Source organism: Miscanthus floridulus, chromosome 18 (genome assembly GCF_019320115.1).
Source record: "Miscanthus floridulus cultivar M001 chromosome 18, ASM1932011v1, whole genome shotgun sequence".
Classification (NCBI taxonomy): Eukaryota; Viridiplantae; Streptophyta; class Magnoliopsida; order Poales; family Poaceae; genus Miscanthus; species Miscanthus floridulus.
This window is the reverse complement of record NC_089597.1, coordinates 111,811,673-111,883,761: the sequence shown is the minus strand read 5'-3', so window position 1 is coordinate 111,883,761 and position 72,089 is coordinate 111,811,673. Positions and strand designations below refer to the sequence as shown.

The following is a 72,089-nucleotide window of genomic DNA, read 5'->3' as shown; positions in this document are numbered from 1 at the left end:
GGCCATTGATCACGCAATGGGCGGCTCAGATTAGAGCTGGGGGAGAGAGAGAGAAGGAGGCCGACGACCGAAACAGTGGAGGCCACGGCAGGGCGCCATGGCCGGCGACGAGGAACTCGCCGGTGCATTTGGCTCAAGGGCTACGGGCCACGGTTCGACGAACCGAGGGCACGGGGAAGAGAGGGGATGCAGGCGAACTCGCCTAGGCCGAGAAAACAACCGGAGGTCACGATCGAGGCGGCGGTCGCCATGGCCAACGGCGCGGAGGTTCACACCATAGGGAAAACGAAGACGGAGGAAGCTCGGGGACGGCGGCCACGCTGAGGAGCGTACGGCGAACCTCGACACTCTTCGGCGCGGTAGTTGCGGCTTCTGTGGTGCTCGGCGAGTGCAAAAACAGAGCGGGGAGCAACAAAGGGAGCACGGCGAAGGGTTTAGCACCCTTTTGTAGAGGCTAGGGCGGGGGGGGGGGGGCTCCCACGACGACGTGAAGTGGAGCAGCGGTGGTTTCGCCTTGACCGGGAGCGGATGCGGGACGTGCGGGGGTTAGGGATAGCGCTGACGCATGGGCCCAAGTGGGCAGCGATTGAGGCGCGGCGGTAGTTGCTATGCGGTGCTGGGCCAAGGGAGCGGCGGTGGTTGTGGTTGCCGCCCGAGTGGTGCTGGGCCGGCCTAGGATGAAAGCAGGAGGAAGAGGGGTGAAGGTGAGCGGGCCGGCTCGGCCAGAGTGAGAAGGCCAGCGGGGAAAGAAAAAGGCCAAACAGGCCGAAAGTGAGGAAAGGAGAGAGAAAGGAAAGAAATTCCTTTTCTTTTTCCAGATAAATTTTCCAAACTCATTTTCAAGTTGAATTTGAATTCAATTCAAATTCTAGTCAAAGCTAATCATTACAAAAACAAATGTGCAGCAGCATGAATGCATCAACATGTTTCTATCCTTATATTTACTTTTAATTTCATAAAAATATTATTTCCTAAATTTGAAATGCACACATAATTGCATAAATAATTCAAATTTACTATTTTAAAAGATTGCAAATTTTAGGATGTTACAATTCTACCCCCTTAATGTGAATCTCATCCTCGATATTCAGATGATTGCTTACTCAAACAGTTGGAGATAAGACTTTCGCAAATCCTCTTCTCTTTTCCAAGTAGCCTCATCCTCTGTATATCGATTTCACTGAACCTTGCATATTTTTATAACTTGGCTCCTTGTAACTCTTTCTACCATTTGTAAGATCTTTATCAGATACTCTTCATACGTGAGATCTTCCTTAACAGCAAGTTCTTCTAAAGGAATCTGCTCTTCTGGTACTCGCAAACACTTCTTTAATTGAGAAACATGAAACGCATCGTGCACACCTGACAAACTCTCAGGCAGTTCCAACTGATAGGCTACTTCTCCACGTCTCTCTAGGATCCTAAAAGGTCCAATATACCTTGGTGTCAACTTTCCCTTCATATTAAATCTTTTCACACTTCTCATTGGTGACACCTTCAAGCACATATAATCTCCAACTTCGAAAATCAGCTCTCTTCTACGAGTATCAGCGTAACTCTTCTGTCGAGACTGAGCCATTCTCAAGTTGTCTCTAATTATTCTCACTTGTTCTTCTGCGTCTCTAAGGACATCGGGTCCAAACACTTGAGTTTCACCAGTCTGATTCCAGAACAAAGACGTTCTACATTTATGCCCATATAGTGCCTTAAAAGGTGACATCTTGAGACTCTTTTGGTAACTGTTGTTATATGAGAACTCAGCATATGGCAGACTCTTATCCTAGCTTGTACCATATTGTAGTGCATAAGCTCTCAACATATCTTTCAAAATCTGGTTGATCCTTTCAGTCTGTCCATCAGTTTGTGGGTGGTAAGCAGAACTAAAATTCAACTTTGTCCCCAAGGATCTATGTACTTTCTGCTAGAATTGTGATGTAAACTGAGTGCCTCTATCAGACACAATTTTCTTGGGAACACCATGTAAGCACACTATCCTTTCCATGTACAACTTTGCTAGCCTTGCACCCGTATAGGTAGTCTTGACTGGTAAAAAGTGAGCAACCTTGGTGAGTCAATCCACTATTACCCATATTGAATCATAACCTCTTTGAGTGTGGGGCAAACCTATGATAAAATCCATACCAACTTCTTCCCATTTCCATTCAGGAATCTTCATTGGTTGTAGCAACCCTGCAGGTCTTTGATGCTCAGCTTTCACTCTTTGACCAGTGTCACACAAAGCCATATACTCTATCACATCTCTCTTCAAACCATAGCACCAATACTTCTCTTTGAGATCCATATACATCTTGGTACTTCCGGGATGTATAGAATAAGCAGACTCATGTGCCTCTTGCAGAATTGCATCATGGATAGCCTTCACTTTAGGTACATATATCCTTTTCCCAAACCAAAGAGTACCATTCTCATCCATCCTGAATCCTAGTGCCTTTCCAAGCACTATATTCTCCGCTATCTCCTTAAGTTTTTCATCCTCTAATTGACCTTTGCGTATCTCTTGCTCCAAGGTAGGCTCTATCACCAATTCCATTGCATTAATGACAAAGCTTAAGTTGAGATACTCCATTTTAGCACACAACTCTGCTGGCATAAATGTCATCCGAAGTTCATTGGCATAACTCTTTTTGCTAAGTGCATCAGCTACGACATTTGCTTTTCCTAGATGATAATGCACTTCCAAATCATAGTCCTTGATCAATTCTAACCAATGATGTTGTCTCAGATTTAGATCTGATTAGGTAAAGATATACTTCAAACTCTTGTGATCTGTATAGATATCACTCTTATATCTAATTAGATAATGTCTCCAGATTTTCAAAACATGAACCACAGCTGCCAATTCCAAGTTATGAGTAGGGTAGTTCAACTCATGCTTCCTCAATTGTCTAGATGCATATGCCACCACTCTTTCTTCTTGCATAAGAACACATCCAAGGCCCAAACGAGATGCATCACAATATATAGAGAAGTTCTTGCTTAAGTCGGGCAAAATCAATACTAGAGCTGTAGTCAATCTCTTCTTTAGCTCATCAAAGTTTGCCTGACATTTATCAGACCATACAAATTTAGCATTCTTTTCCAATAGAGCTGTCATAGGCTTAGTAAGCTTAGAAAAACCTTCAATGAACCTCCTATAGTATCCAGCCAATCCCAAAAAGCTACGAATCTCACTTACATTGGTCGGTGGTTTCTAATTCAATACATCTTACACTTTGCCTAGATCCACTGCTATTCCACCATTGGAGACAACATGACTCAGAAAAGAGACCTCCTTCAACCAAAACTCACACTTTCTCCGCTTAGCGTACAACTTATGTTCTCTAAGCTTTTGCAAGATCAATCTTATATGTTCATCATGTTCTTCTTCAGTTTTAGAGAATATTAGTATGTCATCAATGAATACCACCACAAATTTATCAAGAAACTCCATGAACACCTTATTCATCAGATACATAAAGTATGCAGGTGCATTGGTCAATCCAAAAGACATAACGGTATACTCATACAATCCATACCGTGTAGTGAATGCTGTCTTGGGTATGTTCGAGTTTTGAATCTTTAGCTGATGATAACCTGAGCGGAGATCAATCTTGGAGAACACATAGGCTTCTCTCAGCTGATCAAACAAATCATCAATCCTTGGCAAAGGGTATTTATTCTTGATAGTAACCTCATTAAGTGAACGGTAATCCACACATATCCGTTGGGTACCATCCTTCTTATCCACAAAGATCACAGGTGCCCCCCATGGGGAAGAACTGGGGCGTATGAAACCTTTTTCTTGCAACTCTTTTAGTTGTTTCTTAAGCTCTTCTAATTCATTAACCCCATTCTATATGGACGTTTAGCTATTGATGTAGTTCTAGGTAATAATTCAATAATGAATTTAATGTCATGGTCAGGTGGCATACCTGGCAAGTCATCGGGGAAGACATCCGGGAACTCCACAACATGATCTTGTTTATTGGCATCACCATCTAGCTAATTCACAGTGGCCGTTGGCTGAGCTTGCACTACCACTTCTGCATAGATTCTATCTCCATTGGGTGATGTCACAACCACAGATCTCTCCTGACACTGAATCACTGCCCGGTGTTGTTTCATCCAATCTATTCCTAGAATAAGATCAATTCCCGCTGTTCTCAACACAATAGGTTTCACTTTGAAGTCTACCCCCTTAAGGAAATGCTAGTTGAGAGACTCCAATAAGAAGCTGGCATACTACCTCCCGATGAATTTACTAGTATGGGGTTTTTCATGGCATATAAAGGTATGCTATGCATTCTAACAAAAGCTTGGGAAATAAATGAATGCGAAGCACCAGAATCAAAAAGTACTATAGCAGAGATAGAGTTGACACTGAATGTACCCAACATGACCTCAGGCGTCTCCTGAGCTGCATTAGATGACACATAGTTCACCTTCATAGTGTGAGGTGGTCGGGCGTTGAACTTCTTATTGCCATTCTGATTCTGAGGAGCTTGCTGCTTCTGCTTCTTTGGATACTAATGAGCATAGTGACCTACTTCTCCACAGCGGTAGCATGTATTGGGGTTATTGGGTGCACCACTCTTCACAGGAGCATTGTTGGGCATTCTCTAGCGTGTTGCTAGATTGCCGGTCTATTGCAAGGGACGCTGATTACCATACTGTTGTTGGTACTAAGGGCGTTGCTGGAACTAGTTATGCTGAGGATACTGACCATGGTTTCCCTGGTTAGATGGTCCTTGATTCCTCTGCTGAAAACCCTACTAGGGATAAGCACGCGGGCAGGTGTTTCTTCCAGAAGCTTGCCCTTGAAGTCTCCTCTTCTTGGCTTCCATCTCTTTGTGCTTATCGTCAATCACAATAGCACGGTTCACCAAGGACTAAAAGTTATGGTAGGTGTTGGACATCAGCTGGAGCTATAGTCCATCATAAAGTCCCTTGAGGAAACGGCGTTGCTTCTCCTTGTCCTCAGCTACATCATTTGGAGCATAGCGTGATAATTGAGCAAACTTGTCACGATACTCCGCCACAGTCATAGATCCTTGCTTGAGGGACCTAAATTCCTCCTGCTTTAATTCCATGAGTCCATCATGGATATGATAAGACCGGAAATTATCCTTGAATTCCTACCAGGTGATAGCAGGAGCATCATTGGGGCGTCCATACTGGAAAGAATCCCACCAATCCTGAGCTGCTCCCTAGAGTTGTACAGAAGCATACAACACCTTCTCAAGATCATTGCATTGTGCTATGTTAAGTTGCTTTTCCACAACACGCAACCAATCATCTGCCTCCAAAGGGTCTGAGGCATGGGTGAACACTGGAGGGCGACCCTTCATGAATTCTCCACGCTTGTCTCTGACCTGAACAGGCGGTGATCCTCTTGCAGGTTCATTATCCAATCGTTGCTCATGGCTTGCATCAACTGCGCTTGCATTCCCATCAATTGTTCCATAGTCACTGGTGGCGGTGGTGGTGCATGCATGGGAGCATCACGTCCACGACCACGACCTCTGCCTCTTGCTCCTCTTGCGGCCATCTGTTTTCCAATAAATGCGCAAAATTTTAGAGATTTCTAATTTATAGAAAGCTTATGAAAGATAATGAACAATGCTGAAAACTTTCTGGACAAGATTCAATTATAGCAGTTCGGTAAATCTGTCATAACTTGAGTTTTAGAGATCCAACAGAGGTGTATCAAGAACGGTTGGAAAGCTTAGGAGATCAGCTATAACTTTTATTTAGAATACTTTTATAGATTCTGACATACACATGGTCAGAAACAGCGCTAAACTGAATCTGTTCTGGGTTCCAGTCTGCGCAGAAACCTCAACTTATGACAGCTAGATCTCACAAACTTGAATAGCTATTGATGTGATTCTAGAAACATTTGAAAGATACAGAAGTCTAGATATCTCCACAAAATTTTCAGAATTTTTGGCAGCCCAGATTTCGAGATACAAAATAAAGAACACATGCTACTCTAGAAATCAACATAGCAGAGATAAGATAAAACGACCCACTGCATTAAGACTTCATCTAAACTTAAGGTTTAAATCTATGGAATTTGTGGACATGCCCACAACTTCCAGCAATCAAACAAACTCCAAATCATCCAAGTTCACAATTAAAAACATCTAATCACAAAAGTTCACAAGACAAGACAAGACTAGACATGATACACGAACTAACAACGTTGTAACTTTAAGCAAGGCACCTAACACCTATGGGGCGGTGTCAATCATGGTGAACGACCGACGCTTCTTCTTGTAGATCGGTGGCAGCCCAAGTTAAGCGCATAGTTCATCAACTTGCTTCTGGAGATGCCTTTCGGCCCTCTATGATGCACGCAGCTCTCCCTTGACCTCTTCATCTACCCCCTGCATGGCATGGACATGTTGCACTGTTGCTTCCAAGGTTGGATCACTTTCTGGTGGTGCTAGGACCTACCAATTACCCTCATGGTCATTGCGAGGAAGGAACCTAAAATGATCCTCCTTCATGGCCTTAAAACGACGACCATGGTAGTAGATGTAGGCGTCCTACGCTGCATCTTCCATGCCATCCAATGCATATGCCCATCTGACAGTGACACTGTGGACAGTCTCCACCTCATGCGCATTCTTTATGTTGTTCTAGGCGGTGACAACTAGCTTTATCTTCTAAAAAGTTGCCTCCAAAGGGTGCTGGTACTCTGCACAGTGATAGTTGATGGAGGCGTGCAGGTCAGTGTAGTAGTCATCCAGCACCTGAGTAAGGAGGGTGTGGTAGTAGGCCATCTCTAGGGCTTGCTTAAAGTAATACTTGCATGCCTAGTCCATCTCCTCATCCACCACAGGGACAGCTGGGGTGGCACAGGCGTAGGTGAAGTAGCTGATGACTCCGTCAGGGTAGCTACAACAGCATAGACTAGTGCAACAGCTGGAGTAGGAGTAGGTGCTGGTGCAGGAGTCAGGGTAGCCATCCACTCCTCATCATCGGAGATGACCACAATCTCCTTCTCCACCTGTGAAGCACGGGGGGTGAACATGGCATGGTAGCCTGTAGTGCTGAGGCGGGCGGTCTTCAGGTTATGAGACATCTATAGATTTAGTGTAAGATAGAATTAGAATCGACAATTTTTATATAATAGAATAAGGTATGAAAAGCATAAATATTTTAATAAAATAACAAGAATGAGACTGTAAGCATGAAACCAAAGGAGCAAATATGCTAAAACGACCATCTCTAACTAGGCTTGCGTCCTACAGTCAATACGGCTCTGATATCAATTTGTCACACCCAATTTTAAAGATAAAATTGAATGCACTAAACCCATGTATGTCCAGAGATCAGTCACACACATAAGTTGACAAATTACAAAAGTATCATCATGGTGTATCTTACATCATGATTAATACCATAACATAGTCTTATACAACACAACGGAAGATAAAAAGATAGCTCTCTCGTGGAAGCTCCAACACAAAGACGGTCAACTGGTTGACCACAAGCCTAAAAGTCCTCTGGAAACTCCTCATACTCATTAACATCTATTACCTATCCAGGATTTTTATCCAAATATTGAAAATAAACAAGCGTAAGTACCTCCCGTACTTAACAAGATAACATGGGGTTATGAAAGCTCAAAAAGGATGACTCTGGTTTACTGCAGTTAGCACTTTTAGTAAGTCAAGATTTTATCATCAGCTATTATCAAGTTATGCTTAAGCTCCCATTTAAACCCACATAATCGGATATCAGAATCATTTGGATCATATTACCATCATATACACTCATAAACGAACAACAATAAGTAACCAATTATTCTGTGAGTTTTCTGCGCCGCTCGTGACCGTGAGCACGGCTGTTATAACAGTTTGTAACCCTCTGTAGAGGTTGTGCACATTCACCGTGAGTCATGATTCCCATATGCCCGAGTTAATTACTCCCATATCACTGCCAAGGTGAGCGGGCAGGGTACACTATAAAGCCATTTCATAGGTTTGTCTAAAAAGTTAGGGCCGCCAGGTTTCCTCGGTAGGCAGATGTAGGAACCCTCCCTTTTCTATGGCACAAATCCATCATGGCTATACACATAGGAACAAAGGCAGTCCTATACCCAATGTGGCAAGCCCCTTTTGTGCCATAAAGGTAACCTCTAACAAGCTAGAAAAGGTCCTATTACTGAGCTAAAGTTAGAGCCATATGACTCTCACGGTTGCACTGTCAGTCCTAGCTTTTACCGATAGATAAGTCCTTATGGAGGGTCGAGAGCATCATGAACAAAAGTCATTTGCTCCTTCACCCTATAATTCAGTTGTTTAAAAAGCAACTTTTACCTTTTCTTTCCATAGAATCATTGTTCATTATGTAACTCATGTATAGTTGTATTGAGCGCTAGCAAACTACCCATATGCATATAACCCATAGGTGAACAAGGAACAGGGTAATCAAACACTAGGATGTCCTTACGGGTATCAAAATTAGACACATGCAAATGAGTAATTAATAAAGGTGAATAGGACATCAAGGTAGGTCCCATGCTATACTTGCCTTGGTTAACAAACTCCTACTGGTACTGCTGGTCGTTAAAGAACTCTTGGTCTCCAATGTTCTCCTCACCGTCTGAACACGACCAACACGGCAACACACAACATTTCAGGAACATTGATGCAAAGCAAACAATCCTATAATTAGATCAGTACACCAGAAGTATAGAAAATAGGATAAAATGTTTATGAAAAGAATCTATGTCTCGCACGTCAACGCGAAGTTCACGAAAATTGGAGCTAAAACGCAAAAGTTATGATTTAAACAAGATTTCCTATAGCAATTTAATTAAGTAAACCTAACTATGAAATTTAGAAGTTGCAAACATGGTTAACAGTGGTATTAATACGTAGATTATGCGATTACAAAACTAACGCAAGTGGAATGGGTCAAATCAGAGTTAAAACGATGTTTTTATGTGCAAAACAAATCCAATAGCATTTCTGTAATTAGAATGAACTATTTTCGGATTTTAAATAAAATCAAATTCAGAATTAGTTATACCGGCCGAGGACTGCGGGTTCAAAATGGCAAGACTTGGGGGTCTCTTTAGCAAAAGGGACCCATGAAGGGGTATCAGCCACCCTAGGCCATTGATCACGCAATGGGCGGCTCAGATTAGAGCTGGGGGAGAGAGAGAAGGAGGCCGACGATCGGAACAGTGGCGGTCGCGGCGGGGCGCCATGGCCAGCGATGAGGAACTCGCCGGTGCATTCGGCTCAAGGGCTACGGGCCACGGTTCGACGAACCGAGGGCACCAAGAAAGAGAGGGGATGCAGGCAAACTCGCTTAGGCCAAGAAAACAACCGGAGGTCATGGCCGAGGCGGTGGTCGCCATGGCTTGTGGCGTGGAGGTTCACGGCGCATGCGGCTAGGGCCCTAGAGGCCATGAAACATGAAATTAAAGGCATAGGGAGAAAGGGGGAGCAAGGGGGTTCTCACCACGTGGAAAACAAAGACGGAGGAGGCTCGGGGACGGTGGCCACGTGGAGGGGCGGACGGTGAACCTTGGCACTCTTCGGCGAGGCAGTTGCGGCTTCTATGTTGCTCGGCGAGTGCGAAAATAGAGCGGGGTGCAACAGAGGGAGCGTGGCGAAGGGTTCGGCACACTTTTGTAGAGGCCAGGGCGGGGAGGGGGGGGGGCTCCCACAATGACACGAAGTGGAGCGACGGTGGTTTCGCCTTGACCGGGGGCGGACGCGGGACGTGCGGGGGTTGGGGACAGCGCTAACACGTGGGCCCGAGCAGGCAGCGGCTGAGGCACGGGAAGGGCGCAGCGGTAGTTGCCGTGCGGTGCTAGGCCTAGGGAGTGATGGCGGTTGCGGTTGCAGCCTGAGTGGTGCTGTGCCGGCCCAGGATGAAAGCAGGAGGAAGGGGGGCGAAGGTGAGCGGGTCGGCTCGACCAGAGCGAGAAGGCCAGTGGGGAAAGAAAAAGGCCAAACGAGCCGAAAGTGAGGAAAGGAGAAAGAAAAGAAAGACATCCCTTTTCTTTTTCTAGATAAATTTTCCAAACTCTTTTTCAAGTTGAATTTGAATTCAATTCAAATTCTAGCCAAAGCTAATCATTACAAAAACAAATGTGCAGCAGCATGAATGCATCAACATGTTTCTATCCTTATATTTACTTTTAATTTCATAAAAATATTATTTCCTAAATTTGAAATACACACATAATTGCATAAATAATTCAAATTTACTATTTTAAAATATTGCAAATTTTAGGGTGTTACACTTACTAATTCAGCACTGCCACCAGTGCATCCAGATGATGAAATGGTTTTTTCTTCAAGTCCCACACCTCGATCAGATTTTTAGCAAGATTGACACAAATGAAGATGAAATGGTTGCTGCAGTCACAGAATCCTAATTATTGAATAATCTTAACGAAAAAAGAAGCATAAAATTAAAAGCCAAGAACACATACTAGCAGTTATAGGCTAGAAGTATGTGGGTTTTGTTCTTTATCTTGAATTCATCGAAAACAGCAATCAATCTATCTTTCAAGTCTTCCACGTCACATCTATGGAGGCCTAAACATGTCTTCTCATTGGCTCGCAAGGGGTCCAAGAAGCCTATGTTATCCCATTTGCTTTTTAGTATGCAAAATTTTGCTATACACCTACATAAAATCATAGTAATTAGTCAAAAGTTAACAATTTGTGTCTCGAGAGAGTAGTTAATTATAATATCGTGCGCGTAGGGTACTTACATAGTCCACAGCATCAACATTTATGAATCGAGAGAGCATTTCTGGTATAGCTGGAACAAGCACTCCCACTCGACATCGAACTTCTCTTCTTCAGGATAATGAAAAACATGTGGTGAACGGATAATAACCTAAAAACCAAAGTCCTCTGTCTCTGTTGCTTGAGCCATATAATATTCATGCAACTGGTGCATATATGTTGTCAAATTTTTATACTCATCATTGGAAACCAAAAGATTGCCCCTTTCATACTTCATTGCCGGTATTCCCGTCCCTTGTACATCATAATAGATGTACGTGGCCTCTTCCATGATTAATTCAGGGTTATCTTCGACGTACTTTTGTATCTCCCTTAAATCTTCATTGTGTATTCCATCGGCTCTTATTGTAGCGTACTAATTCTGTGTTTGCCTTTCGAATTCGGACTTCAACAAACACGGAGGCAGTGAGGCATAAAGATTGAAGAAACTAATATAATCTTCCTTCAAGATATGTGCTGTAAATTTTCCTTCCATCAAGTTTGTAACGCTGCCACTGAACGACCTTTTTCTTTTTTGTTGGTCCACTTTGGAAGCATTAGCGACCAAATCCAAGGACCTTTTCTGTGACTACGAGGATGTCTTTGATCTTGTTTTGGGCTGAGGTGGTGGTGGAGGAGGTGGAGGAGGATGATGATGAGAATTCTATTTTCCCGGGGCTGATGAAGATGGAGGAGGAGGAGGAGTCTTCTCTTTTCTCGTGGCTGATAAAGATGGAGTCAGACGAGGAGGAATAGAAGGAGACCTCTGTCTTCTCAAGGGTGATGGCAAGGGATGAGGAGGGGAGTGATCTCTGTTGGGAAATGGTGAGTGATCATCGCGGGTGGGCGAAGACTCGTAGTCGTCCTCATCATTAGAGGACAATTGGTGGTCAAGCTTAATGAAGCGCTTTGCCAGGCCACTTGAGAGCCCTTGTTATGACCAAGTTTTGGCCTGTATTTCGCTGCGGGGTACTCAATGTGTATCTTGTAATATGCCTTATCAAGTATTCTATCAATGGTGACGCGAGCGTACCCCTATGGAATTGGGTGGCCATTAATGGTCCCGTCTCCCACGGGCCAGACCTAGCCAAGCGCCACCTTATTCTTTGTCCATTTCTGACAGATATACAACTTGACATTGATGGGTTCAGTGATGTCATCGACCGAATGAGGCACATTCACATCTTCTTCATCGAGCGGGGTCGATCTGTAGCTGCTGCGACCCCTAAACTATGGGCTAAAGGCAGTAGGTGTAGGGCCAAAGGAAAAACTAAAACGACACTTAGAACCCATCCATACCCCCCTTAATAGTATGGCCAAAGAAAAAACAAAGTCCTAAACTACTCTAAGTGTCTCTTCAACACCAAATGACACTTAGAACTAGTCCATCCTTAACCTTGTCATCCATCCTTTGAAAACTGAAACGATTTCCATCATAGGGGCATGACCACCATGATAGCCCAATCGATCTTCATTACCATGACCTAACTTAATTGCCTCTGCAAAACACATGTTAGTCATAGAAATCATGTATTGTCATTAATTACCAAAACCCAACTAGGGGCCTAGATGCTTTCAATCTCCCCCCTCTTGGTGATTGATGACAATACCACCTTAAGTATGTGAAAGAGTTGAGGTTTTTAACATGCTTGGTTCATATAAGCTTTTGACAATAAGAACAAAAAGAGTTAGGCATGCTTATATGATCCAAGCCAACATGATGTACTCAAAAGATATGAAATAAGCATGAGTACACGTAATAAAGCTCATTTGCATCAGAGTGAAACACGGAAGCAAAGCAAATGAGCATAGCACAAGTGATATGACATATAAATAATTCAAAGTAGAGAGCACACATGTCATATATCACGATTACGTAGATATCACTATCACGTAGATATAGTTTGATTCATAAAAGTAAACACATGAATGCATAATAGTGTATCACACATAAAACTCCAAATGTAATAAATAGTCTAATAGATAAACTAAGCTCCGCCTAGATATGTCACTCCCCCTAACACTATCATACTTGATCCCTCTCCCCCTTTGGCATCAAACACCAAAACCTAAAGGTCGATCGACGAGGCTACAGTGGACGAGTCAGGCGCTGAGGTATGAGGAGCAAGCTAGAACTGAGTGCCATCATCATCTGACCCTGAGCTCTAAGCTGTTTGACCCACTATAACTGGAAGCAACGCTGAGGTGGTCTGCGTCAGATCAACAACTAGAGCTGCTATAGACTGTGCAAGTATGACTAGAGCAGCTGGCTCTGATAATGCCACTGAGGAAGGAAGCATCTCTGTAGTCCTAGTAATAGGTGCAACTATATAAGGACCTAGGACATGCAAAAATGGTGGAGTAGGCTACCCTGTCAACTCGCTAAAGGTCGCTCTAAGACTCCTAGAGACTGAGTTATCTAGCACTAGTAGCGAGGAAGTCTGAGCCGGTGTGAAGCCCGTCTGGGGAGGTGTGAACTATGGGGCTAACACGGGTGAAGCAAACCACTGGGACACCTACTTTGTAGGTGAAGCAAACTATGCTGGTGGCTATCCCTGACTCTAAAGCCCACTAGGCTATAAAGCTAGAGTCATAGAAGTGGTGGTAGGCTGACCAAGCTAGGGTAAAGGCTATGGCTGTGGTACCCCAATAGCTGTCACTACATGCTACATAAATCCAAGGAGCTACTGCTGACGCATGGCCTGCTACTGCTGCCGCTAAAACTCATTCTGTCGAGTCTAGAACTATGCAAAAGTAGCGGCAGTCTCCTGAGCCTAGTGAGTCTGATCCTACCTCATCGCTCAAGCATGGCAAGTAGAGCGGGGTCTATCTATGGTGCAAATGGAGCTGAACTGGAGCTACCAGCCTCATGATCATGTCGTTGAGGAGGCATCTAAGGGATATCACAGTAATCCTCATCTGAGCTATCGCTGGGGTCACTCTCGACCATCCCCTCCTACTGAGTGTCAAGCTGCTCCTCCTCTATAGCTACTATGCCCCTGATAGTATCATCCTACTAGGCTATAGTCTCTAGCACTTCTAGACGATGACATGACTAGCTAGGTGCACTTGGTGTACTATAGCAAATCATCTGAGTCAGGTTATATGCAGGAAACTCTATAGTAGCACCACTATACTCAGCTAGCATCTCAGGTGGCCTCACTGTAACTGCCTTGTGGATCAAGAACATAATCCAGTGAGCATACGATAGCTACCTATGACCCCTGAATCCCTCTGCAATAGTATCCTCCATTTCTGATAGAAGGAGATCCCAAATATCAAATATTATCTGCTGTATCAGACAGTTTAGTAACCACAACTGTATGTGAGTCAAGCCCTCGCTATACCCCATCCTCGGAAGCAGTGTACTCCTCATAATGGAATCAAGCACTCTAGCAGTGGGAGTGAGATCACTAGGTGTCCTGCTAGACCCCTCGCCGAATGGCTCTGTGAAGCAGTGGCGGACTAGATCTATAGGGGGCACCATACTGCCATGAGGGCATCTGGGGGGCGCTGTCTGTCCATAGCAAACCTTATGTAGCCAAACGGGCTGCTCCTGAAGCCTGAGTATCTCTCTGACCCTAGTGCTCATCAGCCTATAATCTCTGCCACTGAATGCAAAGTGTATGAATCTGTGCTATGGGTCAATCCAGAGAGAAGCATAGAGCTGACGGGCCCAAGATGGAACATATAAGCCTATCCATCCAAGTAAATCTGTTAGTCCTAGCAGGTAAGAAAGGTAGGGGCGAATGTGCTCTCCAGTTGCTGCAACAATAGTCTTAATGTTACACACCCTCTGAGATCTGAATACAGCCCCACTGTTAAGATATGCATTATAGAAATCTTCCTATAGAGGTGTGTAGAAACCCTCTGAGGCACGCTCATCCCGCCTCGGTGGAAACCACTGCTCAAAGTCCACGAATCTGAGCTACTGAACCTGCTTGGCCATGGCGGCCCTCAAATCCAAGTGGGTCACTGGGGGCGAACCCTGTGGCCTAGGAGGTGTACGTGAACCCCTCCGCTGAGTCTCAGACCTCGGAGTGACTAGCACACGGGTATGTCTAGAGCGACGAAGCTATGGCTGAGGTGCCTGCTCTGTCTCCATGGCCTACTCTTCCTCCTAAGTCTGCGCTGCTAGCTGTGGTTCCTGTTGTGACCCCCCTGAGGCTGACTCTCATCCAAGACAACTCGTCGTCCCGCAACCATAATAGTCCCAGCTAGACCACCATGACGACGCTCAACCTGCTCTAGTGCAGCTCTAGTAGAAGAAGAGAGCTAATCTGTGATCTGGACTCCACTCCTAGCACCTCCGGCCTCTGCACGCTCTGCTGCTACTGCAACTATGGCTGCTCTAGCTATATCTGCATCTAGATACTTCTGCTACTTTGTTGCAAGCTTCTTTGTCGCCTTGCCTTTTGGATCTGCAGGCAAGCGAGGTGGGTGTCTCGAATCCTCATCACCAGGACCACCTCCAACATTCTTGACATGAACCATCTGATGGATTTTAAAAGAACAACTGTCGCTAATAAAGATCAACTACCAGCTATCACTTCTGAGGCTTGGACTCGATCCGTACTCATGAGCTTGGCCCCGAGTTGACTGACAACTACAAATAGGACCTCAATGGCATCGACTCGCTGCATGATAGAATAGAGGATATACAAATAATCTTAATTATTCATCTAGAGATACACAACCCTAGGAAGCAAGCAATTAGGTACGAAATTGGAAATGAGGGCTTGCTACCTGATGAACCGATGAAACAACGAGGAGAGGAACAGAATGGGGAACCAATGGGTTGGCAACTAGATATTAGGATTGCTGGTCGATGAGGATCAGCAACAGGGACTCCGGCGCTAAAACAGAGCACGGAGGCGATGCTAGCGCATGAGCTATGCTGGGGAAATGGCGGCATGACGACTTGGCTCGGGTGCGGTGGCACAGGCAGGTTGTGGCAGCGTGGGCTGTTAGCACGGCGGCATGGGGTGCTGTGGGTAGCGACACGGGTAGGGCACAGGGAGTGGCGGCGCGACAGAGAGGCAGCGGTTGTAGTGAACAGTGAAGGCAAAAGGTCTAGCATGCTTGGGCAAGGGTTGTGGTGGTGGAGTTTGGCACTCATGGGCAAAGTGACCATCTTGTCCACACTCAAAATATCTCTTTGTCTTTGGCTTTGACTTGTGTTGTTGTTGAGCTTGAGCCTTCTTCTCTTGGTTTGCTAAATACCCAATGCCACTTCTATCCATCTTTATGACGGTGTTCATAAGTTGCTCACTTTGTAGATACTTGCCTCTTGTGAACTTGCTCAATCCAATCTTGAGATGCTCTTTCTCCAATTTGAGCTTCTTGTTTTCTTCCTTGAGAGCATCATTGTTTTTCTCTTCCTTGAGCTTCTTGTTCTCTTCTTTGAGCTTCTCATTCTCAAGGATCAAGTCACCATCATGATCAAGAGTTTCTTGCACACTAGTGTTGTGGCTTTTGATCTCTTCAAGATCTTTCTTAAGCTTTTCATTATCATTCTTGAGCTTGACAAACTCATCATAATCATCGGCCTCAACCACTTGCTTGCCCTGGCTACTAGAACTTTGCTCAATGCTCTCAATGATCAAATCATCACATGATGAGCTATATCAATCTTAACAACATCATTAGTAGCATCATATGGCTCCTTAGATAAGAATTCTTGAGCAATAACAAGATTATCATGATTGATCTTTAGAGTTGTATATTCTTCTTTTAGCTTGTTATGGCTAGTGATGAGCTCATTACGTATCCTCTCAAGTTTATCATGTTTATCTCTAAGCTCTTTCTTAAAAGATTTGAGCCCCTTGAGTTTGGATGATATAGCATCATTTGCTTCTCTAAGTTCAATACTAGTCTTTTCCGCAATATCACATTTTGCTAAAAGTAAATCATTCTTAGCTTCTAGCTTTTCATTTTTAGCTCTAGTCTTTATAATGATCTTAGTGTATTGTTTTAGCAATCTAGCAAGATCATCATAAGAAGGTGATTCATATTCATAATCATCACTATCGCTATCATCATTACTAGCAAGGTCATCACCACTACTATCATCATCATTTGATACCTTGTGTTCACCCTTGGCCACAAGGCATAGGTGTGTAGAGGATGATGACAGTGGTGGCGGTGAAGATGATGAAGAGTCAATAACAATTATGGCCACCTTCTTGTTGTCACTATCATCATTGGATGAGCCACTAGATGACTCAATGTCCACGAGCCAATCACCGATGATGTATGCCTTTCCACTCTTCTTCTTCTTGTGGAAGTCTTTCTTCTTGCCATCTCTCTTCTTGTATGGCTTGTTTTTCTTCTTCTCATCTTCTTCTTCATTACTTGTGTCATCTTTCTTGCCCTTATACTTGTTCTTGAACTTGTCTTTCTTGGGCTTGGTGCATTGGTGTGCTAGATGACCAAGTTTTTCACAATTGTAGCAATCCATCTTGGAGATTGGTTTCCTTCTAGAGCTAGTGAAGAACTTCTTCTTCTTGCCATCGAACTTGATGCCACTCTTGTTGAGCTTCTTTAGCATCTTGATGGTTTTTCTCACCATGAGGGCAAGACTTGCATCATCAACTTCATCATCACTTGAGCTCTCATACTCAAGTCTTGCTTTGCCCTTCTCTTGGCTAGCTTTGAATGCAAAGTCCTTGTCTTTCTTCTTGGTAGAGGATGAGCCATCTTGTGGTGTGATGTGCATATACATCTCATGAGCATTGATCTTTCCCAAGATTTGTGTTGGTGTAGCAGTGGAAAGATCACCCTGATGAAGTACGGTCACAATATGCCCATATTTGTCAATGAGGAGGACACTCAAGATCTTTCTTACAACATCAGATGGTTGCATTTGAGTGAGTCCAAGCCCATTAACTATCTCTACAAGAACATTCAAGCATGAGTATATTTCATTAGCACATTCTTTAGGAAGCATCTCAAAAGAGTTAAGCTTTTTTCATGACAAGATGATAGCATTCCTCACGCTCACTCTTTGTTCCCTCATAGAGCGCACAAACATCCGACCATAGTGCATGGGCGTCTTTGTGGTTCCTCACCCGATTAAACACATCTTTGCAAAGGCCTATAAAGATGGTGTTTCAAGCCTTTGCATTCTATTTCTCGTAATTTACCTCGTCCCCTTATAGGTGTGTAGCATCCCAAGGTTTTGGGAAGCCATGTGAGGCAGCTCTAAGTATTACAACATCTAGAGCTTCTAAATATGCCTCCATGCGAATTTTCCAATATGGAAAATCATCCCCCTCAAAGATAGGAGGAGGTCCATCCCTGTGAGACATCTTTCTCTAGGCGGTTAAGCCTAAATATGTGAGCATGAGGCTCTGATACCAATTGAAAGGATCAAGATGCCCAAGAGGGGGGTTAATTGGGCTAATTCTAAATTTCTTTCAATAATTAAATCCTATTGTTAGTCCAATTAACCCCTTGTGCCTAGAAAGTGTTTCTAAAGTTCTATCACACAAAGAGTCTTACAACCTAAGTTCCAATCCTACTCTAGCATGACAATTCTATGAATATAAAGACAAGTATTGAATTGCTCAAAGTAAATGCTCAAAATAACGAGAGAAGGAGGAACGCGGTGATGTTTTGCCAAGGTATCGAAGAGTCGCCACTCCCCACTAGTCCTCGTTGGAGCACCCATGCAAGGGTGTAGCTCCCCCTTGATCCGCACAAGGATCGAGTGCTCTCTACGGGTTGATCCTTCAACACTCCATTGTGGTGAATCACCCACAATCGCTCACAACTTGAGTTGGGTCATCCACAAGCTCCGCCAGATGATCACCAAGCTCCCAATCACCACCAAGCCATCTAGGTGATGGCGATCACCAAGAGTAACAAGCACGAACTCTCACTTGACCATGATAAGCCTAATGAGAAGGGTGGATGCACACTTTGCTACTCTTGATCTTACTAATGAGGGCTCTCTTTGGGATTCTTAAATCTCAATCACCTCACTAGGACCTTGCTCTTCTTGGCACTCTCAAAGGTGTTTCTCAGCTGTTGAAATGAGCAAAAGAACCCCCACACACAAATGGAGGAAGTATTTATAATATGGGCTAAAAACGAACCGTTATGTGCCTCTGCGGGGTGACCGGATGCTCCGGTCATGTTGACCGGACACGCCGGTCAGTTCACCCTGAACTCCAGTGTTTAAAGTGTGACCGGACGCGCCCGGCCATGATTTTCCCTCTTTGGAACCTTACTGGAGTCGACCGGACGCTGGCCCTCAGCGTTCGGTCACTTCACCTCTCAGTGTTCGGTCACTTCTAGACGACCTCACCTTGATCAAATGAACTGACCGAACTCTGTGCCTGCGTCCAGTTAGTATTTGACCCTCCATTCACTTCCAACTTTTGATCATACGTGAATGAAGTTTGGGCTTTTTAGGAGCTACCTAGTGCTAGGTTTAGCAAGTGTGCACCACACCTAACCCACTAGACTCACCTAGGTTAAGCTACCCATCCATACCCCCTTAATAGTATGGCAAAAGTAGTGGCGGTCTCCTAAGCCTGGCGAGCCTGATCCTGCCTCATCTGCTCAAGTATGGCAAGTAGAGCGGGGTCTGTCTATGGTGTAGATGGAGCTAAACTAGAGCTACTGGCCTCATGATCATGTCATCGAGGAGGCATCTGAGGGATATCACGGTAGTCCTCATCTAAGCTATCGCTGGGGTCACTCTCGACCATCCCCTCCTGCTGAGCATCAAGCTGCTCCTCCTCTATAGCTACTATGCCCCTGATAGTATCATCCTACTAGGCTGCAGTCTCTAGCACTTCTGGACGATGACGTGACTAGCTAGGTGCACTCGGTGTACTATGGCAGATCATCTGAGTCAGGTTATATGCAGGAAACTCTATAGTAGCACCACTGTACTTAGCTAGCATCTCAGGTGGCCTCACTGTAACTACCCTATGGATCAAGAATGTAATCCAGTGAGCATACGGCAGCTGCCTATGACCCCTGAATCCCTCTGCAATAGTATCCTCCATCTCTGATAGAAGGAGATCTCAAATATCAAACACTGTCTGTTGTATCAGACAGTTTAGTAACCACAACTGTATGCGAGTCAAGCCCTTGCTATACCCCATCCTTAGAAGCAGTGTCCTCCTCATAATGGCATCAAGCACTCTAGTAGTGGGAGTGAGATCACTGGGTGTCCTGCTAGACCTCTCGCCGAATGGCTCTATGAAGCAGTGGCAGACTAGATCTATAGGGGGCACCATACCACCATGAGGGCGTCTGGGGGGCGCTGTCTGTCCATAGCAAATCTTATGTAGCTGAACGGGCTACTCCTAAAGCCTGAGTATCTCTCTGACCAGAGTGCTCGTCAGCCTGTAATCTCTACCACTGAATGCAAAGTGTATGAATCTATGCTGCGGGTCAATCCAGAGAGAAGCATAAAGCTGACAGACCCAAGATGGAACATATAAGCCTGTCCATCCAAGTAAATCTATCAGCCCTGGTAGGTAAGAAAGGTAGGGGCGAATGTGCTCTCTAGCTGCTGGAACAATAGTCTTAATGTTACACACCCTCTGAGATCTGAATACAGCCCCACTGTTAAGATATGCATTATAGAAATCTTCCTATAGAGGTGTGTAGAAACTCTCTGAGGCACGCTCATCCCACCTCGGTGGAAACCACTGCTCAAAGTCCACGAATCTGAGCTGCTGAACCTGCTTGGCTGTGGCGGCCCTCAAATCCAAGTGGGTCACTGGGGGCGGACCCTGTGGCCTAGGAGGTGGACGTGAACTCCTCCGCTGAGTCTCAGACCTCGGAGTGACTAGCACACGGGTACGTCTAGAGCGACGAAGCTGTGGCTGAGGTGCCTGCTCTGTCTCCACGGCCTACTCTTCCTCCTAAGTCTGTGCTACTGGCTATGGCTCCTATTGTGACCCCCCTAAGGCTAACTCTCATCTAAGACAACTCGTCATCCCACAACCATGACAGTCCTAGCTGGACCACCATGACGGCGCTCAACCTGCTCTAGTGCAGCTCTAGTAGAAGAAGAGAGCTGATCTATGATCTGGACTCCACTCCTGGCACCTCTGGCCTCTGCACGCTCTGCTGCTACTACAACTGTGGCTGCTCTAGCTATATCTGCATCTGGATACTTCCGCTACTTTGTTGCAAGCTTCTTTGTTGCCTTGCCTTTTGGATCTGTAGGCAAGCGAGGTGGGTGTCTCGGATCCTCATAACCGGGACCACCTCCAACATTCTTGACATGAACCATCTAATGGATTTGAAAAGAACAACTGCCGCTAACAAAGATCAACTGTCAACTGTCACTTCCAAGGCTTGGCCTCGATCCATACTCACGAGCTTGGCCCTGAGTTGACTGACAACTGCAAATAGGACCTCAATGGCACCGACTCGCCGCACGATAGAATAAAGGATATACAAATAATCTTAATTATTCATCTAGAGATACGCAACCCTAGGAAGCAAGCAATTAGGCATGAAATTAGAAATGAGGGCTTGCAACCTGACAAACCGGTGAAACGATGAGGAAAGGAACGGAATGGGGAACCAATGGGTTGGCAACTGGAGATTAGGGTTGCTGGTCGACGAGGATCAGTGGCAGGGACTTTGGTGCTGAAACAGAGTAGGGAGGTGGTGCTAGCGTAGGAGCTATGCTGGGGAAACGGCGGCGCGGAGGCTTGGCTTGGGTGTGGCGGCATAGGCAGGTTGCGGTGACATGGGCTGTCAGCACGGCGGTGCGGGGTGCTGTGGGCAATGACGCGGGCAGGGCGCAGGGAGCGGCGACATTGGCACAGCGTAGGGAGTGGTGGCGCGGCAGAGAGGCAGTGGTTCTAGGGCAAGGTCACGATGCTGTAGGGTTATAAGGGTCCCCCGACCGTGATAGAAAAGGAAACGAGATAAGAGATTGAATCCTGCACGTTTTCTACTAACCGGACGCTCTTATGGTAGCGACCGAACGCTGCCACCCAGCGTCCGGTCGATTCTAGAGAGATCCAAATCCCCTGGAATCATGACCGGACGCGCCCGGTGAACACCGACCGGACACAGCTAGAGTATGGTGCAAGCTGCCTTCATCATCTTCGATTGACCGGACGCTGGATCACCATCTGATCAGACGATGGAAGAACACTATTTCAGCATCCAGTCAGTCCTTCTCAGCAGAAGTTCACCTCCTATGAACTGACCGGACGCTGGACATCAGAGTCCGATGCAGCATCTAGTCACCCTTTTTCCAGCAAATCTTCAAAGTCCTTTGTGCTGCCTGTTCCCAATAAAGTCCCAACTCTAATAAGATCCAAATAAACACCAATTGAGACTGATGTGAGTGACCTCTCTCAAACCCTCAAGTTTTTCAAAATATTTTGCCTTAGGCTATAATTTGTTAAGAAAATAGGTAATAAGAGGACAATTTAAGATAAACGACAAAGCAACATTCATGCATATGCAATGCAATACTTGAAATTAAATCTAGTTGCTTATCAAGTTTGATCCAAGGTTAAGCTTCTTCACACGCTTTACGGCGGTTATGTTAACCATGTTAGACAAGCCCTATATGCATTTCCAAAAATTAAACATGTTGTATATTATAATGTAATGCAAGGGACAACACAAGCTCATCTTTTAGTGAAGTTACTAAAATCAAGAACATTGAGCACATTCCGCATTCGACAAAAAGTCGCCTCATCTAGCGATTTAGTGAAGATATCCACCAATTGATCCTCGGTCCTTACACCTTCTAATGATATATTATTTTTAGCAACATGATCTCTAAGAAAGTGATGGCGGATATCTCTGTTCTTGGTGCGAGAGTGTTGAACCAGATTATTTGCAAGTTTTACGGCACTTTCATTATCACACAAAAGAGGTACTTTTTCTAGAACTACACCATAGTCTAGCAAAGTTTGCTTCATGTAAAGTATTTGTGTACAACAAGCACCCGCGGCAAAGTATTCCGCTTTGGCGGTAGACAAGGCCACACTATTTTGTTTCTTGGAGGACCAAGACATAAGTGATCTACCAAGCAAATGGCACCCTCCGGATGTGCTTTTTCTATCCACTTTGCAACCGGCATAATCCAAATCGGAATAGCCAACTAATTCAAATATAGTTCCTTTGGGATACCAAAGGCCAATGCTTGGTGTGTGCTTAAGATACCTAAGGATTCTTTTTACGGTAATCAAATGAGTTTCCTTAGGATTAGCTTGAAATCTAGCACACATACACACACTAAACATGATGTTGGGCCTAGATGCGGTTAAATATAATAAGCTACGAATCATAGAGCGATAGATAGTTTGATCAACCATGTTACCTCCCTCATCTAGGTCGAGATGTCCATTAGTTGGCATTGGTGTCTTGATTGGCTTACATTCATCCATCTTGAATCTCTTAAGAAGATTATTTGTATATTTCTCTTGAGAGATGAAAATCCCTTCTCTCATTTGCTTAACTTGAAAACCAAGAAAGAATGTAAGCTCTCCAATCAATGACATCTCGAACTCCTTTGACATCAATTCACCAAACTCTTTGCAAGAATCTTCATTTGATGATCCAAAGATGATATCATCAACATACACTTGACAAATGAAGATATGCCCATCAAGCTTCTTGGTGAATAGTGTGGTGTCGACTTTCCCGATGGTGAAGCCCTTCTTAATGAGGAAGTCCCAAAGGCGCTCATACCAAGCTCTTAGGGCTTGCTTAAGCCCATATAATGCCTTGGACAACCTATAAACATGATTAGGATATCTAGGGTCTTCAAATCCGAGAGGTTGATCAACATAGGCTAGTTCATTAATAAAGCCATTTAAAAATGCACTTTTCATATCCATTTGATATAGTTTCTTTTCATGATGTGATGCATATGCAAGGAGGATATGAATGGCTTCTAGTCTTGCAACTGGTGCAAAGGTCTCTCCAAAATCTAATCCTTCAACTTGAGAGAACCCCTTTACAACTAGTCTTGCCTTGTTCCTCACAACTATGCCTTGATCATTTTGCTTGTTGCGGAATACCCACTTTGTTCCAATGACTCTTGCACCTTTTGGCCGCTCTTCAAGAGTCTAAACTTCATTGCCAGTGATGTTGTTCAACTCTTCATGCATGGCATTTATCTAATCCGGATCTTGAAGAGCTTCTTCTACCTTGGTAGGCTCATAGCAAGAGACAAAAGAGTGATGAGCAATAAATGGAGCAAGTTTTTGTGAGCGAGTCATTATACCCTTTGATGGACTCCCTATGATGAGATCTTATGGATGATCTTGTAGTAGAGGTGTATTTCTTTTATTGACCACTTGAGGAGGAGGTTGTGGAGCATCAACATCTTGTGCTTGTACCACCATTTGATCATGGAAGACATGAGTATCTTCATTTTCTACTCTCCCATCTTTATCACCATCTTGTGGCACACTTGATGAAGAAGGTGGGTGAATCACTTGTACATCATCTTCATCATCTTTAGGCTCGATGTCTCCAACCAGAATGTTCTTCATAGCCACCCTCAATGGTTCATCACCTACATCATTAAGATTCTCATGTGCTCCTTGGGAGCCGTTAGATTCATCAAATTCCACATCATATGTTTCTTCAACCAAGCCGGTGGCATGATTAAATACTCTATATACTTTGGACTTTGATGAGTAACCAACAAGAAAACCAATATCACAATATCTTTGAAACTTCCCTAGGTGTTGCCGCTTCTTGTAGATATAGCATTTGTAACCAAACACCCTAAAGAAGGAGATGTCTGGCTTCTTCCCATTGACAACTCATAAGGTGTCTTACCAAGGAACTTTTGAAGGAATCGGTGGTTGGATGCATAGCATGCGGTGTTGATAGCATCTGCCCATAGAGCCTCAGGGGTGTTGTACTCATCTAGTATTGTTCTTGCAAGAGTGATCAATGTCTAGTTCTTTCTCTCAACTACACTATTTTATTGAGGAGTATATGTTGCGGAGACCTCATGCTTGATCCCAACTTCATCACAATAGGCTTCTATGTTTGTGTTGTCCAATTCCTTCCCATTGTCACTTCTAATCTTCTTGAGCTTCACTTCAAATTCATTTTGTGCTCTCTTGGCAAACTTCTTGAAGCAAGATGCAACTTCGGATTTGTCATGAAGAAAGAATACCCATGTATATCTTGAATAGTCATCAACAATCACAAGACAATAAAGATTTCCTCTCAAACTCTTGTATGTTGTTGGTCCAAATAAATCTATGTGAAGGAGTTCTAGCACTCTTGTGGTTGACATGAAAGCTTTGATTGGATGAGTATTTGCAACTTGTTTGCCGGCTTAACATGCACTACAAAGCTTGTACTTCTCAAACTTCACATCCTTCAACCCTATCACCAAATCATTCTTCATTAGCTTCTTGAGTGAGCTCATCCCAACATGAGCAAGTCTTCTATGCCATAGCTACCCAAGTCTTGTTTTAGTGAATAGGCAAGTCTTCAAATTTGTATCTTTAGAGGTCAAATCCACTATATATAGGTTGTTGTATCTAAATCCTTTGAATATCACTTGATCATCATCATTCTTAGATACAACAACTTTCTTCTCGGTGAACAAGCATTGGAAGCCAAGATCACACAATTGTCCAATAGATAGCAAGTTGAAGCTCAATGAAGCAACATATAGCACATTTGAGATAGAATGATCATTTGATATTGCCACTTTGCCCAATCCTTTAACCTTGCCCTTTAAATTATCTTCAAATGTGATTCTGTCTTGTCCATCTACTTCTTCATCTAGTGAGGTGAACATATGAGGATCACAGGTTATATGTTGTGTGCAACCACTATCAATAATCCAATGACTTCCACCAGTTTTGTAGTTCACCTACACATAAGAGATCAAGCTTTAGGAACCCAAACTTGTTGAGGGCCCTTCACCTTCTCAACAAGTGACTTTGCAACCCAAATTTTCTTAGGCCTATTCTTGTTGGGAGGTCCTAAGAACACAACTTTTATTTTCCCACTAGAATCCTTTCTAAGCATGTAGTGAACATTAAAGGCAAAAGGTCTAGCATGCTTGAGCAAGGGTTGTGGTGGTGGAGTTTGGCACTCATGGGCAAAGTGACCTTCTTGTTCATACTCAAAACATCTCTTTGGCTTTGGCTTTGACTTGTGTTATTGTTGAGCTTGAGCCTTTTTCTCTTGGTTTGCTAAATACCCAATGCCACTTCTATCCATCTTCATGACGGTGTTCATAAGTTGCTCACTTTGTAGATACTTGCCTCTTGTGAACTTGCTCAATCCAATCTAGAGATGCTCTTTCTCCAATTTGAGCTTCTTGTTTTCTTCCTTGAGAGCATCATTGTTTTTCTCTTCCTTGAGCTTCTTGTTCTCTTCTTTGAGCTTCTCATTCTCAAGGATCAAGTCACCATCATAATCAAGAGTTTCTTGCACACTAGTGCTGTGGCTTTTGATCTCTTCAAGATCTTTCTTGAGCTTTTCATTGTTATTCTTGAGCTTGACAAACTCATCATAATCATCGACCTCAACCACTAGCTTGCTCTGGCTACTAGAACTTTGCTCAATGCTCTCAATGATCAAATCATCACACGATGAGCTATATCAATCTTAACAACATCATTAGTAGCATCATGTGGCTCATTGGATAAGAATTCTTGAGCAATAACAAGATTATCATGATTGATCTTTAAAGTTGTATATTCTTCTTTTAGCTTGTTATGGCTAGTGATGAGCTCATTGTGTATCCTCTCAAGTTTATCATGTTTATCTCTAAGCTCTTTCTTAGAAGATTTGAGCTCCTTGAGTTTGGATGATATAGCATCATTTGCTTCTCTAAGCTCAATACTAGTCTTTTCCGTAATATCACATTTTGCTAAAAGTGAATCATTCTTAGCTTCTAGCTTTTCATTCTTAGCTCTAGTCTTTATAATGATCTTAGTGTATTGTTTTAGCAATCTAGCAAGATCATCATAAGAAGGTGATTCATATTCATAATCATCACTATCGCTATCATCATTACTAGCAAGTTCATCACCACTACTATTATCATCATTTGATACATTGCATTCACCCTTGGCCATAAGGCATAGGTGTGTAGAGGATGATGACAGTGGTGGCGGTGAAGATGATGAAGAGTCAATAACAATTGCGGCCACCTTCTCGTTGTCACTATCATCATCGGATGAGCCACTAGATGACTCAATGTCCGTGAGCCAATCACCGACAATGTATGCCTTTCCACTCTTCTTCTTCTTGTGGAAGTCTTTCTTCTTGCCATCTCTCTTCTTGTATGGCTTGTTTTCTTCTTCTCATCTTCTTCTTCATTACTTGAGTAATCTTTATTGCCCTTGTACTTGTTCTTGAACTTGTCTTTCTTGGGCTTGGTGCATTGGTGTGCTAGATGACCAAGTTTTCCACAATTGTAGCAATCCATCTTGGAGATTGGTTTCCTTCTAGAGCTAGTGAAGAACTTCTTCTTACCATCAAACTTGATGCCACTCTTGTTGAGCTTCTTTACCATCTTGGCGGTTTTTCTCACCATGAGGGCAAGACTTGCATCATCAACTTCATCATCACTTGAGCTCTCATACTCAAGTCTTGCTTTGCCCTTCTCTTGGCTAGCTTTGAATGCTAAGTCCTTGTCTTTCTTGTTGGTAGAGGATGAGCCATCTTGTGGTGTGATGTGCATATACATCTCATGAGCATTGATCTTTCCTAAGATTTGTGTTGGTGTAGCGGTGGAAAGATCATCTTGATGAAGCACGGTCACAATATGCCCATATTTATCAATGGGGAGGACACTCAAGATCTTTCTTACAACATCAGATGGTTGTATTTGAGTGAGTCTAAGCCCATTGACTTCCTCTACAAGAACATTCAAGCATGAGTACATTTTATTAGCACATTCTTTAGGAAGCATCTCAAAAGAGTTAAGCTTTTTCATGACAAGATGATAGCATTCATGCTCACTCTTTGTTCTCTCATGGAGCGCACAAACGTCCGACCATAGTGTATGGGCGTCTTTGTGGTTCCTCACCCGGTTAAACACATCTTTGCAAAGGCCTCTAAAGATGGTGTTTCAAGCCTTTGTATTCCATTTCTCGTAATTTACCTCATCGCCTTGTAGGTGTGTAGCACCCCAAGGTTTCAGGAAGCCATGTGAGGCGGCTCTAAGTATTCCAACATCTAGAGCTTCTAAGTACGCCTCCATGTGAATTTTCCAATATGGAAAATCATCCCCCTCAAAGATAGGAGGAGGTCCATCCACGTGAGACATCTTTCTCTAGGTGGTTAAGCCTAAATACGTGAGCACGAGGCTTTGATACCAATTGAAAGGATCAAGATGCCCAAGAGAGGGGGTGAATTAGGCTAATTATAAATTTCTTTCAATAATTAAATCCTATTATTAGCCCAACTAATCCCTTGTGCCTAGAAAGTGTTTCTAAAGTTCTATTGCACAAAGAGTCTTGCAACCTAAGTTGCAATCCTACTCTAGCATGGCAATTCTATGAATGTAAAGGTAAGTATTGAATTGCTCAAAATAAATGCTCAAAATAACAAGAGAAGAAGGAATACGGTGATGTTTTGCTGAGGTATCGGAGAGTCGCCACTCCCCTCTAGTCCTTGTTGGAGCACCCGCGCAAGGGTGTAGCTCCCCGTTGATCTGCGCAAGGATCGAGTGCTCTCTATGGGTTGATTCTTCGACACTCCATTGTGGAGAATCACCCACAACCACTCACAACTTTAGTTGGGTCATTCACAAGCTTTGCCGAATGATCACCAAGCTCGCAATCACCACCAAGCTATCTAGGTGATGACGATCACCAAGTGTAATAGGCACAAACTCTCACTTGACCACGACAAGCCTAATGAGAAGGGTGTATGCACACTTTGCTACTCTTGATCTTACTAATGAGGGCTCTCTTTGGGATTCTCAAATCTCAATCACCTCACCAGGACCTTGCTCTTCTTGGCACTCTCAAAGGTGTTTCTTAGCTGTTGAAATGAGCAAAAGTACCCCCACACACGAATGGAGGAAGTATTTATAACATGGGCTGAAAACCGAACCGTTATGTGCCTCTGCGCGGTAACCGGACGCTCTGGTCATGTTGACCGGACGCGCTGGTCAGTTCACCCCGAACTCCAGTGTTTAAAGTGCGACCGGACGCTAGCCAGCGTCCGGTCAGCACTGACCAGACACGTCCGGTGGTGATTTTCTCTCTTTGGAGCCTTACTAGAGTCGACCGAACGCTGGCCCTTAGCATCCGGTCACTTCACCTCTCAGTGTCCGGTCACTTCCAGATGACTTCACCTTGATCAAATGAACTGATCGGACTCTGCACCAGCGTCCGGTCACACCGAAGCCAGCGTCCGGTCAGTATTTGACCCTCCATTCACTTCCAACTTTCGATCATACGTGAATGAAGTTTGCTCCAATGGATCTAAGAGCTTTTTAGGAGCTACCTAGTGCTAGGTTTAGCAAGTGTGCACCACACCTAACTCACTAGACTCACCTAGGTCAAGCTACCCATCCATACCCCCCTTAATAGTATGGCCAAAGGAAAAAACAAAGTCCTAAACTACTCTAAGTGTCTTTTCAACACCAAACGACACTTAAAACTAGTCCATCCTTAACCTTGTTATCCATCCTTTGAAAACCGAAATAATTTCCATCGTAGGGGCATGACCACCATGATAGCCCAATCGATCTCCATTACCATGACCTAACTTAATTGCCTCTGCAAAACTCATGTTAGTCATAGTAACCATGTATTGTCATTAATCACCAAAACCCAACTAGGGGCCTAGATGCCTTCAGCCTCAAACACTCTACCTCCTGATCCGCTCTACCCCTCGAGCAGCTCTGGTAAGTGTGAGATTCTTTGGGGAATGCTAGTTTCCAAGGAACAACACTGGTTCCTCTAGTACGACCAGGGTGCTCCTTGGTTCTGAGTGCTTGGGTGAGCATGTCTTTCTACCTATTAGAAGTACGAGTCCCATGCCTCACCTTCTCAGTTACCTAGGAGATCCTCTGGATGAGTTCATTCATGGGTGGATTTGTGGAGCTAAAGCTCCCGTCCTCGGCGTGGCATACATTCCTCCCCATATAGTATAATACCGATCTTAGCTCCCAATGGGTGGTCTCAACCTGAACGCCTTCCTCAGCAAGGCGATCCATCTTTTTAAGTTTTGCTTCAAATTCTAGCATCTTTTTGGCGTAGCCACGAGAGTCGAGATGATGAGGATTCATCGCTTTCTATGAGTTCTCCTTATTCTTCCTGCTCAGTTCTAAGTACTCCTTGGATAACTTGTATTCCTTAAAATCCTACAAGGAGTCCTTCTGCTTGCTAAACTGTCCACCATCGAAATCTGGCTCTTTATTTTGGAGGACAAAATTCTTGTACAATGTCTCCTTAAAATTCTTGAAGCATGTCCCCATGATTTCTTTTGCTTTTTTCTTGACTACCTCCTTGTCATACTCCGTTGGGAAACTGAAATACTCTAGGATCTTGATATCCCATATGTAATCTTTCTCACTTTCGGGAACCCTCCATGGGCCATTATCTTTCCCATTTCACTTCTTGTAACTAATAGGGATGAAGTCCCTTACAAGTAACCCGAGGATAGTCTTATATTTGGTCAAAGCTATAGGCAGCGAGAGTGGATCCCTGAATTCATCGAACTCAGTGATGTGCCAGTGTGCATTCCTACCAACAGAAATCTTTGACATGCCTTGCTTGGATCTAGCCTTCCTACTACCCGAACCCTCTGGCTCCTCGGCCGGCAGAGGCTCCTGCTGAGACGCCAAGTAAGATATGACCCTCTCAATTGATTAGCGTGTGTGGCTACATAGTCATATGATACCAAAGTTACCTGGCCATCTTGGTCATTTTGACTCAGCTCGAGTAGGCCAGACGGGGTCCATGGCTGCTCGCTCTTACCATCCTGATTGACACCATCGCCATTTGTTGGATCATGCGGCTCTCCCATCCCTGCAATATCAGCCGCTTCTTGTTGTCGATCTGTTCTTTGGCGATGGGGCAACAGGCGACGATGAGTCATGGCTGTAACACGATCGTGGTTAGTTGTGGCTATGGACAACTACAAATAGCATATGTTCATATTATATATATAATATGCTTAATGCAAAGTCTAATAATAAGTCCACATACAACAAAGCCAAATAATAGCATATGTTCACCTAGAACAAATTCATTATTTGATTGACCACATACAACAAAGTCCACCTACTGTTCTATGGAACTAAACCTACATCAACTTTCAAATAAGAAAAGTAATGACCATAGCCATAAATAAAAGCATGACATCTTTCCAAGACCAAAGAGCAATTCTCCTAATCTTCACATCTCCGGCGGGTGGCTTTTCTTCAATCTCCAGTGCCAGCGGATGGTCATGGTTTGCATTCATTGGATCATAGTAGGCTGGTTGCCCATGGTTTGCAAGGTAGGTCGGATGACTATAGTAGACCCTCAAAGCTTCAGCTTTTGTATTGTATTTTTTGTGCAAATTACTAGGGTAGTGGTTGACTTGAGCATAACAATCTTCCTAGGTTCAATAAATCCTAGGTATGTGACCAACATGCACTACATACCATGCCATGGTTGCCTATACATTTAAGTAAATTAGGTTGTCATTCAAATATGATGTATCAGAATATTAAGTTCACATACAGCTAGGATTTTGATAGCCATGGTTATATAGCACACAGAACAGGTAGGATTTACACACCTACCGATTTTTGGTATAGTTGACCTTGAACAAAAACACACGATGTGCCTCAATAGTCAGTATCAGTTCATGGTGAATTAATTTAAAGAAAATCCCATTTTGAAGCTATGTGTCATTTTAAAGCTTTGTATTCTCTCCATGGATCACTTGTACTGAAAAGCTTAACCAGCTATGACCTTATTAGTCGGAGAGATTTAGCAAGCACTTGTCTGAACTTATTGTGCTAGATGATGTATGAGACATATATTCAGTGCATCTCGATAAACAAGAATTTATACTCTGTTCAAATGTTCAGACTACACACACCAAACATGTAGAAGCATATATGACATAATTTGGCCAAGCTGCCTGTACATGTGTGCTTGCAGGTTTGCAAAAGCAAACTAAGTCTTATAATTTAGCCAAGCAACCTGTAACTCAATTGAATAGGAATCGGTTGCTACTGGGAAGACAACAACCTAATAAATCATAAATCATAAATGTACATGCACCAGAATTAGGTCGGCTGCTTACTTGCTAAAAACTATTGGACAAAAAATAACTTTTCCTCTGACAATGGTCCTTTTGTTCCCAAAAAACTTTGAACCATGGATTCTGATATATCCACATCTCCATATAAACCATTCATACTAATTCAAGTAAGCAGCAACACCTCTACTGATTCACAGCTTTTCTATGAAAAACACATGTCATGATTCACAACTTTTCTATGGAAAACAAGGGTCATGATTCATAGTTTTTCAATGAAAACCACATGTCAGGGCTCAGGAACATCTATTCAAGTAACTTTGAGTCTTATAATAAAAGTACAGTAGGGGCCTGCACCCTCCTGCTTTCCTAAAAAAAGTAACTCTGAGTCAGGAGTGAATGCAATTAACTAGGGCCCTTGCACTCACCGTGGGGCATTTCATCAAACACATAGCGAGCAGTGAGCCACGCAGTCACCGTGGGGGTGGGAAAGCAGCTGTCCGTGTGCTCCTGAAGTCCTCGGCGGTAGGAGTGTAGGCGTGGAGGAGGAGGGGCACGGCTGACGTCGTGGACGAGGAATAAGGGCACGGATGGCGTGGTGCTCCGATGTGGGGCGATGCACGGGCATCGGTGTCGAAGAAGAGGAGCGCGGGGCTAGGAACGGTGGCACGAGGGGGCGGTGGATGGGTGCGCGGGGAACGGTGGTGCCCATCGGCGCGGGGTGGTGCTCCGGCGACACGGGGGAGGGGTTGGCGTGGGGTTGAAATGAATTTGAAAAATTTCAACCCACGCCTTGCTTTTATACCAATGGTTCATCACTGTCGGTTCTAATTATAAACCGACAGTGATGAGGAAACATCACTGTCAGGTCATTCCTTCAACCGGAAGTGATGGGGGTGTAGCAGTTAAGGGTTAAGTAGGATCTCTTTTCCCTATCTTTCGAATTCCTCTGACTGGCTCAACGGTTAAGACCCTGCAATCTAGCCCCCGAGACCCATGTTTGAGTCCCAGACGGCCTAAATTTTTTGGTTCAATTTTATAAATTATTAAATGACTTTGGAAAATATTTAATCACTGCCGGTTGTAAGTCTAAACCGACAGTGGTGAAGCAATATCACTGTTGGGCGATTTGTTGAACCGGCAGTGATTGCGGTGTAGCGGTTACGGGTTAAGTATGATATCTTTTCCCTTTCTTTCGAATTCCTCCGACTGGCTCAATGGTTAAGACCCCGCAATTTAGCCCCCGACACCCGTGTTCGAGTCCTAAGTGGCCCAAATTTCTTGGTTTAATTTTATAATTTATTAAGCGCTCTAAAAGGTCAAACAGAAAAAATAAATTAGCCTTGACACACATCCTATACTACCGTAGCGGTTAAGTCTCAGAACTCTGCTGTCCGAGACCCGAGCTCGAACTCGAGGGCGGGCACAATTTTTTTAATTTTTTTATATATCACTGTCGGTTTTCAAAATAAACCGACAGTGATAACCAGCATCACTATCGGTTTCGTCTCATCACTGCCGGTTTTTAAAACCAACAGTGATGTGTTATATATATTAAAAAATTTCTTTTATATACTGAATAAATCGAAGCATATGTATTCCTATGTCAAAATGGCTTGAAATTTTTTTGACAAGCATGTACACCCAAATTAAGACCCCACACAGGAGATTAGGTTTTTTTGATCAGTTTTTATTTATTATATTTTTCTATGTGCCGAATGAGATAAAAGAGGGTGAATTACATCTTGGACCCAATAGATTTTTTCATCGACCTCTAAAAAATTCTTATTCCTAGGGTACATTAGAGCATGTGTAAAAGTTTGGCACCATTCCAGATCTTTTCGTGGGTAGACTCAGTCAACCTATAATTAATCGGTGGCGTCGCGCGGAAATTCAATTAAACCTTAGAAAGTAGCAAACCATCTCTAAAAAATCCTAAACTAGATGTTTCCTTCACACGTGGCACGTGCAAGCCTAAGAAAAAGTTTGAAACCAGTACGACACCAGAATGCGTATGAACCAGAGAAATCTTGATAACATATGTGTATAGTTATGGTTTGATGAAAGGGCTCATGTACTTCTATGAAGCATGTATACTCCGCCTATGTTGAAATAGATTGATTTTTTGGCAAGAATATATACCCAAATTAAGACCCCAAACAAGATCTGAGGTTTTCTGATCATTTTTTATTAATATATTTTTCTCTGTGCTAAATAAGACAAAGTGGGTGAATTACATCTTGGACCCAATAGATTTTTTCATCGACCTCCACAAAATTCTTATCCCTAGGGTATATTAGAGCCTGTGTGAAAGTTTAGCACCATTCCGGATCTTTTCGTGGGTAGACTCAGTTCAACCTATAATTAATCAGTGTCGTCGCACGAAAATTAAATTAAACCTCAGAAAGTAGCAAACCATCTCCGGAAAATCCTAAACTTGGTGTTTCCTTCACCTGTGTCACGTGCAAGCCTAAGAATAATTTTGATACCAATACGACACCAGAATCTATATTTCTAGTTGCCCAACAAATGTTACACGAATTACATGCATGACAATAATTAAACACATAAGTCGTACAAATTAAAATTAGAACCCAATTAAACTACGACCTTGAAAACTAGCTAAATAAACATTAATTACTATCGGAATCACTGTTGAGATTGATCAGGCCATGCACACTAACATGCTTCTATAGCCATATATGGTAATTGATGTCATAGATTATGTATCCGCTTGTATCGATGAAGGTCAATGCCCATATGAGTGCACTCTCTCATGCCTCACAATACCAAAAGAATGGTCGGCCATAGATATAACCTACTGAACGACCACTGCCCCTGTTAGTAATCCTTATGCAGTATAGGCGTCCTTCTATAGTGAGCTGGCCGATGTTTCCATTACAGAAGTTCCAATCGTACCCGAGTTGCTCCGTAGCTTGGTCTAGAATGGCCCACAAGCCACATGCAGCATAGGTAAGGTCCTGGAGCGCAATCTACATGCGGAGAAAAAGAAAAAAAAATTAGAGAATGTTATTACAATAATAAACAACAAATAACCATGACTCAGGTATAAGTGACCATTTTACCACATCCGCACGGTTGTAGCTCGTAAACCATTCACTTGCGGCACGGGGATATCACCAGCATTCAAAGCAAGTGCCTTGAAGTGCGAGAAATTAGACACATCATAGCAAACACATCGAAGTGCCTCTAAACAGATGTGCACAACACTAAATTGGACGCTTATCACGCTCGGGCTTTGTCTTCTCATCTCGTGGATATGGTTCTGATGATTCGCACCCCTCAAAGGGATGGAAAAACTGAGTTCACACGTCCATAGCCGACCACTTGCATTAGATGTCATGTTCTCGACGATGTCTGAGATAAAGAACCAGCTAAGTACTGTTCACAGCCAATCTATTGGGGATATAGTCTGCTATATATATGTATGCAACAATGATATCAAACTAATTACACTTATTTGTTAGCATCAAAAAACAAAAGATGTTGAAAAATATTTTATACAATAGCTAGAATAGGGAACCGTGGAATGGCCACATTAGGAGTGAATGGCTCATCGCCAGGGTGGGAACCTGGTTCTTGTGGTGGAGGAGGTTCGTTGTTCATACCACCTGATCGATAAAATGCAAAAAATTATGAACATAAAATATATGCACAAAAAATTCTTCCAAGTAAAATATGGCAACATAATTAAATATAGATCGAATGCAAGGAATAAGAATATATATAAATGTATAATGCAAAGAAACATGAATATAAATATAGATCGAATGAATATAGATAGAATATTGGAGAAGATAACATATCAATACCATTGAAAAATATAGGAGCCATGATCAAATCACGTAGAGAGAGTGAATTTCTTGAGAAGTGAGAGTGAAACATGAGAAGTGAGATTGTGAGAGTTCGTGGGTGGGTGGGATCAATATATGTGGCCGGTGGTTTGTTTCATATAGGGAGGCATGGACATCACTACCGGTTTTTAAGTAAAACCGACAGTGAAAGTTAATATCACTGTCGGTTTTTAAATAGTATCGACAGTGAAAGTTAATATCACTCCGGTTTGTAAATAGAACCGACAGTGAAGGTGCATATATGGAAAGGATATATTTATTTAGATAGTACAGTGGAAAAGTTTTAACAACAATGATATATTTATTTACATAGTAATGAAATACATAAAAAAATAACAAAAATATTAGAAATAAATTACATATACGATAACAAAGACCTTACACTAAAATTCCATATATGATAACAAAGACCTATTTGTGTATAGGTCAATGTTACAATCAATGTGTATCAGTACATTATAATTTAACCACCTTAGTAGCATTCTTTTAGCACCAACTAGGGTCAAACAACAACACTGAGGTGGTCTACGAGCTATACCAGTTGGAGATGACAAGGTGGCATCAACGAATCCATGCCTTGTCTGTACATGGCCTTTTCTAGATGCGTACCGCAGCGGATGGCTCTATGAACCTCGTGGCATCTCAAATCTTCAGCATTGATCTATATTCAGTAGCATTCGTCTAGTACCTCTTGTGTGCACTATTTTGGTGGACTATGACGCATAACGATATCTATGGTTTGTTGTGAGAGAAAAACACTGTATCATGGCTGATAAACCCTGGCTGAAACCAACATGCATGGAGAGGCTCCCTAGCAGGGCGCCATTTTATAGGCTAGGTATCGTGGTAGGTGGGAGCTATGCTCCTGCTATGGTGATCAGTGGGAGCACTGCTGGCCCATGAGGGAATATTCATATCATTATCGGTTTTGTTAAAAACTGGCAGTGATAGAGGTCATTAGTGCTGGTTTTTAGAACTGGCAGTGATTCCATGTATCACTATCGCGAGGGGCCTGGCAAACCGACTGCTTTTATTTTTTTGAAATCAGAGCCATTGTCGTATCACTGTCGGTTTTGTTAAAAAACCGGCAGTGATAGGGGTCATTAGTGTCGGTTTTTAGAGGCAGTGATTCCATGTATCACTGTCGTGATAGGCCTAACAAATGGATAGCTTTTATTTTTTTGAAAGCAGAGCCACTGCCGTATCACTGTCGGTTTTATTTAGAAACCGACAGTGATAGGGATCATTAGTGCTGGTTTTTAGAACCGATAGTGATGCCATTTATTAGTGTCAGTTTAAAAAAATAAAAAAATTGTCCCGCCTGGGTTTCGAACCGAGGGAGCGACAAAGAGGGATTAGTAGCTTAACTGCTGCATTAAAGGAGGATTTATGTTAGGAAACATTTTGTTATCATTTTTATAGTTTAAGTTGAGGTTCATTTAATTCTGTAAAAATATAAAAAAAAAGTTTGCCGCACCTAGGATTCAAACTAAGGGCGCAGACTTCACGGTAGCTGGGTTTTACCGCTGCGCTAGCATTAAGGATTACGTTAGTTTAGGTTATGTTTTTTCTTTTATCTGTTTAGTGCATGTAAATACATATAATTTATTGTAAAATAATGCAAATATTTGTGTCTCGATTATTTAATTCCATGACAATTAATTAATGGTCTATAATTATCAAATAATAGTGTTTCTAAACATCATCTCAATATTTGATTACATAGTCAATTATTTAATTTTAGAGAAGCGCACAAAATATAAATTAGATTACATAGTTGGTGAACAGCGTCCGAATAATGATTATATAGTTAACAATAATCTAACTATCTTTAGGTGCATCAACAATGAGGGCCTCATTATGATCAAGCCATACGTAAGCAGGTTTGTCGCCCTCTTGAAGGATAGGTAGGGGTACGTTCGCCCTAAATGGAGGCATTTTCTGATAGCCCTTGTAGTCTTCTTCGTCCGTCACTCTATCAAAACCGACAATCTTTCTTTTCCCGTCTAGGACTACTTTTAGCCTTCCTTTTGTCTTGTTGTCCTTTGCATAGAAGACTTGCATAATATCTCTTACAAGGATGAAGGGGTCGTCTCTATATGCGGTCTTAGTAAGATCAACGGTAGTGAACCCTTCGTTGTTAGTGTTGATTTCCTCGAGCTAGACCCACTAGTAGCGAAAAAGAGCTACCTTCAATGGACCATAGGCTAGCTCCTATATCTCCTCTATGAAACCATAGTATGTCACCTGCACGTTGCCGTTTTCGTCGTGAGCATCAAAACAAACACCATAATTTTGGTATGTGCCATTCCATCTTGTTTTTTGTGTAAAATATGAATCCATTGATCTCATACCCTTGGTACTTAAGATATGTACTCAAAGGTCCCTTGGCTAAGGCATCCAGTTGATTACCCAACTTTATTCCAAGCAAGCGACGTCGCAACCAGTTGACAAATTCCTCCTTATATTTTTTATCCAGCCAAGCCTGTGACCTGCTTAGATACAGAGTTTGCAGCGATTGCCTGTGCTTGTCAATGTATGGCATCACACTCTTGGCTTGCTGGAGAACAGTGAACTGTGTCTATCTGAAAGAAATAGGATCATCTACTATAACAGATTTCTCTCCGATCATTCCTTTGCCATGTAGTCTTCTCTCATGACGAGATTCTAGAACTCTGACCCTTTTGATGTCCAGATAACATATGCAGAACTCAATGGCCTCCTCTGTTGACCATCCTTCAACCATGCCCCTTTCTGGCCTGAATCTGTTCCTAACATACCTCCTAAAAACTTTCATCAATCTTCTGAAAGGGAACATCTAATGCAGGTACATTGGGCCAAGAGCTCTAATTTGGTCAACAAGATGAATGAGAGATGCAATGAGATATCAAAGTAAGTCGGCGAGAAATATATCTCAAGCCTAACGAGAGTTTCAGCTATGTCCCGTTGCAACTGCTCTAGCATGGACACATCAATGACCTTTTTTGAGATCACATTGAAGAACGGGCAAAGCTTTATGATTAGGGCGCGGACCTTTGGGGGGAGGATACCACGCAGGGCAACAGGGAGCAGCTGAGTCATAATGACATAATAGTCATAGGCCTTTATAGGGCCATAGTTGAACTTGAGTTCTCTCATGTTCACTAGCCTCTTTGGGTTCGCACAGTAGCCCGTCAGGACTTTGAGTTCATTGAAGAAAGAAATAAGCGCACGCATTTCTTCCTTCTTCAATGTCTATGACGCAACCAGAAGTTTGAACTGGCTATTCTCTAGCTCCACAGAATGCAGCTCCTTCCTGATTCCCAAGTGTTGTATGTCCAAGCATGTGGCTAGTGAATCCTTTGATGTCCCCCCGGTGTCCATCAAGGTGTTAAGAGTGTTAGCGCACACGTTTTTAGTGATGTGCATGGGATCAAGACAGTGGCATACACTCAGAAATGGCTAGTAAGGCAGTTTCTAGAAAACTAATTTTTTCTTCCAAACGCTCCCATCAGGCGCTGCTACTGCATTGTCCCCCTTCCCAAGGACAACCTCCAGTTTGTTGAGTTCTCAATGTATCGCAGGTCCATCTTGATATTTTGGAGCTAAGTGTTTCTCAATAGTACTATTGAAATCTTTTCTGTTCCTGCGGTAAGGGTGATCCTTAGGTAGGAACCTACGGTGTCCCATATAAACTATCTTTAAGTTATTTGGTAGATTTACCGCATCGGTGTCATCCAAGCACTCAACACATCCAGTATAGCCTTTTGTCTTCTCTCTGGACAACGAACCTCGACTTGGTAGGTCGGTGATTGCAGCGATAAGTACTCCCTTGATCATGACATGTTCCTTTTTGTACTCATCCCAAACATCCGGCATAGCCATTTCAAACATCTCCACTAGTTCATCGATCACTGGTTCTAGAAACACATCGATGTCATTTCCAGGTTGTCTTGGCCCTTGGATCAGTAGTGGCATCTAGATGTACGACCACTTCATACAGACCCAAGGTGGAAGGTTATATATACTAGTGGCATCTAGATGTACGACCACTTCATATAGACCCAAAGTGGAAGGTTGTATATACAGAGCGTCACTGGCCAGGTGTTATGATTGCTTCTAACCTGGTCAAAAGGATTCATCTCATATGTGCTCAAAGCAAACCAAAGGTGTCTTACCTCTCCATCGATGTCCTTATAGAACATAGTATTGATAGTCCTCTAGTCATGCCCATCGGCGGGGTGCCTCATTATTGTATCTTTCTTACTCTCTTCACCATGCCACCGCAATAGCTTGGCTGACTTTGCACATCCAAACAGCCTATGCACCCAGGGAACTATAGGAAAATACCAAACAACCTTTACAGGACCTCCTCTGCTCTTGGTACCCTCATCTGATGGCCCTTCCTTGTACCGTGGAGCTTCACACTTGAGGCACTTGTCCAAGTCTTTATACTTTTCTCCATGGTACAATATGCAATCATTGGAATACGCGTGGATTTTTTCAACCTCGAGGCCGATGGGGCAGATCATTTGCTTGGCCAAGTATGTCTTTTTTGGCAACTCATTTTTTTCTGAGAGCATTTTTCTTATTATACCTAACAACTAATCGAAGCCTTTATTGCTCAATCCGTTTATCGATTTGAACTCTAACAGTATGATGTCGGCTTCTAATTTGCTCATTGGATAATTCCTATACAATGGTGTTTTGTCATCTTGTCTTATTTTCTCTAGCTTTCTTAGCTGTCTTTCACTAAGTCATCCCGTCTCTACATTACGTAGCAGCTGAGAAATACCATTATTATCCACGGTGTCGTCAGCTAGTGTGTTCCAAAACACATTATTAACTGTGGCCATAGGTTCCGTGTTGACACCGGGTTTCTCGTCAGCATCGTGGATGGCTACGTCAGGCATGTCCACATCATCATTGTTTTTCTATAGAACATTCACACCAACCTCGCCATGCATAGTCTATATCATATAGTTTGACATGAACCCCTGGTAGTCAAGTGCGATCGTATAGACTCAATTTGACGAAAGTTCCTTTGATTCTTGCAATCTTTGCATGGGCAGAAGATAGGGTTCCCATTCCCAGCATAGGCTTTGGCATTGGTGATAAACTGGCAGACGCCATGCATGTACCGCTTGTCCATTCAGGATAGATGCATCCACTCTCAATCCATCTCTACACAAAAAAAATACTGAGACAGTAATTACAAAGAATTAATAAGAAATCGAGCTTCATGAACAACAATTGTAGCTCGAAAGTACCATTTGTGGAAAACATTATTGTATACTAATTATTGGAAAATTAAAATTGGTAGCCCCGGCCCTATAAATTGAAAATCGTAGTAAAAACAATTATTGCACAATAATGAAGAACATCTATTCTACTCTACTTCTAAGAACTAATTATAGCATCACATGCTAACAATGATGATCTTGACCACCATGAAATAATTAGCTAGGAATTTAAATGTGTTTATAGACACCAACCTTTTGGATGATGGATTCACCATAATTTGAGCCTTGCACAAATGTCCAATTAGAAAAGTGCTCTCTAGAATGGAGAAAGAACTAGAATGAGAATCAAGCAATTTAGCCATCAAAACGAAGATAATTAAGCAACAAAATCAAAGGAGTGAATGTTTGTTACTAACCTTAAAGCAAAAAGATCAAGCCATTCTTCAAAATTCAAGCGCTAGCTTCATGGTGAAGAGCAGACGCAACAATGGAGGGAAGGGCCCAAACACGCGCCTCTGTTCTCGGGATAGAAGAGAGGAGGAAGCAGAGGACAGTTGTAGCCTTTTGTGCTGTAGGCTTATCACCGTTGGTTGTTAGCTATAACCGATAGTGATAGATCAAAATCTCTGTCGGCTCTTGGCTTAAATCGACAGTGATGAGTGGCCGCCAAAACACTGCCAGTTCAAAGCCACAAACCGGCAGTGATGTGGTCCTTCATTGCCGGTTTTAGCCCAGCCTCAATTATTTTTTTATTTTCAAGCTCATAACCGATAGTGAAGGTACATCACTGTCGGTTGTCACAAATCCGACAGTGATGAGGCTGACAGTGATGTCCAAATCTGGGGTAGTGATTAACCACAAACTCAATAAACACATACAAAAACAAGTATAGTTGTGAGTTTAGCTTCTAGAAAGTGCTTTACCTACCAAAATGTAGAAAATCAACCAAATGGATGAAATCAGAAGCTGCTTTTTAAAAAAAGCAGCTGCTTTTTAAAAAAAGCAGCTGCTTTCACGTAAATACAATTTTATTAGCATCTTGTATCCTACTTTTGGCTTTCAACGTTTTTGCTTTTCCAAATGGGTGGAAATATAGAGACATTTTACAGTTGTTTCAAGGGAGATAAATATTTATGGTAGGTTTCATAGCACATCGGTCACAACAGCTTTTTCATAGCTCACAACTCAACACAACTTTTTCAAAGCTCACAGGTAAACCAAATAGATTCTATATATAGCACCAAAGTGATCCTATGGTCCAACCCGTCGACAAACTCAAAATATGGAACACTGTAGTCTGCCAATTGCAGCTTCTATTGATCATGTGTGTTTTAACTTAAAATAGGTATGACAGAAAACAAATACATTTTAGAAATCTACAAAAACATACCTACAACTTTTGTTTAGTTACTTTATTTTAATTCTAAATGCTATGAGGTGCAAATTGCAGCGGAAAACAACTATGCAATCTGCCTAAAAATTTCCAAGGAACCATGGAAAAAAATTCATAGCTCCTAGACCAATTGTCCAAAAATTCAGAAACTTTGCTAGAAACATATTTTTAGGTAAACAAAACCTTTTTAGTTGTAATTCTTTAGAGATTCGACCATTAAGGTCACCTAAAATGTGACTATATCTTCCATTAACAATTTTGAACATTCATATATAGTAGCAAATTCAACAGTCCATATCTAAAGATACACTTTGCTAAAATTCTAAATTTTGTACAGCAGAAATATACCTAAATTATCTACAACTTTCTTATTGTACATCTGACGGACTACTCCACCTAGTTAAGCCAAAACCTACTCAAAACAAATGATGGACTTTAAGGAAACTTATAACAAAATAGTCATACCATAGAATACAGTAAGCCTGCTTATGGCTTCATGCAGCAAACACTTCAGCTCAAATATTTTGAAGCGCAAGCTCTCGTGCTTGGATAGAACCCTTGGAGCCATTGGAACTCTACTCAGGTACTCCTCTCTAAGACATCCCTTGCAAATAAAAAAAGGAAAACCTATTTTCTAAAAAAATATGTTGATTATGAGGGGAGCATCTCTTGTTGACTCGAGTTGAATGGAGAGCCAAGGAAGCAAGGGCTAATGGATGCAATAGAACGTTCGACAACAAAAAGGTGAAGTGTTTTAAATGCAAGAACTTTGGTCATTACTCTTATGATTGTCCCTTGGAGAAGAAAGAAGGGAAGGCATATATTGCAGAGAAGCAAGAAGATGATTATGGTGAGCCGGCTTTACTTATGGCCGAGGCTTGCTTGCTTTGACATCGGTTTCATGCAGACTCAACTTTAGGGCATTGAGAAGATGTGTACATTGTCCTATGGTTAGTTTGTTTTAATTTGGGTGTTGATTAGTGGAGTTCTCCATCCCAACGAACTCCATGATGTCAATTGGTTCAGTTCTCTATCCTAAGAGGGAATATATGTCTAGAATATCGATAAGCTGAGTTCTCCATCCTAAGATTGGAAGTTCAAAACATCGATTAGTTGCATTCTCTATCTTGAGAAATTCAGGGTTTCGATTAGTTGTGTTCTCCATCCTGAATAAGTGAGCTCTTGGTGTCGATTGGGTTTTTCCTCCATCAAGAGACAGGAAGTCTAGGATGATTAGGTGAGTTCTCCATCCTAAGACAGTTCAAGTTGGCCAAGATAAAGTGAGTTTAGTTGCTACTGCTGTAGTAGTAAAGTCAGTAGGACAGTAGTGAAGAGGCCGATTTGGCTTTTACTTTAAATTTAAGTCTAGCCCTCCACCCCCTCTTTCTCTCAATCCCATTCTACAGAACTCAGAAACCAGAACAGAGAAAGGAGAAGAGGAGAAAAGTGTTGGAACCGGTGGTGACCACCGAGTTCACGATCTTGGAGTTGGCTTACAGCCGGCCCGGCTCGTTACGAGCCTGCGCTCCCACAGGTCCCAGGTCCACCGAAGCTGACAACATATAAGGCCTTTGGGCCTTCTCAACCCAAAAGACTAGCCTGATAGGTGAGGGTTCTCCCGCCTTATATGTTGTGCTCCCCCACCATCGCTACACGATGTGGGACTAAACCCCAACAATCTCCCCCTTAGTCACACATCGGGGTGCCCCCACCATGATGTGACGCTCGAGATTTTTTTTATCGGGTTTAGCTTTTCTGACCATAGGTACCGGCTCTGATACCAATTGTTGGAACCGGTGGTGACCACCGAGTTCACGATCTTGGAGCTGGCTTGCAGCTGGCCCGGCTCGTTACCACGAGCCTGCGCTCCCATAGGTCCCAGGTCCACCGGAGCTACAACATATAAGGCCTTTGGGCCTTACTCAACCTAAAAGACTAGCCTGATAGGTGAGGGTTCTCCTGCCTTATATGTTGTGCTCCCCCACAATCGCTACACGATGTGGGACTAAACCCCAACAATCTCCCCCTTAGTCACACATTGGGGTGCCCCCGCCATATGTGACGCTCGAGATTTTTTTTATCGGGTTTAGCTTTTCTGACCATAGGTACCGGCTCCGATACCAATTATTGGAACCGGTGGTGACCACCGAGTTCACGATCTTGGAGCTGGCTTATAGCCGGCCCGGCTCGTTACAACGAGCCTACGCTCCCACAGGTCCCAGGTCCACCGGAGCTGACAACATATAAGACCTTGGGGCCTTACTCAACCCAAAAGACTAGCCTGATAGGTGAGGGTTCTCCCGCCTTATATGTTGTGCTCCCCCACCATCGCTACACGATGTGGGACTAAACCCCAACAAAAAGAAGGCAGGAAGAAAGAAGAGGAAGGACGACGAGGAGGAGGCAGCGCCTGTAGGGCCAGAGGACGTTGGTGGCGGCCTGCTGCACCACCACCACACCATCAACCTCGCCGGAGTCGAGCAAGAAGCCCCCAAGCACCTTCTGCTTCCACACATTCATGGAGGACGCCCCAAGCCGATCTCCTTCACCAAGCTTCCCTGGTGCGAGCTGCTGCAAGTGGAGGTCCCTCAAGCCATGGTGAGCGCTCCCCCAAGGTCCCAATCCATCTTCCCCATCTCTATCCCCAATGCACTTGAGCTCCATGCCCCTCCCATGGTGGCTTTCACCATGGATAAGCTCAAGCTCCACACACACCTTGCATGACACCTGGAGTAGGTTCCCCACATTACTAGAAAGCCATAGAAACAAACCGTACTCGATTCAGAGTCCGAATGCCCCATGAATCGATCCCGACATCTTTTACATTGTTGTTGTTCGTTGTTTGGTGAAGGGTCTATCGTTTTCACAGACCGTCCGTCATTTTCACGCATTTTCACGGACTGTCTGTTAAATTGTTGAAAACAATATTCATACAACCCAAGAGTAGCCTTGTGTTGGCGGAGTGTCCATCAACTTGGCGGAGTGTCCGTCAATGCACATCGGCAACCAGTGTCCGTCAATGCACAGCAGGCATGTAGAATGGAATAACAACCATGTTAGGATGGGGTGGTCTAAGAGGATGGAGACGTGCACCACCAAAATAGTGTCGACTAGTGGTAGGTTATGAGATTGGAACGGGGAGGGGAGGTGCATGGAGAGCGGGAGCGAAGGGAAGGAGGGAAAAGAAAAAGAAAAAGTAACATGTACTCCCTTCATTTTTTATTACATGCGTATTAGCTTTGTCCTAAGTTAAACATTTGTACGTTTGTCTAACAATTTCAAAAAATTTATATGAGTTCATGATATAAGATTTATGTTTTTAGATTCACTATAACAAATACTTTCATAATATATAATTCATATGTCGTGAAACTATAAAGATTTTTTTTAAAAATATGGTCAAAAATAGTAATGTTTGACTTAGGACAAAACTAATGTGACATGTAAAAAAGAACAGAGGGAGTAACATAGTTACATGTTTCTGGACCGGTGGGGTCAAGGATCATGGTGAGCTACTTGCCAAAGGTTTTTATAAGGCAGGGTCAAAAATGAATCTATGTACCTAGGTTTAGATCGAAGTTCTCAGTGGCACCTTAGGTCTTGGGTTTGATTCTCCGTGGGAGTGAATTTTCTAAAATTTAACGGCGTTTGTGCTTTCAGTGGTAGACGACGTTCCCGTCTACAGCGAGGCACATGTGGTGACTTCATTAATATATCTCGAGGATTGGTCGGCCCAGTCTTCGAAGATGCTCATAGGAGTAGGTTTGTGTGTGTGCATTCATAAGGGTGAGTGCGCGAGCGTTGTTAGTGTCTTAGTTGTGCAGTGTAATCACAAAAACAATCGAAGTTCATGGGTTGAGTGTAGCTGCTCTTAACCATTTGGAAAGGGTTATTAGTAACCTGCTAAAATATCTCCTCCAATAATCACTGTAATATTGAGCCAGCCCTATTATCACTCTATTGGAAGTTGTTTTTGGATCGGTCAGAGGTGCACCCATGAACAATATGGTACATGACGAATGTACCCTCTCCCCGTACTGAAATAAATGTCCTAGGAGTCAAAAGTTTCTAAATTTAACCATATATATATATATATATTTATATTACATATAATTAGTTTTATCATTAAATAGATTCTTGAATCTATTTTTATAATAAACTTATTTGAAGATATAAATGTTGCTAATATTTTTTTACAAATCTAATTAAACTTAAAAAAATTTGAAGGAGACGAATACCCTAACATCATTTATTTTGGCGCGGAGGGGATAATATACACTTAAATAGGCACTGATCAGCCAGTTGTCTCTGCTGGGGTGGAACCAATGCAACAGAATCTCACAGAAAAGACCAGTACAGCTGATGCAAGATCAAGTCTCTCCCCTGCTTTTCCCTTTTCTCCTTTTCTTATTTCCCGCTTCTTGAATTTCTCTTTGACCACGCAAGCACAGGTGCCAAAACTTCGCCTGGAGAAAAGGCCGGGGAATATAATCCAAGCCCTGCAGGCGCCGAAATCAACAGCGAAAAGAGCTAACATTTGCAACTGATGCGCATCCGGAATATTAAAAAATTCAGTCACATGCAGCTTTGCAGCTGGTGAATTCTTGCTTGCCTCCCCTTTGCCTGCCAAGCCCAGTTCATACTGTTCGCCTGGTCCACCATCACTTTCCAGCACTATAACACTCTCCCCATGCATCCTCCGTTGTCATCAGGAGCCCAGGTTTACCATTTTTGGCAAACTCATGGGGTTAAGCATGATCAAGAACTGCTTCATCTTCATCCTAGCACCCATCATCTTTATGCAATATGGTAACAGCAAACTGCTCCACTCTACGACTGCACATTATTTGCATTGTCCATTCGCAATTGACGCAGTTCAATCAGAGCCGAAATCTCGTTCTGCATTGTCCATGATCATGCATATAGTTTCTCATGAGGACAAGAATCCTTGTTAGTTTCTCATTTTCTTTGTCATCATGCAATTCATGGGCAACAGATTGGGCGGATGCTTCGGCAAGGACAAGGGATTACTCGCACCCCAACATCGTGAACTCGTCGTCGTTGCCGTCATACAAGGACGTGATCGGCGGCGCTCCAGCACCAGAAGCCAACGTTCCTCCGCCGCTGCCGTACTGCGTGTACCCTCCCCCCGCAAAGCCTGCCTTGCCGGCCCCGCTGCCGCCGGTGGCGAGAGCGCCCGGCGCCCCTCCGCCCGCCGGCCCGCCGTCCATCGTCGCGCCGGGCAGTAATAGCCAGCCGGCGCCGCTTTTTCTGCCGCCTGTGGCGTTCCCGGCCCCCCGCCAGGGCATGCGCGTCCGGGGCTGTGGTGCGTCGCGAGCCCGGCAGCGGCGAGCGCGGTCGTGCAGGCGGCGATGGACTACGCGTGCGGGTCGGGCGCGGACTGCAGCATGGCGGCGCCAGGCGGGCCGTGCTACCTGCCGGACACGCTGGTGGCGCACGCCTCCTACGCGTTCAACAGTTACTGGCAGCGTACAAGGGTCGCCGGCGGGACATGCGACTTCGGCGGCGCCGCCATGCTCGTCACCAGAGACCCTAGTAAGCCCCCTCGCTCATTCAACATCAGGAACAGCTTGCGTGTCATTGCGCTGTTGCGAATTTGAAACATGTCCGGACGAATGGGTCCAGGCCCGTGAACTGGCTGGGCCCATGAAGGGCGTATTCAAGTGGGCCTGAACTGAATAACGCATGGGCCAGGCCTTTTTTTGGCAAGGAGCAATTTTTTTAAAAAAAATTATTCAAAACATACTAGTAAATCAAATTTCTTATTTTATTGTGGTTTTGTATTGTCCTGCAGGTTATGATGGTTGTCAGTACATTTACATGTGAATGTACGGATTCCGTCGGAGATATTTTGGATACACTTCTGTGCAAATAAACCACTCATCTGTCGTCGGCGTTTGACGTAATATTCTTCCTATTAAGGCCGCTTGAGTTCCGGCCAAAGTTGCCGTCGTCGGAAATCAAGCTGCACTGTACAATCAAACTATTTCATTGTAGCATTTCGTTTGGATTAGCATTTCATTTGTATTTGGTAATAATTGTCCAAACATTGACTAATTAGGCTCAAAACGTTCGTCTCACAAAGTACAATCAAACTGTGCAATTAGTTTTTGATTTTGTCTATATTTAGCACTTCATGCATGTACCGCAAGTTTAATGTGACGGAAAATCTTCTTTTTGCATAGTGCCAAATTCAGAAAATTGGGGAAACTAAACATGGCCTAATATAGTCCTACCTACCTGTAATATCATAGGCATAAATGTTTGCTTTGTACTTATGATGTTTTGTATAAGATGAAAGGAACTAGGCTAATGTCATGTCATCATGGTAAAGTTGCAAATATTACGCAACAATTAATTTAGTGTGTCGTTTGTGCTTTGGAGCACAAAAAATATTTGCTGAAGGAACTGGAATAATGAATGTTTCCTCCCTGGAACCAGAATGGCATTTTCGTTTTATATTCCAAAGGATCCACAACTATTTCATATTTTTAATTTGCTCCATATTAATTGAACTGCTATTTTAATAATAATTAATAAGCACATATTTTCAGCCAATAATTTCACATAATCCCCAAGAGAGAGATAATACATACAAAATTGATAATTTTCTTTAACAAACTTCGACGATTTCATTTTTTGCTAGCCACTAGTGTCAAATATAGGTACTGGTTTTCTTTAATCCAATGTATTAGGTTTGAAAGTGCAATAGGTTTTCTTTATATTCCAATTGAGGTTTGTTAAAGAGAAATGCCAAATTTGTAGCTCCAAACTATAATCGTCGATGCCCTACTAAAGAAGGATGCAGTTTAGCCATGATAGGAGTGAAAACAGCTCTCTTCAATAGGAGTGCAAGCGAGAAGGTGGGAGTGAGGGACGACGGACCAGTGGACAAAAGAAGTTGTACTTCAATAGTAAGCATAACTATAGATTATAAGGTATATGGTATCCCCTTGTGTATTCTTATTAATTAAATGGTAGAGTTACTACCTTCTTATCCATATTATTATACTTAGGCAATGCTTCCCATTTCTTCTTGTTGAGCTTTTGCATCATGTGATCATGCCAAATATTGTCATTTTACCAAAATCCAAACGGGACTTTCATCTATGTGAGCTTTTGCCAAATTCTAGGGCCTTGTATGTAGGAGTAGGAGCTCAACATTGTACTCCCTCCGTTCCAAGTTTTTAAATGGTTTTGGCTTTTTTAGGTATATATTTCTTGCTACACGCTCTGATATACATTATGTCTAGATATATTATAAAAACTATATATCTAGGAAAGCCAAAATGGCATAATATTTAGGTTGGAGAGAGTAATTATCAATATTCAGATAATAAAAAAGTTCACCTATTTCATACCTTTATGTTATTTTATTTTAATATACTATATTCATAGTGAGAGACGAAGAAGCAAATTAAAGATCCTAACGGCTTGCAACGTGTCTTATAATAGATTTCTCAGGAAAATAGTAAATCAGACCACATATTTGGAAGACGTGAAGAGCTTCTCAAATAGGAAGTAGAAAACATATACCTCTACCGAACGGAACAGGGATAAGATTTGGTTGGAAAGAGCGTACGATCTCCAAAACTAATGCTAGACTAGCCGTATGGACCTAAACTTTGTTTTTGAGTAGTCAAACCTTGCTTTTGAGTAGCCAAACAATTTTAAATTTGACTAAACGTATAAAAATATCATTCTCCATGTTTCAAATTGTAAGTCATTTTAACTTTTATATATACATTATGTCTAGATATACATTATGTCTAAATACAAGTAAAATTTATGTAAAACCAAAATCACTTCCAATTTAGTACGGAGGGAACAACACTTTTGATTATAAACATATTTAAATATATAAATTTTGGTACTATTCTATAAGCCTTTTTATTATTTGGCTTCTCGAGAAGCAATATTTTCATATTTTTAGAGAGAAGGTATTAACATTTATGTAAGATCAAAATGACTTAAATTTAGTATGGATCTTTGATGCATAATAAGTATTGTTAGATTTAACCATAGAATATATTTAGAGATGTAAATATTGGTACTATTTTTTTATAAACCTAATTAAATGTGAATTATTTAACTTCTAAAGAAGCGATACTATCATACTTTTTGGAGGCATTAGACATAAAAGCATATAATAAATAAAAAATATATAAAAATGATCCATCACCCTCCCGTTCTTCCCTAATCCTGGCTTTTTTTCCCCGCTACACAAGCAGGTACTCCGCGCGGGGCTACGCCGCCTAGCGCCCTCGAACTGCAGAGCCCCTCGTCACTTCCTCCACTCACCGGCCTGCCTGCTACGTGTCCTTTGCTCTACCTACTCTATCGAGGTCGCACCGTCACATTTGCCGACCGCACGGCCGCAACGACGGTGCGGTGCGGCAAGCCCTCCAGTAAGTGGGGTTGCTCCATTTTCTTTCACCACGAATCGACTCTCAGATATGCATCGATTCTTCGGGCCTGCTTGGTTCTAAGCTGACAAGTTAAAATATGGGCAAGTTCAAAAGATTTGGCATATAATTGATTGGTTGTCAAAGTTTTGGCAATACTTTCCAAAATTTTGGCAAGACAACATTTCTCTCTGGTCGGTAGCAATCCAAACACCAACCTTTATTGCCTTACTATATTGGCTTGCCCTAATATTGATATACTCATGTTTTGACTTGTCTTAAAATTGACTTGGTAAAAATTGGCATTGAACCAAGCAGGCCCTTCTTCTTCTTCCTCGTGGTGATTCGATTTCTCCAGCACACGGACCACGAGTGGGCCACTGAAGATGCACCTCTGTTGTTGACATGGAAAACAGTCTTTGGTCTATTCGTGACATGGCACGCCTATCCCTCGCAAACTTTTCACTACTACTAGTACAACAGTGGGGACACGCGTACCTATCGGCTTTGAAATCCGATGAACCAAAACCATGGACCATCACCGCCGGTATCCCGTTCCCAATTCCACAGATTTCCACTCCCCACTCCCCACTCCCAGTACTTAATACCACCGAAAAACCAATCGAAATCCCACCTCCCAAACATAAAAAACCTGGAGCTCATAGGCAAGGAACTGGGAGGAGCCCACTGGTTGCCGGTTTCTTGAAATCTCAGGCTCCAAGGCCGCAACTTTTCCCCCGTTCCGGTTAGACACCTGCCGTGGTTGGGAGGTAGCGATCTCTCATCTATGGCGTATCCGTTTGTTGGCTCTTGCCGCGTTCTTGTGCAGAAAGATAGGATCTTGCGAGGTGAACCTCTGTTGGTTGCCTGACCGGATCTCGTGTTTCTTCTGTTTGTTGCAGGCATTGCCGCGACTGGAGGTTCAATCATCGATCCTTTTCTAGGTAATGGAACATTTTGGATTTTTTCCCTTCCACTTTCTGGTTGAGATTTGCTATTTGTTTGTTATTATTGAGCAAGGAGGTCGGTGATGACCTTACTTTTTTTTTTTTTTTACTACAGGATAGAGTAGATGGTCTGGGGGTGTTAGTAATCATTGATGACAGAGAAATGTTGAAAATTAGGAGTTACAAGGGGTTTAGAGTTTATCTTGGTAGAAACGGAATATTCATTCTTACTCCCTTCCTGCCTGGTTGCTGAGATCAGGGATGCTTTGCTCAGCGGTCACTGCCGAATTTGTTTCACTATATTATTTCCAATGTCGGGAGGAAATGTCCCATGTAGGTTGACTTTGCTGTGGAAGTAGGTATTGTACATTCATCCTAGATGCCACATCAGTACATCACTGATGTTTTGACAAAATGATTGCCCAGCACGTTTATTTTTCCTTTCTATTCCTCATTTGTCATGTTATCTAGACGTTTTTCAGAAGAAAAAAAAAACAAAGAATTCCATGTGAGAGATAGACACAAAGGAAAGTTTCCATGAGGTCCAACCTCATGCTGATTTTCCTGCATAGGGTTTAATGCATCTCATAGTAATCTATGGTTTCATGCATCTCATAGTAATCCAAAGGAATTTCACAGGGTTTAGTCCTTCGTTCCAAATTGACATATAGGAAAGTTTCCTATAGGATTACAATCCTCCAAAATTCGTGTGCTTTTCCTTTGTTCTGAAGGGGGCAATATGGTATAGTTCTTGCCAGCTGGTAGAGCGGTGTCACTATTTTACTTTTGTGTTCTGCAGCACACTTTGTAATATAGCGATTGGCCTTTTTGACTTAAATTAAATGTTTCATCCATTGCAAAAGGCATTGGTTCACTATGGAAAAAGGTCTTGGGTATTACTCCCTCCATCCACAAAAGGATGCAACTGTGAGATTTGTGTAAGTCAAACTAGTTTAACAAATTTATAGTGAATAGCGTTAACACTTGTCTCCAACTAGGTTTACTACGAAATTCATAACTAATCTAATGGTACTTATCTTGTATCATAAATGTTAGTACTTTTTTATATAATAACTTTGGTCAAATTTCAAATTGTTTGACTCCTCCAAAAGTGAGAATTGCATCTTTTTGTGAACGGAGGGAGTAGTTGGGAGGGAGGGAGGAGCATCTCATTGCAAAGTTAATTTCTGAGTGCACCTTCCATGCCTAGGATATATGAGCTCAGGCGCTGCCTCTCAGCTATATATAAAATTAATTTTGTAACATTGATGCCATATATTTTTGTAATGCCTGTTCTGCTGGCTCTGCAAAAATGGTTGGTTTGGTCCTAATTTTCACTATGTGAATTTGCACGTAGATTGTATATAAAGACCACAGTTCAGATCACTGCCAAGCATGTCTCTACTTTCAAAGTTACGCTTGATCACCGTGGATGTTACTGGTACACTGATTGCTTACAAAGGACACCTTGGGGATTACTACTGTATGGCAGCTAAGTCTGCTGGGATGCCATGCCCTGACTATAACCGTATGCATGAGGGCTTCAAGCTTGCATACACTGAGATGGCAAGACAGTACCCTTGCTTTGGATTTGCGGCTAAGATGCCGAACATTGAATGGTGGAGGACATGTGTTAAGAATTCATTCGTTAAGGTAAGACCAATTTACAAATCTGAAGCTTGTCTGGACTAGTGGTGTGTCCTCTTAATGTTCAGAGGGCCTTGTGATTCAGTTGCTCTATGATCTATCACAAACTGCAGGCTGGCTATGATTATGATGAGGAGACATTTGAGAAAATCTTCAGGCGCATTTATTCTGCTTTTGGTTCCTCTGCGCCATATTCAGCATTTCCTGATGCACAGCCCTTTATGCGGTGGGCGCGGGAAAAGGGACTCACTGTTGGTGTTGTCAGCAATGCAGAGTACCGCTACAAAGATGTAATCTTGCCAGCTTTAGGGTTGAATCAGGTGCAATATCCACTGGATCACACATCAGTTACATGCTTCTATAACAATCTGCTTTCTTGGCGTAGTCGACTAAATACTAACGCATGTCTTGGTTTGCAACTAGGGCTCCGAGTGGGACTTTGGGGTGTTCTCAGGCATGGTTGGTGTTGAGAAGCCAGACCCAAGAATTTACAAGATAGCGTTGGAAATGGCAGGAAACGTCGCTCCAGAAGAAGCGCTCCACATAGGTGACAGCATGCGGAAGGACTACACCCCAGCTAGGAGCATCGGGATGCATGCGCTGCTCCTGGACCGGTTCAAGACTGCCGATGCTGAGAGCTGGAGGCAGTCAGGCGCGACGGTGCTCCCCGATCTGGTTGCCACTCAAGAGTGGCTCACCAAGAATCAGAATGAGGAACAGGAGGAAACAGTGGCAGCGCGAGTGCTGAACAGGATATCTGAAAAGCTAAAAATGGGGGCTTAACCGTGCAATAAGTCTGAGTGTTGCTTTATATTATCTAGCTATGAACTGAAGATCCAAAAGAAACTTGTGCTGATGGATGGGAGGTAGGTGACTGTTCTCGACTAGGTCACTGTAATTAGCTTGAGCTACCCTTCTGCTTGTGGCATCTGGGGCTGAACATTTATTGAGTGTCACGAGTCATGTTGCGGAGAAGATTTCGAGTTGTCTTCCATTCACCTGCGTGGAGCAATAAAGGAAGTGGAAATGAACTCTGAACATGCGTCTCATATGAGTGTTGTGGACTATGCTTTCGATTCTTATAACATGTAGAAGGGCATTTTGAACGTGCAGGCTGCACTTCCAATTCCAACCCAAATAGATGACGACAGACACTCGTATACTATGAAATCGTGGTAGACAAACAAACATCAGACAGTGATCAATTTGTACAGAAGTTGGTACTGTTCCCCTTTGAGGATATTACAATCAACCTACATCAATCATTACACACGCACCCTTGACTGATAACAGATCTTCGGTAGCCGAAGCATGAACATCACATAGTAAACTATTAGAGGAAACCGTTTAGAGTGCTCGTACCACCACGCAAGCCATTAGAGATCAATAGGTATTCTCATGATCACTGCTACATGCAGCTCTAAAGAACACAAGAAACAAAATCACGTAGCCACCTAGATCCCTTTGTATAAAATATACATGAAGTTCTAGCCTGAACCATACTTGCTTGTACCCTACAGATTTCTGGTTCAGAGCATTTCATTTCATACAAGTTACACTTCCAAGTAGTACGGATACTTGGCTTTCCAAAACATCTTAGCGTCCTGCAGGGTGTCTGTTCCAGGATAAGTAGTTGTGGTCTCCCAGTTTCCTGCCGAAGCCACAGATAGGATTAGCATTTCCACTCGTGGTGTCAATGAAAAATAATGATAGACAGATGCTTTAGCAAGCACAGAGAAGTCCTAAAACGATCATTCTTATGGTACAAGCCTTGATCATGCCAGGCCACAGTCCACAGTGCATAACATACTCAACACAATGTGCCATGATAAGCAAAATAGCAGTGTGAAGGACCAAAGTCAGCAAAGTAGTAAAACAGAACAGCTGGTTGTCTGGTTCTAGTCCACCAAAATTTATAGAAGGTGCTCCTATGGAAGTACTTGCAACAACAGGACCAAAGTAGTGTGATGTGAAATGTACTTGTACAGCCTAAAGCCTCAAGGCCACCTCAACCTTTAATTGACATAAAAGATGCTGAGATAAAATGGGCTGCACCAGGCATAATCAGAATACCAGACTACAGCCTACAGGTTTTCTATAAACTTGATAGGCTAAACCCAGATTACTTCACAGCAAGCATCACATTCACAGTATGGCTATCACACCGGATAGCATATGCATATATATAGCGGGTTCACAGACTAAATCCAGCACACGGCTAATTTCCAAGCGATTGCAACAGACAGTCAAAAGTCACTAACCTTGGTTTTATGAAGTACAGCAAGGTGAATGCAAATGCCAGGAAAATGCAGAGCCCACCAACTATAAGGTACGCAAAGCCAAGAAAATCGTTCTTGCCCCCAAGCCAGGTTGCAGTGGAGAGGACCAGTCTTTTCTTGCCGCCAAAGCTATATGTATTGTAGTTGTTATTCAAGCTCACTGTTATTGTGTCATTCTCCTTGAGGTCAAAGTATATTCTCCCATATAACTTTCTGAACGTAGGAAGTGCTGCAGTCCGCATCCAAACAATGAGGTCCTCTTGCTCACTCAACTGTCACATCATATCCAACTTACATGAATAACTGCCACAAATATTCCTTACCCATACAGCTTTTGTTTATCCACATGAACAAGAAATCAATGGACATTAGCAGAAATATGATGTTGCAAATGTATACTAAATGAACAATAGTCTCTCTAGACAAGCATATGCCACAATATGATGGTGCAGAATAAAAGTTCACATACCGGGATCTTTGGGTTAAGTGTTGCTCCACCTTTAAGTGCACCATTCTGGAAGTTGCTCGGATAGACATCTTTACCAAATTTATGCTCCCTATCACTCTTCCAGGAAATGTCTTTCTTGTCCACTGTCAAGTTCTCATTACCACGAGTGAAATTATATGTATCATTAAACAAGCTCCAAGCAATGAGGCCACAAGGAACAATTGGTTGCCCATTAGCCGTGGTCTTCTCAGGTTCACAAGCGGATGTCTGGTTAGCTTTACTAGCATCTCTTAGCTGTGCATCATTTCGGCTCTTGACATACCTGAATCAGGGAAGTGCATGGTAAATCTCCAATGAAAGACTGTTCACTTCTTTTTCTTTGGCGGTAAGGTATCCAAGTTAGAAGTTAAGTTGTTGTGTCATGTTTTCCAATTAAAATAGCATCACGATTGCAAATGATAATTCATCAACATCAGGAAAGTGATAGCTGTCAATTTGTGCCAAGGGATAAAGATTCAAATGATTGTCTGCAAATCTTAAAAAACAGCATACCTCCTATGGTTCTGGTAGAAATTATCAAGTTCATAATACACAAAAATAGGCTGCTTCATGTCCTTCGTAACCTTGGAAAGAAAATTCAATTCTTCAGCAAAGAAAATTGTGATAAATCTGATAGAAGATGTATGCTACAACCGCATGTTTGTTCTAACTTCATAATCGTTTAAAAAAATCTAGTTAATTGCACTTTTTCTTCTTCTATGCCTTAGTATTTCAAACGGTAAATCAATACCATGAAAGTCTATTACCGTAAGATTCCTTATGCACTCTTTGGATATGGTCTCATTCTGGATGTAAGCAAGCTTGTTCTCAGTCATGTTGCTTGGCACACATGCCTCATCGTACCGATCAATAATCTCAACAACCTGCAATCAGTCAACATGTAGAAATAGAAAAAAGATGAGACTACCACAACCCACAACATCTATCTTAAGACAGAAGCCACAAGAGAAAAGGCAGCATACATCTCTTGCAGCTAGCAGTGAAACAACACCAATGGGAACAAAGATGACCCCGACGATGAAGAAAACAGAGACAACCTACAAAACATAAGTCAAAGATCGAAACATTCCGATGTTAGTTTTCTAGCATCACAATCTCCACAACCAGTAAGCCTACCCATTTTGGAGTAAGAATCGGCTTGCAGGCCGGCAGCTCCTGCTGTGTGAACTTGGAATCTGCACATAAGATTTTTTGGGTTAGAATGGGTTTGTGATCCGCAAATGCATGTCTAACAGGTGATCACCATCTCTGACCTCATAATTTCATTGATAACCAGTGTCCAAACACATGTAATGTAAACAATACCATCATTCCCCAACTAGTTTGATGCTTTTTCCTTTATTGAACTAGCTATATCACTAAGAAGCTTATACTGTTGTGTACCAACTAGATTGACAGGTTTTCTTCTGGACTTAATATGACAGGATATCACTAATGAAATAATACCATCATGTAACACCTGGATACGGTTTCTCTTCTGGATTGAACTACCTATAATCAATAAGAAAATGAAACTATCGTGCACTGAAATAACTAGATTGTCTGTTTTAGTACTGAACTGAACTAGCCGCAATCAGTAAGTAAATAAGACCATCATGTGCCAACTAGTCTATGGTTTTTCTTCTGGATCGAACTGGCTACAGTAACTAATACGCAAGCTCCCACGATTAACAACATGGCAACAAAAATATCAACGCCAAAAGAGAGCATAAGCTAGCAGCATCTCCAAACCCAAAGGGGGCCAGATTAACACCGAACCACTAACCCCGGCACATATTATCGCGCCGTCCCAAGCCTTAGCCTGAACGAAACGAGAGAACTGCCAATACGGGAAGCACACGGGATAGATTCGGCGCGAGATCTCACACTTGGGCATCCTGGTATTCCTCCTGGCCGCGCCCCCGGCGGCCGCATCCCCGGATCCGCCGTTGCTTGTTCCGGCCGCGTGGCTGTTCATCTCGCCGACCGCCCCTGGGGCCAAGGCCACCTCACGGAAGCCGCCTTCGGGACTGGCGGCGTGAACTGGTCTTCCCGGCCGCCGCGAGAGGACGCTTCTCCGCGCCGGAGCAGCGCCGATGGGGGAGGCGAGGAGCTTCCCCGCGATCTAGCTTGCTGCTACCGGGTTGCAGCCTGTTCGGGAGGCCGTATCGTATCGTGGCTGGAAATTTACGATCGCGAACAGGCTTTGCTTGCTGCGAAGGTAAAGGAAGCTGGGGGAGCAGTGATTTGATTCGGAGTTCTGACCAGCAGGGGAGGAGACGGGAGGGAGGCGCCCACTGGCGAGGTGGTTGGGCCTGGGTTGGGTTCGTGTCGAGCCGGCGTTGACAGTTTGGGGGGCAGGGGGCCCAACTGCGAAGTGCTCGATTCTTCTTCTAGAAGACTAGTAGAACATGAAAAAATCCGAACAGATAATACAGCTATATCTAGAGGAGAGGCTAAAAAAAAAGAACATGATAAAATGTTTCCGTTTCTATGTCTGGGGCTACCGCATGTTCGCTTGAATTTATTGATCGGTTTATTCTATAGTATTTTTTTCTCATAATAAATCAGCTTCAGTCGATTTATCAGTCGGCTTTAATACCAGTCAAAGAGACCATATGTTTCCTGTATGTATGTGCATTCGCGTTTGATTTTCACATCGTGGATTTTTTTAATGTGATGAAATGAGGATACGCTGGAATGTGAGAGATTAATGGATATCTTATGTGTTGTTTGGTTCGATCATTTTGCTCTATGATCTGATTACAGTGCAAGTTGATTGCATTGTTTTTGTGATTGGTTGTTATAGCAAAAGGTAAAGCTATACCGTGAAATCAGATCTCGGCTTAGTTAGAAGTTGATAACAACACATGAGGAGGCACCGCAAAATAGATCTGTTACCGCACACTTCACCGCTTATTGCGCTCCTTCTAATCAAACGATCCGGAAGCTAGCATATCTTTCTCAGCAAGGAGAAAAGGAGGACGACGACCAGTGTTTCCCTTTCCATTACTGATAGGAACCAAACAATATGCTAAAATTTGGCTAATGCTGATGTTTATGCTAAAATGTTGTAAGAGGAAAATATTATTCCATAGCTGAAAAATAGTGCTGAATAAGCTCAAGTGAATAGGGTTAGTTTTCAGTTATATTTTTAGACCATGGCAATATCAATTCCATTGACATTTATAGAGTCATAATCAAACAGCACCTTAGCGCAACTCAAAGAACTTATTTATATCCATCCATATTGACAAAAATATAGATTTTGGTGAAAAGATGTCCTCCAACAGGTTCTTTTATCAGATCTTCAAATATTGTCATCCTCTATTCTAAATTTCTCGCCAGCCAAAGATGAAGTGCAGGGTTGGCTATCTAGAGTGCGTACAAGATATAGAGAAGTTATTAGAGTGTGAAAACATATAGAGAACAATTTTTATTCAAATGACTCTCCAGATAATGATTTGGGTAGAGACTCTTGGAGATGCTTTTAGAAGAGTTTTGACCCAATGAAGAGGAGGATACTTTTGTGTGGTTAATGGATAAACCTGGGAACTATCAATGTATAGAAGGTTGATGTTTAGAGTAATGACTAAAATGAGGATGTCAAAGTTATGGAAAAGTAGAATCCCAATGAAGCTAAAGGTGTTTGTTTGGTTGGCGACATAGGACAGACTGTAAGCAGGGGTTAATCTAAAGAAAAGAAAATAGAAGGGTAGAAAAAATTGTTGCCATATAGCTTAGATGACCTCAAAAACCTTTTTTTTCAATCCCCATCTAGTGGTGCCTATGCGGCCCATGGTGGATCATCCAAATTGTTACCTTATGATTCGGTGCGCCCTCTAGTGGCACTCAGTGGACCTCCGTTGATCATTGTGTTTGCATACTTTTTCCAATATGGCTAGTAGCTCCTTCCATCCTATTCGTGTTTTCTAGCTCATTTGGCGGTCTCTTCTATACTCATATTCAAAACACATATAGACGAACTTTGGGAAGGGTTTAAGGGCATTCAAGTTAAGATTTCTTGTTGGAGACTGTGCTTAATTAGTGGGCATATAGGAATTCTTAGCTTGGATTTTCTATCAAGTGAAGGTTGAAGATATGTTACTCTTGGTGTTTGCTAGTACCTAGATGGCTTGCTGGAGGACTAGATGACCTTCCTAATGGTTTGTGTGAAGGCTCCTAGGAGTTGTGCTCAGTTTGAAACCCACCAATGATCCATAGTGGAGAAGGGGGTATTTGCTAGTGAAATTAAATTTGAGTCTTGGTGACTTAAAGGAGCCTAACTAAGTCTTACGAATCTTCAGTGCTCCAACATGGATTATGAGGTAGTGGTAACTACATGGCACCACGAGAAAAAAATCGGTTGTCTCTTGTCCCTCTTTTATTCTCGTATTTACTTTCATGTCTTAGCTTAGTAATTGCTTGTTATTGAGTTCAAGAATCTTGTGTGGCAACCTGCATCTTTTCACCATGCTAGAGTGTGTTTAGTCATGGTCTTTACTTTTCACAGCTAAGGACCATATTCTTAGTGTGATATATTGGCTAAGGGCATGTTTTGCTTGATGGCCCTATGGACATGATATTTTTAGTCCTTGGTCTGTGCAAGGGGTGAGTAGAATTTGCATGGGCTAAGGCTTGTCGCACGTATTTTTTGAGCCCAAGTCACCCCTAAGGCCATTTGGTCCTTTTAGTATAGAGAACATCTATCAAGGCATGTTGGATTGGATTTACCTAGGTGAATCTATAGGTCATCTATGGCTCTATAACCTACCAATGTTTGTGACTAGAGGCTTCTGTTAGGTTGAGATGGTTGACCAGAGGGGGTTACTGAGAGTCATTGTGGCATGAATTTGCATATAGACAAAACCATCAACAATGTATCACAAATGAAAGGAACACAATGTGTCACACACATTTTATGCAAATAACTTGGTTCCACATATACATGGAGTATATTTGAGCATAGGGACAAAATGGGGAGCAAAGCATAGACAATGGGCCCACATAGGGGGCTAGTCGACCCTCAATGTGGGGCCCTAGAGGTCTAGTCCATGTGAGAGGCAAAGAAACACACTTGGGCACATTTTCAACCATCATATGCAAGTTGTGTTTTCTCTAGACAGAGGATATGCAATGCACAAGGATTCATGGACCCACCAACAGGAAAATTCAATGTGACAACATCCAAACTCCTTCCATACCCCCACCATGACAAGTGGACCCAGCTCCTAGATGAAGGAGGATGCCCAAGGGCCAAGGAGGTTAGTCGACCCCCACATCCATCCATGCAAGGAAACACAACTTCACTCCATCCTCACCCTTGATTTGATGATGGTTTGATCCAATGGAGGAGGTTTGGAGCACTTGGATCCATGGGCCCACCAAAAGGAAATATTCCCTAGAATCAAGGAAGCATCTCCATTCTCCCAAGGCACCCTCTAGTACTATAAATACCCTCTCACTCCCTCTCATTTAGGACCACCAAGGAGGAGCCAATCATTCCAAGCATATACGAAGCCCTACTCCACTTAGAGCATAGAAAATAGGGAGAGTAAGGAGAGTGTGGAGAAGTTCTAGGCAACCACAATTGTATTTCCATATGAGAAGGGACTTTCAACTTTCAAGGCAAAATAAAAAGCCCTAGCAAAACTCTTAAAGGATACTAATCTTCGAGTTCAAAGGAGCAAATCTATTGAACCTCAAGTTTGTTTTATTACAGAATCATAGTTGCTTGTGTAGTTCTCCTGCAGTCATTAATTGAAAAATAGAATCAATAAATCTTTGTTTATTTTTCTAAACTTTAACTAGTAGCTAGACAAGAATCGGATCAATGGGATGGGTAGAAATCCTCTTGGGCCCTTACCTAAGGAGCCACTAGAATAAAAAAAGATGAGATTTTACCCTTAGTTGCCCACATGGTCGGCCAGCGCTATTAGGTCAGCCAATGCAGAGACATCATACGATGGCATGGCTGAGTGGGGATCTCGCTAGGCAGAAGGTGGGAGGCAGGGTGGGTAGGTGATGCCAAATTTCTGGGATAGGGCGGTAGTGTTTCTTGTGGGTGGATGAGGAAATTTTAGGGCAAGGCGGCGGGGTTTTGTAAATGCAAGAGGGAGCGGCATCCGGTAGCTCGGTAGGGTTTTCATGGACGGAGACAAGGTTTCAGGCATTGGACTGGAAGGCGATAACAATCTAGATTGAGTTTTGCTCATGCTGATCATCGAGCGAGAAATCCGTGGGACCTTGAAAGCTCTAGTTTAGTTTTGGTGAATTGATGAAACCCTAAGTGCTAACCTTGTTTATCAAAGTGATTATGAGATAGGTAGCACTACTCCAAGTGGTGAAGCAAATGAAGATCATGACTTGATGAATGGTGATGCCATGGTGATGATCAAAGTGCTTGGACTTGGAAAAAGCAAGAGAAATACAAAAAGCTCAAGGCAAAGGTGAAATTGATAGGAACTTTTTGGTTTAATGATCGAGACACTTAGAGAGTGTGATCACATTTAGGATTGATAGTCGTACTATTAAGAGGGGTGAAACTCATATTGAAATGTGGTTATCAAAGTGCCACTAGATGCTCTAACTCATTGCATATGCATTTAGGATCTAGAGGAGTGCTAACACCCTTGAAAACATTTGAGAAAATATGCTAACACATGTGCACAAGGTGATACACTTGATGGTTGGCATATTTGAGCAAGGGTAAAGAAGATAGAGTTGAAAAGAAGTTAGTCGCGTTGGTCACAGAGTGACCGGACCAGACGCGTCTGGTATTTTATCTAGACTTTGGGTAGTTAGATGGAAGTGACCGGACACGTCCGGTCACCACACCGGACGTGTTCGATATTTGGACCCAAGGTGAGCAGCTAAGTGAAAGTGACCGGACTCTGGCTTTGTGGAGTGACTGGACGCTGATGAGTTATTGTTCAGCGTCAGGTCAAAGTGATATAGCCCGAAGCAGGATTGCTGACAGCGACCGGACGCAGCGATCGGATGCGTCCGGTGTGAACCAGCTAGTCTCAGGTTTTCAGTGCTATAATTGATTGAACGCTGGGAGCATCTGGTCCGGTGTGACCGAACATGTCCGGTCGGCCTAGAGCGGCTCTGGGAGCTCTCTAAACTCGACCGGACGCTGTGTCTCCCGTGTTCGGTCGTTTTCTAGCAATGTGTCTGATCACGTAATATTACTATGCATGGCTAAAAAATTTGAAAGGGACACGTGGTGGTCAGGCTATGACCAGACGTAGCAACCGGACACGTTTGATCACCACACCAGACGAGTCCAGTGCACATGACCTGCGCGTCCGGTCGTCCCGTAGTCAGCCCAATACTTGAGCCAACGGCTCTATTGTTTGGGGTGTCTATAAATATCGTTTGGACGGCTCAAACTCATCCTCTTGGCTATTTGCATTAACATAGCAACCTTGCGAGCTTAGCCAAAGCCCTTCCACTCATCTCCATCATTGATTCAACATCTTTGTGAGATTGGGAGAGAATCCAAGTGCATTGCTTGAGTGTTTGCATCTAGAGGCACTTGGTGTTCATGTTTCTCTACGGGATTCGCTTGTTACTCTTGGTGGTTGCCACCACCTAGATGTCTTGGAGCAGTGAGGATCATCGAGCGGAGGTTGGTGATTGTCTCCGGCTCCAATCGTGGTGATTGTGAGGGGTTCTTGACTTTTCCCCAGTGGAGAGCCAAAAGGTACTCTAGTAAATTGGTCGTGGCTTGTGTGATCCTCATCTTATGTTGGTTGTGCGACACCCTATTGAGGGTTTAGCATGTGATGCCAATTAGCGTGTGAACTTCTAAGTGAGTGAATCGCCACAATGAGGACTAGCTTACCGACAAGCAATTCAACCTCGGTAAAAATCATTATGTCATCATTTGATTCTGATGTGATTGGTCTTCAATGGTATTCATACTTGTGATTGATTGGTTCATTCCTTGACTTAGTGGTATAACCATCTTGCTCTCTGTCTTTACATTACCGCAAACTAGTTGTCAAGCTCTTTAGTGTAGCTAGTCGTGAGAGCTTGTTAGTTTGGTTAGTGTGGATCTTTAGTTAGCCTTTGAGAGCACACTAACTTAGTGTAGTGATATCGCCATTGTGTGAATAGAGACTATAGAAACTAGAATTATGGTAGGTGGCTTGTATTTTTAGTAGGCTAGCGCAACACTCGCTTCACCTCATATTTGTCTAACCGATTTGCTAAGTGTTGTTGTAGAAATTTTAATAGGCTATTCGCTCCCCCTCTAGCCATTAGGACCTTTCAGACCTCTTATTGCACCGCAACTCTTTGTTGTTAACTATACGTGATAAGTTTATGGTGTTATGGCTGAAAACTTAAATACTGAGTTTGCTAAACAATATGCAATAGCTGTAGACCTTCTATGTAAATGGCTGGTAACTAACAATCAATTTTTGTCTTATTATATAATAATTTTTCTTTAAAAAATTATACATAAAACTATAGAAGTCACGATGTAATAAGTTGTCTCATCTACATTTTGCATTATATAATAATATTTTCCACTTATTTTTGGTATTCAGGGAGAAGCATCTAGAAACTGTTGAAGTATAAGTGGCCATTCTATCATGAACTTCAATGTGTTCGTCTTCAAGAATCCTGTTAACTGAATATGAATATTCTTTCCATCTGGCTCCTGCCATTAAACAAACAAAAGCATAAGTGCAATCATGAGCTTGGCCTATGATCTATCTATTATATAGGCAAAATAACTTTAAGACTTAAGTGTTAGAAAATAAACTATGCAACTGTACTGTGCTTGACTTAACATTAACAAAAAAATCCAATTCTATAGCCGAGCAATGTTGGACTCCCACATTACCAAATAGGCAATGACAAATGACCAAGCACTGAGCAAGTAGATGAAATACTAAAAAATGTACTAACCCTTTGTTTCCATAGTAGATGCTCCCGACGATGTCCTTGATTCCAGCTTGCAAAGATTCTTGCTACCGAGGGGACTAGCGATGCAGGCTAGCGCCCTAGGATTCTTCTTTGTTGTACGTTGGCACAACATGGAGAACATGTCGTAGCTACCGCGTGCTTGGGACGATGATAGCGGTGGCCATGCATAGTCGCTAGGAAGTACTAGGAATTATTGCGATGGGCCAAGATCCTAAGAGAATAGTTGTCAGGGCATGACCATGGTAGAGTGAGGCCAGGAGTGACTCCAACATGGTAGGTCGGGCATGCGACTGGGAGAGGCATGGTTAGGAGAAGCATTGCATGGCTGAGCACGACCACGACAAGGCGTGGCTATGTCAAGGTGGGGTGCAACTGGGTGAAGCCTAGGGACGTAGGAAGGAGATGAGTAGAAGGGGGTACAAGCATCGAAGGAAAAAGAAGAAGAAACCATCCAATACATTATGTAATGGGTGGCATTGGTAGGTAATTTCCCTCGACCCCATGAGGATTTAGAAAATATGCATTTCTAGAGCACCCCTTGAGGAGCTCCATGAAATCCATGGATCTAACGTCTAGATCCATGTTTTTTTGTAGATCCAAATTTTGGGGAGCTAGAGCGTTTAGCCTAGATTTCATGAAGTGGAGTTGTTTTTTGCAGATCTAGAGTCAGTGATATGGGTCTCTCCCAAATAGGGCCTAAGCATTTGAGATTCTTTATCATAGTTGATCCTTAGTTCTGGTAAGTATTTACTTCTGTTGTCCTCTAGTTCACCACACTTAACCTAGTACTCATTGGGATCCGGATTAGAGTAGTAAGATATAGTGTAGGTGTGGTGTCTGGACTATACGCTTACCTATATATGTGGTTCACCCCATGGTTTGTTTGTGGTAGTCAGTAGATGGTGATATCCCTATCTAATCTCTGTATTCCACCATGTTCGGGCAAGTTCTTAAAACGTAGGTCTTCTCTGCTAGGCGGTTTAGCACCCTTCTCATCCCTTTCCATTGCTAAGTGGCATCTAGTGACTCAAAGTGAACAATCTTTGTATCTACCTTACCTATCTAGTTTCATAACCATAGACATCCTCTCTAACCCAATCTATCATTTACCCTTTGTCATCCTAGGACAAACTTATTAGTTTTTTGTTAAGCTCACTTCACATCCCCCGTGGAAATTGATATCTTAGAATACTTCTTGGTGAAAGCTACATTCACAATCGTGTGCTTGCGGTTTTACCTATTTGCCATATTGTGTCAACAGGGGTGAATAGTCATTTCTAAATCTAATCATGTAGGCTAGCCGATCAAAGTAGTGGAATTAAACAAATGTCTAGCCACAATTTCACCCCTCCATCTATTGACCACTAGCACCTTATAAAAGATCCTACACAATGTATTACTAAGGTGTCAAACTAGTGGGAGCTCTCCTACACATATCTAGTTTGCAAGGTCACACAAACATATGCAACTAGTCCAGCAAGCAACTAGGAGCTCCTACACATACTCATGAGCAAGCAAGCACTAAATACAAGCTACACTACCACTACTCAACTATCACACTACACAAGCACAACTAGAGAGCAACTACTTAGCTACACAATAGTAACTACACTAGCATAGTAAGAACAAGTAAATTAGCTAGTGTAAGGATGCAAACACTACTACACAAATGATTTTTATGAGGCGGTGCACTTCTATTAACTGAGGCGGTCATAAAATTCAACCACCTCGTAAAATGCCTGGGGATTTTTGAAGGCAGACATTTTCATTTATGGAGGGGGTCACGATTGCCCGCCTCATAAAATCAATTTACGGAGGTGATAAAAAATAACTGCCTCCTAAAATTAATTTATGGAAAGGCCCACCTACGAAAATGGAGGCCATTTTCAAAGGCTAAACTCCTAAAAAGCCGCCTAAGAAAAAAGGCCGAGGCCCTTGCGAGGCATGATAGTCTTGTTTGAGTATAAATACTAAACTTAGGGGTTTGGAGGCTATTTCACTCATCTCTCCCTCTGAATCTCGCACAGCGCCTCCCCTCCCTCTCCCAAGCCTGAGCGTCGGCGCCTCTCCCTCCCTCTCCCAAGCCCAAGCTCGAGCGTCGGCACCTCTCCCTCCCTCTCTCGAGTGGTAGCACCTTTCCCTCCCTCTCTGAAAGTGCATCTAGCCCTTTAGTGGGTTTTGGATGATTGAATGACAACATGATTAAAGGTCTAACCCATTTGCTAAGTGTTGGACAGGAAATAAGTTATCTCATAGGTATTTGATGATAGCCAAAATGATGTGTTGTTGTATAAATAATCTAGTTCAAACACAAGACAATAATGTAAATGTAGCTCATGCAAGGCTTATTCATTATGGGATTTCAATGACTCATATGAAAGCAAACACGTTGAAAAATAATTAATGAGACATGAGGGATTACATATGAAATGGTCTCACTTTTTAGAGCTTGCTATATTGAAAGACAATTGTACAAATGATCTAAATGAATGATTCAACACCAAGTGTGACTTGATGGCTTGAGAGGGTGAAGATAGGAAGGAAAGGCTTTGAGGTACTAAGCAAGGGTGAAGGGCAAGCAATGGCTTGGCAACCGAGGAACCTAGCTAGGGTGAAGAAGAAAGAACTTGCATTTAATTATGGTACCAATCAAACTATGATGGTCACATTGAAATGGAGAATCAAACACATTGGATGAATTGTTGTAGTGACTTGATACTTTTGGAGTTAACTCACATTTGTTGAATGGAATCAAGTCATATGCTCAAGATGGCTATACTCAAGAAGAAAATCAAAATTGACATGGTGACATCCTCACATTGTTGATGATCAAGAAGCTATGGCATGTGGTTCAAAGGAAATCAACTCAAGCGACTTGACTTTGTTTTTCATTTGATCTTGAGTTAATAGGTATGTCATATTATTAAGAGAGATGCATCATGTTGATAGATATTTATTCATAAGTGCTCAAGCCAACCCATGTGAGATTCGAGTGAAAGAGAAAGCCTAGGGCTAACTTGATCTAGCTGGGCCAAAAATACAGAACGTGTCTGGTATGATACCGAACTTGTCCGGTATTGGGTCAGTCTCAGCATTCCCTCTGCACTTTGAAGTATTGCTTGTTGGGAGTTCCGATAAACTTCAGGAGTTCCGAGGGTCATAAGTTCTGGCAATCATTAGGAGTTCTGAAGCCTCACATGCGCCACTAACTTAGTGACTGTTGGTGCTATGCAGGCAAGTCTGGTATTGATACCGAACGTGTTCGGTATTCCCCAACGGCTACATAATGGCTAGTTTTTCAAAGGGGCTATAAATACCCCTTAGCCTCCACCTTTGGAGGCTGCTGATTCTGCTAACTTCCATACATGTTTTTGAGCCTTGAGAACACTCTCCAACCCTCTCTTAGTGAGTGGTTGATTCAAGATTGCAAAATCCTTCTTGTGGGTTGAGTAAGATTCAAATTGAGAGCAAGCCACCTGTCGATGTTTTGAACAAGCACTGGCAAGTAAATTTATATTTATGCGCATTAGGCCTAGATAGTGCACTAAAGGACACAAGATTTATACTGGTTTGGGATAAATGTCCCTATGTCTAGTCTATTGCTACTCGCGTTATTAGCACCGAAAATGGTTCATAGTAGGGGGTACAAATGGTCGAGAGAGGGACTGGTCCTAGGTCTCTGATGGAAGGGTCGAAAGGATGCAAAGAGCCTGGTGGTAGCTTGACTGTGTGTGTTGTGTTGTCAAAAGTTGGTCCCTTTGTTGGAGGAAGTACATGCCCTTTTATAGATGAAGGGGGTGGCCTTACAAGTGAGAGGGAAAGGGTGCGTATGCTTCCAAGCCTTGTTGTTCACGTCTACCGAGCCTTGTTGTCTATTCTGGTGGGTACGAGATAATGGTAAGCGCCTACAATACTATCGATGCTACTGTAGAATGTCAGGGTGGCTACAGAGTACTGCTCTACGTAGGGTATGGACTCTGGTATAGTGGTTTTGACTTATGAGCCTTGCCCAGCCTTGCTCTGCACGCCTTCTGGTTCTTATGAGTCCCCGTTGGAGGGACGCGGGGTCGGGGTCTAAAGTAGCACTATGGGCAAGGCCTTCCGATCAGAGAGGGTGTCCAGAGGCCAAAGCGAGTGCTCCGATCTAGTGGGCCCAAAGGATCATGGAGTGGGCGCCGCTCCCTTGAGACCACATCACGGTGACATCACATCCGTCATTATGGAGGGCATGGGCCCTTTCCTGGACCATAGTGGTTGTCGTATGTCTACGTCGGGTTCCGTGTCTAAGGACTGAAGGCGGCGCCTAGAACTCTGTAGGGCGAAGAGCATGCGCCCACAACACTATTCAGGCTCTACCCCACCTAGAAGGGTCTAAAGCACCCATCCCATCATTCCCTGGCAGTACTTTTCCTACCAGGGCATAGGGTATGGTCCTCAAAGCCGCGGTTGACCCAAATGTCTTGTCCTACCCTATACCTATCATCATGAGGGAGCGAGGAGAGGTTGTTAGGTGAGACAAAACCAGTCTTCAGACATCGGGCGAGGTGAGGTCTGTCCTCAGATGTCGGGTGAGGTGGAGCCTAGCTTTTATCCATCAGGCGAGACCGAGCCCAGCCCTCGGGGGCCGGGCGAGGCAGAGTCTAGCCCTTAGCCCTCAGGTGAGGCGAAGCTAACCTAAAGGCATCAGGCAAGGCGGAGTCAAGCCTAGCCCTCGGGTGAGGCGGGGCTGGCCCAAGGGCGTTGGGCGAGGCGAAGTCTAGCCCTTAGCCCTCGGGCGAGGTGGAGCTAGCCCAAAGGCGTCGGGTGAGGCAGAGTCTAGCCCTTAGCCCTCGGGTGAGGTGGGGCTGAGCCTAGCCCTCGGGCGAGGCGAAGCTTTCCCAAGGGCATCAGGCAAGGCGGAGCTGACCCAAAGGCGTTAGGCGAGGCGGAGCTGGCCTAAGGGCGTCGAGCGAGGCGGAACCAAACTCTCGTCATTTGGGCAAGAAATGCAGCGGTGCTCTTGTCTATCTAGGAGTTTTTAACATTCGATGGTTATTGGTTCCACCTTCTGGGGTACCCTGGTATTAGGTCCCCAATAGTAGCCCCTGAGCCCCTAGGTGATTCAGACAGAATCGCCTGGGGGGTGTTTTCGATTTCATTAGAGTTAATTTGCCAGAGGGTGCACGCGAGCGCACCCAATGGGTGTAGCCTCCGAGCCCCCAGGTGATTCGAGTAGAGTCACCCGGGAGGTAGTATCAGACCCTTCATGGGTAGGGCTGAAAGACTTGGTTTTTCGTCAATGGGATATTTTTAAGGGAATCGTGGTATTTCGTTCGTGGGAATTTTATTCAGTGCTGACCTAGCTAGGACCAGACTGCGGATCAAGGCCTGGTGATGCTTGCGTCCTTGAGTCCCGGTAGTTTGCGGGCCTATCCCTCGTTGGGATGGCCCTTTGGCTCTAGGACCCTAGGTGGGCCGGAGGGAAAAGCTCTGTGACCCGTGTCCCCTCAATAGAGAGAGAGTCCTGGTCCACCTAGGGAAGGCGAACTGTCCGATGTGATTTTTTCAGGAAGGGATAGGGATCGTGTGCGCATATCCCGTGAGGTGACGCAGTGGTGCACATGGTAGGCTCAGAGATCGAGGCAGACAGTTGCCCTTCTCGCATCCGTTGCCCCTATAAAACCATAGGGTTCACCCCTAGGGTTCCACGTTTTGCCTCCTCACCTTCGTGTCCTCAGCCTCTGCCGCCAATCGCCTATGCCTCTTACACCCATACTGCCTCTGCCATCAAACTCGCTGCTGCCTTCTTCCCCGTGCTGCTCCTGCCGTTGTAATGGACCCGGGGTACAAATCCAACATCTCTCCTTAGGGCTTAGAGGGCCTTGTCCGCTGAGGCCTCCTTCACCCATTGACCACCGCCGAGGAGTGGTGGCTGCCCGATGAAGAGGGGGAACCGGAGCCACCCGAAGGGTACGTCATTTCTTTTGCCCACTTCCACGAGCGAGGATTCACCATGCCCGCCCATCATTTCCTTCGGGGACTGATGGACTACTACCAGGTGGAGCTTCAACACCTTACCCCCAATGGGATCTAGCACATTGTGGCATTTGTCGCCCTATGTGAGGGGTTCTTGGGGATCAATCCCCACTTTGACCTATGGTGGTATCTCTTTGTCGTCAATCTTGTGAAGAGGCGGGTCAGGAAGCAAGATCTACATGCGTCGGTGGGGTGCGCCAGTATCCACCTCCGCAACACCTGGGTGGGGGCGTATCCGCTAATACATCTGACCACTTCAACAAGAGGTAGCATTCGCAATGGTTCTATGTTAAGAACAACACCACCACTCCCTTGCCAGCCTTCACTGGGCACTATATCTTGGAGGCCCCAGAGTCATGGGGGTGGGGCATTCAGGCCAAGGACAAGAAGCATCTCAACAACCTTCTCGCTGCCCTCTGAACTCTGAAGGAAAGGGGCGTGAAGGGGTTAGGGATTATTGGTGCCTACCACATGAGGAGGGTTGCACTGCTGATGGTGCATGCACTTCCCCTGTATTAGATGGTGCCTGAAGCATCATTCAAAGGGATGGCACTCACCGACGAAGCGCTCCCTCCTTCTGAGGTGGCATAGCGCATTAAGGAGGCGATGGAGCCCACGAAGGACTCCATTGGTGCCATCCTTGACTTTTTGTATCTGGTGCTAGGGCATCCCCCAATGCGGCTGGAGCCAGTGTTTGTTGACTTTGTAAGTTTTCTTTTCCCTTACTCCTCTTTTCGCTTGAAATTTCTGATCCCCTGACGCTAACCGTGAGATAGCGGGATCAGCCGGGAGGACTGTTCTTCAAGGACAGCCTAGCTTTGCTGCCGAAGGACCTAGCCTAGGCGGCAGCAAACTGTGCCCTAGCCGGTTGGGACAAGAAGATGAGGG

At 43.3% G+C, this 72,089-nt stretch overlaps 2 protein-coding genes and 1 pseudogene across 3 annotated transcripts; 2 read left to right on the top strand and 1 right to left on the bottom strand.

Annotated features, from left to right (window-relative positions):
• The first annotated feature begins 47,214 nt into the window (after nt 1-47,214).
• On the top strand, nt 47,215-48,307 carry LOC136521209 (major pollen allergen Ole e 10-like; annotated as a pseudogene).
• A 3,092-nt stretch (nt 48,308-51,399) lies between these two features.
• Nucleotides 51,400-54,518, top strand: LOC136519804 (uncharacterized). 2 transcript variants are annotated; one of them, XM_066513171.1, is made up of 5 exons: nt 51,400-51,656; nt 51,789-51,830; nt 53,191-53,486; nt 53,594-53,800; nt 53,904-54,518. In XM_066513171.1, the coding sequence occupies exons 3-5, from the start codon at nt 53,229-53,231 to the stop codon at nt 54,261-54,263; spliced, it is 825 nt and encodes a 274-aa protein (XP_066369268.1). In that variant the 5' UTR covers nt 51,400-51,656; nt 51,789-51,830; nt 53,191-53,228; the 3' UTR covers nt 54,264-54,518. The 2 variants fall into 2 exon arrangements, with proteins under 2 accessions (XP_066369268.1, XP_066369269.1); XM_066513172.1 differs by having other exon boundaries at nt 51,789-51,833; nt 53,190-53,486.
• Nucleotides 54,519-54,672: 154 nt separating this feature from the next.
• On the bottom strand, nt 54,673-58,536 carry LOC136519802 (ALA-interacting subunit 3-like). Its single transcript, XM_066513170.1, has 8 exons — nt 58,134-58,536; nt 57,384-57,442; nt 57,230-57,304; nt 57,014-57,130; nt 56,760-56,830; nt 56,229-56,529; nt 55,742-56,031; nt 54,673-55,131 (listed from the first exon to the last, which is right to left on the bottom strand). Exons 1-8 carry the CDS (start codon nt 58,222-58,224, stop codon nt 55,077-55,079), a joined length of 1,059 nt encoding a protein of 352 aa, XP_066369267.1. The 5' UTR covers nt 58,225-58,536; the 3' UTR covers nt 54,673-55,076.
• Nucleotides 58,537-72,089: the final 13,553 nt, after the last annotated feature.

What these genes read in the sequence shown, in the direction of transcription:
- LOC136519804 (XM_066513171.1), top strand. Translation starts at nt 53,229, where the DNA reads ATGTCTCTACTTTCAAAGTTACGCTTGATCACCGTGGATGTTACTGGT. An exon ending in TTAAGAATTCATTCGTTAAG is followed by an intron (nt 53,487 to 53,593) that starts GTAAGACCAATT and finishes CACAAACTGCAG; the next exon opens with GCTGGCTATGATTATGATGA. An exon ending in CAGCTTTAGGGTTGAATCAG is followed by an intron (nt 53,801 to 53,903) that starts GTGCAATATCCA and finishes GTTTGCAACTAG; the next exon opens with GGCTCCGAGTGGGACTTTGG.
- LOC136519802 (XM_066513170.1), bottom strand. Translation starts at nt 58,224, where the DNA reads ATGAACAGCCACGCGGCCGGAACAAGCAACGGCGGATCCGGGGATGCG. An exon ending in AGTGCATAAGGAATCTTACG is followed by an intron (nt 56,831 to 57,013) that starts GTAATAGACTTT and finishes TTTCTTTCCAAG; the next exon opens with GTTACGAAGGACATGAAGCA. An exon ending in CTGTACTTCATAAAACCAAG is followed by an intron (nt 55,132 to 55,741) that starts GTTAGTGACTTT and finishes TGGCTTCGGCAG; the next exon opens with GAAACTGGGAGACCACAACT.